We start from the raw sequence: 72,089 nt of genomic DNA, 5'->3' as shown, positions 1-72,089 counted from the left end.
AAATACGATTGTTTGTGAACTTATTCATATTAACTAAGGAACTCTAAATGCAAACCGTGGATATATAGTTCATGAACCGATTCGAGTGAATCAAATCGTTTTTGTTTCGATTGTGTCTTGTGTAGTTACATAAGATTTCCTTGCAATTGAAAAACTCTCTAACTAGTTTATTGACTCATTTGAACTAGTTATGGTGAAGAAGAACATGGTTGATATGAAAGTGCTCATATGGCTAACCATCAATTAACTATTGTTGAACCAAAAAATGTTCATGTTTGGGTACGGTTACATAAACCCAAAATAGTACATTTCATTTGTGTGTAAAAGCTAATTTTTCGATCTAACGGTTGAAAGATATTAGCTTGAATATAATCAGGTTTTCATCTAACGGTGAATATTGAATGCTTTGTTACCAAGCTAACATTGATTGCAAACCCTGATTTGAAAGACTATATAAGGGAGAACTCTAGCAACTGGGAAACCTAATCCCCACACCTTCCATGTGATACTAGTTGTAATATCTAGAGTCGAATCTCCTTTAACCTTAGGTTTTCTTCTTAAACCAGGTTAACGGCTTAAAGATTTCATTGGGATTGTGAAGCCATACCAATATTTCTCGTAGTTGTGTGATCTGATCTTGCTGATTCTATCGTGTTGAGTACAATCGTAACGATTGGCATGAGATCTTTATCTTCGATAGGCAAGATAGAAAAGTAGTCACAAACATCTTCGTCTCATCGTTTGTGATTCCACAATATTTTCTTTCGCCGCGTCGATTAAGATTATTGTGAGGTGATTGATAATACTAGGCTGTTCTTCGGGAATATAAGTCCGGGTTATCAATTAGTTCTTGTTCACCTTGATTTATCAAAAGACAGAACAAAAACTTGTAGGTTTATCTGCGGGAGACAGATTTATCTATTATGTAGACTTTTCTGTGTGATATAGATTTGTTTATTAAAGTCTTCGACTTTGGGTCGTAGCAACTCTTAGTTGTGGGTGAGATCAGCTAAGGGAATCAAGTGCGTAGTATCCTGTTGGGATCAGAGACGTAAGGAGCGCAACTGTACCTTGGATCAGTATGAGATTGATTGGGGTTCAACTACAGTCCAGGCCGAAGTTAGTTTGTAGTAGGCTAGTGTCTGTAGCGGATTAATACAGTGTGGTGTTCAATCTGGACTAGGTCCCAGGTTTTTTCTGCATATGCAGTTTCCTCGTTAAGAAAATTCTGGTGTCTGTGTTATTTGTATTTCGAATTATATTTTGTTATATAATTGAAATATCACAAGTTGTGCGTTTGAATCAATCAATTGGAAATCCGACCTTTGGTTGTTGATTGAAATTGATTGATCCTTGAACATTGGTTATTGGTACCGTTCAAGTGATTTCTCTTGTATTCAATTAGACTCGCAGATTTCTATTTGCTTGAGTAAGAATTGAATCGAGAAAGAGAGAGATAACTCTTTGATATACTTCATTAAGATTGAGTCTAGTTGATTCTTCTTAAAGTATATTGGAGTTTTTCCATACAGATTGCTAAGCGAAATATTGGGTGTGGTTGTTGTACCCCCGCTTTTTCAGCCACATCAATTTTTCTAATTGGTGAGGAACTAATTAGAGGCGCTATTAATGCATTTATCCATAGTGGAAGGAGGTTACAAATCTTACATCAGTCGAATGTTTATGGCTGGGATGAGACTGGGGATGGTCGGATGTAATGTTTGAAAATGTTTTCCGACCGTCCAAGACTAAAATACCCTCTCTGAAAATGTTATCTAGAAATAACTCGTGTTGTAACATATTTGCATGAGGCTACATGGAGTTCTAGTCAATATATATAAAAATTATATAGAAAAAGAGTAATTCGACGTGTATCTAATTAACAATTATAGTTAATTATATTTCAAAATCTAGTCAGGTTGAATTCCACATGTAAAACTTATGGACCTGGAAGTTTCATATAAATAATTTTGAAAGTTAGTTTAAAGTTCAGTTGATTTAAGAGTAATTACTTGAGTGTAACTGAGTGTGGGGTTTTGCGTTGCTTATATTCTCTTTTTCTTTTTCAATAAAATTTTATCCTTATTTATCAAAAAATAAAAGAGTAATTACTGAAATTAAATCTTGTTAGTCAAATTGTTTTATCGTGCTACTAGTGGATTGCCCGTGCCATAATGGCACGGCGTTCTTGTGAATAAAATGTAATTTTGGCTTGGTATTTTTACGATAGGAATGGCAATTGTCTACTGGTGAATGGGGTTGTGGTGGAGGTGGTGCTAGCAGGAAGTTGCTGGTGGTAGCAGTTGGGTGGTGCTGGTTAAGTCAAGAGTTCTAATTCGTGATTTGCAAAATTACTCGTTTTCAATTTTAAGCACATCTAGATTCATGCTAAATCAGGAATCAGAACCTCATAATTCTTTTTCTTTTCTTTTTTTTTGTAAAGAAAACAATTGTTTTATTTATCAATTGTCCTAATTAAATTTGAAGAGACGAACTATACGACTTGGAGAACCTCATAATTCTTTTTTTTGTGTGTGAAGAAAACAGTTGTTTTATCAATTATCCTAATTAAATTTGAAGAGACGAACTATACAACTTGGAGCTTCATTTTGAGACCATCAAGGCACCGTCTGTGTACGCCAATATACATAAAAATTACGTACATGCATCATATTTTTTTTTATAAGAAAAAGAGTCTAGGCAACTATAAAGTTTGCCCACTCACGGTTACATCTAGGATGATGCCTGTGCTGACTCGAGCACCAGGTTCATCCCTCAAAAGAACATTAATGTTATTACAGTGATCCAAATCATAGGAGTTTGTAGGAATCTGTAAAGCATGCAAGATAGTAATTAAGTTTGTTCCTCTCCAGGTAGAATCAGAGAAGAGGAGGGACTGTCTGGCCAGATTAGTGGCTGCTCTGTTCTGTTGAACTGTCACTTTGGATAGCTTCCCGAGCACAAAATTAACTTGATGATTGTTGTGATAACTGTCTTGTTGTTTTGGACTTCCTCTTGTGAAACGTTGTTGTACTTCCTCCTGGTAATACTCTTGTATGCCTTGAATTGTTACTTCAAATTCAGCAGCAAAGTTGATGTTGGCTTGCTGCATGGTTTTTCCCCAGGTCAGTGCTAGTTGAGCTCCTCTGCTGGCTCGCTCGGTTCTGCTGATTCCATTGGAATAGTCTTTGAAGTTTCTGATGCCCACACATTTACCTGTGAAAGACATGGCAATAAGAGAGTAGTTAGTATAAGATTGGGCATCACTAGTAGCTTGGTAAAGATTTGCAGGATCAATGTGTAGGCTAATAGTGATTCCAAATTTATCAGAAGTGTGATTGTGAGGACTGTAGTTTCCAGAAGGAGAATTTGAGCTATTTTTCCGATAGTATAGATTATTCAGGATGTGCCCTGGCTTATGGTGGATTTTGGTATAGCTACAGAGGTGTTGAGTAATATCCATAGCAGTAGCACACGCTGTTGGAGTGAGTTTTCTGAAAACCCAGTCGCATCTGGCTTTCCATATGAACCAACATGTAGTGGCAAATGTTTCATTCCAGATAGCCATGTTGTTGTCAGCTTGGAACCAGTTGTTTAGCCAATCATGGAAATTATTGTACTGAGTGAAGAGATTATGATTTTGGCCAAACAGTTTTCTCCAAACTTCAGTAGCAGCAGGGCATGAGAGAAGAACATGAGTTATATCTTCAGCACCATTTTTGCAATAGGTGCATAAAGGATCAATGTAACTCAAAATGCTAGTTGTCTTAGCATTAGTTGGTAGGATGCCATGGGCACATTTCCAGATGAAGAGCTGAATGGCAGGGTTTGTATCAAGACCCAAGATTTGAGTCCAAGGGGCAGTTGGAGTATCTGAGGTATATTTAACTTGGATCTATTTATCATAAAGTAATTTGACTGAAAACTTGTTGTTTTTGGTGAGGGACCATCTGATTTCATCATGTTCATCCATGAAGTGAGGTGTTTGAATAATCGGGTTTTGAATATCAGGTGAGAACCATTGGTTAATAATGTTGATATCCCAATCCCCATGGGTATTAAAGAGCTGATTAACAGATATGAGATTCTCTGGGCAGAGGCTTGGTTTTTGAAGTCTCCCTGGGAGGTTTGTGACCCATCTGTCATCCCAAATATGTATGTTCACTCCATTTCCCACCTTCCAAATGTAATATTGTTGGAGAAGAGTTATGCCTTCCAGAATTCCTTTCCAGATCCAAGAATCTGTGGCCTTTGGTTTGGTATCTAATCTTATGATTTCAGTGTTGGGATAGTGGGATTCCTTCATAGTACTGCTCCATAGGGAGTTTGGCTCTAAGACAAGTCTCCAAGCAATTTTAGTAAGCATAGCCATGTTGAAGATTTCCATGTTTTTGAATCCCAGACCTCCTAATTCTTTGGGTTTGTTTACTGCATCCCAAGCAAAGTAATAGACTCCTTTGGATCTGTCTTGTTCTTTATTCCAGAAAAAATCTCTTTGAATGGCATTGATCTCATTGCAGATGGTTTTTGGAATTTTGAAGCAGTTCATCTGGTGTATACTAGTTGTGGAAGTGAAATACTGAATCATTGTCATTTTTCCAGCAGTAGAGAGAGTGGTTTTCCATCCAGCAAATCTGAATTTAAGCTTGTCTACACAAGGCTTGAAAGCTTGGATCTTGCTTTTTGTGGTGAACAGAGGGGAACCCAGATACTTTGTCTGTTGGATTAATCTTTTGAACCTTCAAAGTATTACTGATGTTATCAGCAATGTACGGGGCAGTGTTCTTGCTGAAGAAGATACCAGATTTTGAGAAGTTTATCAACTGTCCGGAGGATTGACCAAATTCCTTAAAAATCTGAATGAGATTATTGCATTCCTGAAGATTAGCTTTGCAGAATATCATGCAGTCATCAACAAAGAGCAGGTGATTGATAGCCGGTGCATCCTTGCAAATCTGGATACCATGAATTTGTTGATGAGTTTCAGCATGGGTTAGATACCTGGATAGGGCTTCCATACAGAATAAGAAAAGATAGGGGGATAAGGGGTCCCCTTGTATTAGCCCCCTAGAGGGTTAGAAGAATTTTCCTGGAGATCCATTGACCAGCACAGCCAAACTTGTAGTGGAAATGCATTGAGATATCATGTTGCACCAATGAGAGCTGAATCCCATCTGAGATAAAACCTGAAGAAGAAAGTCTCAATTGAATATATCAAATGCCTTTGCCATATCAATTTTAATGCCCAAGTCATTGTTTCCTTTTTTCCTCTTCTAGTATTCATGTGGTGAATAATTTCATGAGCTATGGCTATGTTTTCAGAAATTTGCCTTCCATGGATGAAAGCAGATTGAAAAGGGGATATTAATTTTGGTAGAAGAGGTTTTAGTCTTTGGGCAATGAGTTTTGAGATGATTTTGTAAGTAGTGTTACACATGGATATTGGTCTAAATTGAACTGGTGTGATAGGTTTTTCAGTTTTGGGAATGAGGGATATGAAGGTGGAGTTCATTTCTTTGAGTATATGCCCAGTTGTGAAGAAGCTTTGAACCATGCGGATGATGTCTTCTCCCAAAATGTCCCAGTTGGCTTGAAAAAGTTTGGGTGGAAGCCATTAGGACCTGGAGCTTTGTCACCAGTCATGCTGAAGAGAATGTTTTTGATTTTCATGGGTTCAGGTGTTCTGATAAGGTTCTGATTCTCTTGGGTAGTAATTGTGGTGGGTATGAGCTTTATAATGAAGGAGTTGATATTGATGGGTTCTTCAGTGGCCATCTTGGCAAAATGATTGGTGAAAGTTTGGGTAATTTCAGCAGTATCATGGATCCAAGTACCATTTTCCTGTTGGATAGAATCAATCCTATTCCTCCTATATCGTTTCTTAGCAGCAATGTGGAAGTATCCTGTATTTTTATCTCCAAGCTTGATATGTAGGTCTTTGCTCTTGGTCTTCCAGAAAGATTCTTGCACATGTTGCCAATGTGCCACCTGAATTCTTGCTTCTTTTAGCTCTGCTCCTCTAGATGAAGTAAACTGATTTTTTGTTATCCAATCCAGATGTTTGATGCAATCTTCTAAATTAGTTTTGATGTTGCCATAGACTTCCTTATTCCACTTCTTTAGATTGACTTTGATGTCTCTTAATTTCCTTGCTATTTTTATGGCTAAAGATCCTTTATGAGTTATCTTCCAGCAGTCGGCTATAATGTTTTTGCAGTCTTCATGATCAAGCCAGGGACCAAAGAATCTGAAGGGGATTTGACCATGTATCCAGCTAGGATTGGTATTGAGAATGATTGGGTTATGATCAGAGCCTAAGGCTGTGAGGTTTGAGATGGTGGTATTTGGGTGGTTTCCTAGCCAAGCTTCATTAGCTAGGCCTCTATCTAGTCTTTGCTCTGTGAGCTGAGTACCAGATCTCTTGTTAGTCCATGTGAAAGGGCATTCAGTGTAGCTTAGATCAGAGAGATTTGCTTCTTCTATCTTGTTTAGGAAAATATCAGCTTCAACTTGATTGATGGGATGCTGGCTAAATTTTTCATGATCATGAAGGAAAAAGTTGTAATCTCCCATAATCAACCAAGGTAAGGAGTTAGCAGCAAAGGTTTTTTCAATCATACTCCAAGAGTGTAATTTATCATTAGTAGTAAAGGACTCCCATAGTAACCAGTAAATAGCCAAGGTTCACCATGTAAAGGTTTAATGATGGCATTTATATGATGGTCAGAGAAATCCTCAATGGTGACATCAAGGTTGGTTTTCCAAGCAAGAACTAATCATCCAGTTGTTTTAGCTTTGCCCTTTGGTTCTACAAACCAGAAATTAGTGACTCCTATATTTCCTAGGAGTTTTTTAGATTTCTAGCTTGTTGTTTGGTCTCAGATAAGAAGATTACTTCTGAATTATGTTTATTTAGCATGCTGTCTAGGTATCTAATAGTGTCAGCTTGTCCTAATCCTTGGCAATTCCAAGCTATGACAGAGTAAAATTGCCAAAAATAAGATATAATAGGATATGAGAAAATGATGATTTTATAACCTATGAATGAGTAAGATATCCTAGCAAAGTAACTGACAGTTAATCAAATTTCAATCCTCATAGTTAAGATGCTGCGAGTGTAATTATATAACTGGATTATGATGTGAGTTACCTTGCTTAACTCAGTAGCTGGGTTAACACCATACCTGTAATGTGTGAGTCTACAAACATTTGTCTTGAGCAGTGAGTGTGGTTCGCTGGAAGAGTGGTACATGTAATGTGCGCATTTGCTAACCTTTATTTGGAGTATATAGTGTGATCCGGTTCTGATAATGCTGGCACTGCGATTTGGTAGTTGGGGTAGATTCCAAAATTCATTAATGGAATCAGATATGAGAGTGAACTTGAGAGAGTGATTGTGGATATTTTCTTCTTCTAATTTTCTTGGGCTCCCAGATACAGACCCAATAGGATTTTCAAATTCATTTGAAGGTGGTAGGTCATAAAAAGGATTCAAATCCGGACTGGAGATAGACCGATTTGAATATTTGCTTTTCGAATCGTTGCCAGGTGTCTGCAGTCGCCCACGCATGACCAATAAGCGGAGATTGCGTTTGATAGGTCTTTGCATGCAGAGCGTAGGCACGATCTTTTTTAAAATCTGAAATTTCTGATCTCGAAGAGTGCACACGGGTGGATAGGATGTATCAACTTTTGATCTTCTCATCCAGTATTTCTTAGAGGAAATTAGCAGTTCTATTTTCCAATTCCATAACTCTGTACCTTCCTTCATCCAATATCGCAGTACCCAATTTAGCAGTACCCAATTTAGACCCCAGCAAGTATCCTATGACGAAGCGAGAGAATACTGAGAATTTGTGTCAGACTGAACAGCCGGCTATGTCGACTAATCAGGGGGCTAGTAATGAGGAAAGATGCAAGAGGACCAAGTATAGCATGCATGAGAAGCAGGTAATGATGTTTGATAGACTTGTGGTAGTTTTTGATTTTTGGGTATTGATATTTATATTTGTACTTGTATTTTGGTTTATCGTTGAATTCAGTGTTGAAGTTGATCTGGAAATCTCTAATTTCCGGTATTTGCAGATAGTGGAGGTAAGCAGTGATGAGGATACAGAGTTGGATGATCAAGCAGATATTGAATGCAGATAGGGTGACCAGAGAGAGGATCCTGTTGTGCATGATCAATCCAAATCTCAGGTGTTTAGTTCCCAGTTTCCCCAGCAAAGGAGGGGTGGGTAATTTGGGCTGTTCACGCTGAGAAAGGTCAATTCGTGGTCAAAGAAGGCACTAACCTTGTAGGGGAGGAGCACATTGTGAGTGGTGGTGCCAGCCAGGGATTCTTCTCTCCACCAGTTCCTGATACACACAAGCTCAAGATACGAGAGAATGAGTGTCTTGGCCATCCACAAGACACTGTAGTCTTCCCCAATTTGCTTATGCTTGCTCCCAAGATGCGTCGGTTGGCGGAATCTGCAGTTGATCTTTCCTTGTTCGGTCTCGGAGAGGTAACTGCTTATTCTGATATGCCTGATGATGTAATTTTTCCTGTGCCTATTCCCAAGGGAAATTACTCTGCGACAAGGCCGAAGGCTACCCCATAGCAAGACTGGGTTGGTAGTGCAGCTGCAGCAGGAGATAATTTTTGTGGTAGCCTTGTCCTTCCAGATGGAGTGAGTGGATTCGTGTGAAAGTTTGGCTTGCCGTTTTTTGTAGTTGATGGTTTTGTACGAACATTTAGCAGTACTGTTGTTGTGTTTGTTTAATTTGGCATGTATCTGGTAGTGTTTTGGTTGCTGTTTATATGACTAAAGGTATTTTGACTAGTGATGGTTGTTTTATCACAGTTGTAAATAAGGTTTATTTTGATGTGTGTGGTAGGATTCTGATTTTGAATGGTTCTAATATGATATTGGGTACTGATTTGGGTATTGTGGTTTGAAGTTACCTCAAAGGATGTGTTGGTTAGTATTTGGATAGAGGCATGGGATTGATTTAGTATAGGAATATCTTTATCATGGCTGACATTTGATTTTTGCCAACTAATAGCAGGTATCTCGTTAGAATCAAGAGAGTAGAGAGTTATAGCATTATTTGAATGTAAGATAGCATAGGGAAGACAAGCTTTCAAGCTTACCAGAATCTAGAAGAAATTGGGTAGCATTCTTGTCATCATACTCGCTCCATTGAGAAGACAAGCTTTCAAGCTTAGATTTGCAGAGATTTAAGTATTTCCATGGCCAATTTGAGTCGAGAGCTGACTGAGTATCCATATTTTGTAGAATGTTGAGAACTTCCAGCAGACATGTTTCAATAAGTGAAGACCTTATCTGCATCATAGAAAGGATATTGGGTGATTTGTGAGTTTGAGGCGACTTGATTTCAGGTGATTTTTCGGTGATTGTGAGATTGTGATTGTCAATTGAGTGATTTTGATCAATGCAGTTGCATTGATCGTTTGAATTGAGTGATTTGAGAATCATTTGAAGCACCGGTTAGTACATCCGGCTAACTTCAGGCTAAAAATGACCGTTATAGGACCGTTAGGAGGATAAGACAAAGAGAGATCAGGGGAAAAAGCCAGAGAAAGAGGAAAAAATCGGATTAGGAGAGAGGAGAGAGGGCGGAGCATTTTTTCATGTATCATATTTGAGCATCGCTGAATTAGCTCTGATTTTAAAAATTACGTGCATCCAACTTGCATCTTATTTGAGCATTGCTGAATTAGCTCTGATTTTAAAAATTACGTGCATCCAACTTGCATCTTAGAAAAAAAAAAGTTGTATGCAAAACATAGTAGACAGTAGCGTGACATATCAAAGCACAAACCCAAAACACGTGTAATGTACACATATGCTAAAACACGTGTGCCCCATCCAAAGACACTCATTTTTGCAGTGAAATCGAAAGAACTCCGCATGGGCTTCATCTCCTCCGCTCTTCTATATTTCTCTGCAACTAAAATCCAAAAGATTTCTTTTACATTTAAGAATATTCATGATATCATAAAATTAGATCTATATTAGTAAATATATAAGAACAATAATCTAACAGACATATGGTAATTTCCGATAATAGTATTTGAGTAATTCAGTAGTTACTAAGAAAAATTGGTAGATCTGGATGTTGGCTACCAAAGATTTGTATGAATATTGATTGATTAAGATCGTGAAAATCAAAAATTTAAATCCAATCGGAGATTCAGAAAATGAATAACGATTCGCTGCTGGTGGTGGTGGTGCCTGGTGGCGCTAGTGGTTACACTCGAAGTGGTGGAGGGTGGTGAGGGAGAAAGATAAGTTGGGATTCAATTTCTGAATTTCTGAAAAAGCCTTGGTTTCGAATTCCAACTTCATAAAATGAAAAAACGATTCATCGACGGTGGTGGTGATTCTCCTTCAATCTTCTTCACTGGTTAAGTTAAAATTGAATTTCAGATGGGAAACAGATCGAGAACACGGAAGAATGAAGACGAATGTGTTTGCCCCTGGTTTCGTCCAAAATTACGACAGTCTAAGAGAGTAACAGAAATGCGGAGGGGTAGTCAGGTCATTTCAAATGGGATACCAAAATTTTGTTACCAATACCAAACAAATCATTTTCCTTTATATTATAGACCAGTGGATTGCGCGTGCCACGGACGGAAGGGGTGATGGTGCTATGGCTAATGACTTCGTCGTTTATGGCACGGGACGGAAGGGGTGATGGTGCTATGGCTAATGACTTCGTCGTTGTATCAGGTTATTCACCAATTTGTAATGAATATCTTCACCAAGGCGACATACCAAATTACCAAATTTATAGCGAACAGTAGCGACAAATTTATGGTAGACAAACCAATCCTATAACAGGACGACTTCTAGGTACACCATATTCGTTGTTTATGGGCTCTGATGCAGTTCTATGAGAGTAACACATAAATCCTCCCGCGGTTGTGCGTCTGGAAAGTGTCATAATCGCATGACAACATTGTTAAAAGTTATAATTTTGACAGGATGTTTTTATGATGGCTGTGGCGATTGTGTTGCTGCTGGCAGTGGGGTCACTGGTAGGGGTGGTACTGCCGGGAAATTCCCTGGTGCTTGCTAAAAGCCTGAGGCGGTGCTGGTTGCGGCTGTCAAAGTTTTTAAATCCCGAATTGCGAAGTTGCTGATTTTTCAATTTTATGTGCTCGGGATGATTTTGCTGCATACAAAGTTGCAATCCAACAGGTGTATGTATCTAAACTTCAGTAGGCAGTAATATGGTGATATATCACAACCAAAAGGGGTGCAGATCCTCTGTACCCGGTAACTGCCTGTCCCTCTGTCCCTGCATATCATGGGGCGCCACGTAGTTGATATTTAACATAGGTTTTTTCTCCTATTTTAATGGATAACCAATTACTGACTTTTACTGTATTTCTTCGAAAAGAAAAATGTTCTAGAAAATGAAGAGTCTTTTTATCTTTTCTCTGCAAGACTTAGAATTCAAATTCACAAATTTGTACATTAGTGACGTAACACAAGCAAGCCATATTTCTTATCCTTATGTGCAACCTTAGATTTAATTACGAAGTCAACAAAAGAAATTTATGTAATCCATAAAATCAATCGAGAGATGATTTGTTTTCAAAGGATAGAATCAAACTTGAAAAAAAAAAATCTTAATCAGGTTCATCTGAAATACAATAGTTCTTTTAATTTTTCTTTGGATAGATTCAGTTGATAAATCATGATTCTTCTGTGTGTTTAGGTTGTGCTTTTGCACTTTGGATTTATACTTCGTCAAAACTTATTTGGGTTTTAATTAGTACTCCAACCATTACCGATAACAAAATTCAAAGAAGGTTTAAACGAAGTAACGAACTCTGCAAAGGATATTATATCGGTTAGCTTAATGGAGTATTTACGAAACTTAATGGAGTTCAGAGAATAATTTTTCCGTTTTCTTTATTTAATACTTGAGTTGACGGTAGATTATGCGTTATTGTTGCGTTAGACACGTGTCATTCTAGGATAGGTCGGGACAGAGGGACAGTGAGATATTGGGTACAGAGGATCTGTAGCACCAGAGGTATCTGACCTACATTTTTGACTTTTTCAGTTAGGTTCCATATGCCAAAACACGTGCATGCGTGTGGAATCGAAACATCCCCGTAATCTTTCCTCCGCTCTTTTATCTTTCTCTGCAAATAAAAGCCAAAATTGATTTTTTCCTTTCAGGAATTCGTGATATATTCTTAAAAAATTAGATCTATATTCTTATAGATGTATCTGTTTATGCGTGAAAACTATTTCTGCCGGTTTTGGTAATTTGGGGTGTGTGGATGAGAAATGAATCTAAACCCTAAACAAATGCACTGCACGGGAGTGCTTGTGATTCGAGAAATCAATCTGTAAAACTCTGGCCTAAACCAAGAAATGGCCGTTCCAGACTTGCTTCGATCACAAAGTGAAGGAGATGGGGTTGATCTTAGGGAGGGAAGCGAAGAAGGTGTTGAGATTGTGAAGGTGTTGGCTGTTTTATGACTTGTTTCAGAAGGCTGAACTGGCTTGCAGAATGTAAGCTATCAGTTCTGGTGTTTGGATACAATTGTATCAACACTTGATTTCTGTTGTCTTGTCTTTGGAAATAGGGAGGAGAACCTATTTATACAAGTCATTGAGCCTTACCCACGTCTCTCGTGGAAGTGGAGAAAGTGGAGTGATGGAGTAGTGGAGTGATGGAGTAGTGGAGTTTCGTGTGTTAGTGTCACACGATCAGTCTTTCCCACTTCTCCCATCATCACTAACCGTCCTTGTCTTCCTGACACGTTCTTGTGATGGCGCGTTGTGCGCTGCACGCTGTAAACCTCCAAGCCAATACCCCAGTATGTATCCCCCAGTTTGTGACATGATTAATGTCTCAAGTGTGTGGGTCGTGGGACCCACTGGAAGTAGCATGTGATGTTATATTTAAATAACTAAGTTATTTAGGAAGTCGATACTTATGAAATACCGTGTGAATTCTATGCATATAATGCATTGAATACATTCAGCATGTATGAAGCATCGCTGTTTTAAGGCTTAACGGAGTAAGTCACGGATTAAGCATCACGTCAAACCATCTTTGAGTGATCGTTTGGAGGCTGTATAAGTAAGCCATGTTTTTGCCGATCACTTTGTGTGGAAGAGTGGTGGACGGTGATCGTGGTGATGCCTCACTGGTCGCCTAACTCTTGTCTTAGGCTGTCCGTCCAAGCTGGAGAAGTTGGACGGACGAGATGACTTGCGACCCACATCTACAACCGTCGGATTAGGGTTTAGGAGGTGCTCAAACACCAACCTTTAGCTTGGTCGAACCCAAGCATGGGAGACGCTTTTGGCAGGGCCGATCGGGCATGCGTGTAGATGACATACCGATGTAGGCATCCGTACCTCACTGTCTCATGAAGGTGCAATCTAGACCACTCAATTTGTCCGGCAAAGAGGAGCGGCTGAGATTGATTTGCGACAGAAATCCCATGCCGCAAAGGAGTTGAGGGCCGCGCGTCATGCCTACTTTGGGCGCGTGTTTCAGGATGTTCAGCCATGGTCGGACTTGGCCGATCAGTCAGGCGTGTAAATGGCGTGCTGGTGTACACGTCCATACCTCCCCGTCCCGTGAAGATGTGATCTAAGCCACTCAATTTGTCCGGCAAAGTTGAGTGGTCGATATCGGTTTGCAACAGAAAACCGTGCGACCATGCCTAGTTTGGGCGCACGAATCGAGGCGCCAAACCGTGGTCGATTTTGGTCGATTGGTCACATATGTAGACGGTCCCATGGTGATTGTATTGACATTTTTGGGACCCTTTGAATCTACATCTAAGCCCTCCATCTATGCCTGCGATGATGGACGGTTGTGCCTGATTTGCGACACATGTGATGTGCCGCAAATCCTAATTAGGATTTCACGTCCACGCTGCTTTGGTTGGACGAATTGGCAAGCCACGCTTCTCTTTTGGGGAGGCCGACTATGTGGGGCCCATATTGGGCCGGTGGTGAACGCGTCAATACCTTCCTGGTGGCTATGGGTCTGATCTAAGCAATCCAATCATGCCGGTGAAGTTGGATGGTCGTGATCAATTTTAGATTTTTAGTGGACTTCCCTGCGACCCTCAATTCTTCACGCTGACACAACTTCGGACAATCGTATATTGCAATCTGGTCAGGCTAAGGAAGAGTGAGTCATGAAGGTAGGAAGAAGGTCCGCCGGTGTACACCATGGCGCTTGTTCGACCGGCTTTGGGCTGATCCACGCCGTCCAACTCCGTCGGTGAAGTTGGACGGTCGTGATGAACTTGAGACTGCCATAGGCGGCCTTTGTTTGTACGATTCCTCCAAGCTGCTCCATACCAGTCTGGACATCCAACTTCAGGCTGGTGTTCGGTGGTGGTTTGGGAGGCATGGTAGGTATTCGACCGACCAGGGCATAAGTAGGCCTGCTGATGGTCATTAATGTAGTAGCCTGCTCCTGCTGAGGATCGTCTAGGTTGGTTAAATCGTGCGGCCAACTTGCGTGGTCATGATTGTTTCTGAGACTGATATGGGCAGTTCAGATTCAAATATGCTCAATCGGGTTTGTATAACACACCGAGAGATGTAGCCTGTACGCGTATTTCGTGCATGCCTCACTATTAATACTTGGAGATTCGCGTTGCTCTGCTGAGAGCAACACTCAGTCGTCATGCCACAATAATGAGAGTTCAGCGAAACAGGAAATACAAGGCTAGTCGTGTATTAATTGATAATGCTATAATTCACAGGGTATAAGAGATTCTTTTTACATGCTCCAATATGAGAATTAGCAAAGTGAAGAAGTATTAATCATTTTATTAGTGGCTTTATCCTTTGCAGGATGTCAGCGCGTAATTTTGGCTTTTGCAATTTTAGCCTCAAATGAAAATCCACCATCAACAGTATCATAATATGACAGCGATAGTGCAATTCCCGTAATCTTAAGTGAGAAATTCAATATTTCTTCTTCCGGATTTCGGGTACTAAATGATCTGATTCTTGGTTGATTAAGATAATGAAACCTCAATTGCAGATTCAGAAAATGAAAATACGATGCATTGGTGATGGTGGCGGCGCTGGTGTTAACGGTGATGGTGACTGTCGAAGTGATGTTGGTGGTTAGTTAGGGTACAAATTGCTTATACTTGGTTACGGTGGTGTTTCAATTAAACTTTCAGAGAAGTGCAGAGATTTAATTGAACTCTCAGAGAATTACAGGAGAAGATAGTTTTGATTAAACTTTCAGTTTTTTTGGTGGTGATGATGTCGAATATTGGCAGTGGTGGTGTTGGTGACAGTGGTCTGGAAGGTGAAGGAGGGGTCGACATTCACCTGAGAAGAAAACAAATTTCTTTTTTTTCTCAGATCTATAATATCTGATTCTAACAAACCTATCCATTAGTATTTTGTGTTATTACGATGAACCAAGTAGAAAATGCAAAAACACGGAGGGGAATTCGGGTCATTAGGTTAGCACATTAGTCTTTTTTGACCTTACGTTTGTAAGAATTTATGCTAATTTGAAGGAGGAAAAAAATCACGGAAGGGAAACCACGTCATTTCCTCCGGGATACCAAATTTTTGGTTACCAACACCAAACAAATCATTTTCCTTTATATTATAGATATTATTTTATTTTTGATGAACAAAACCAAAACAACATAAACTCGATCACACGTGGATTAATATACAATATCTTTAAGATTGTATCACCGATCCATTTAATAATTCTTTGCGTTTTAATACGAATTCATGTTACTAAAAAAAATCTAAACAGCTGTTATCTGGTTTATTTGATAAAGAATTCTTGCGTGTTATTAATTTTATCTTGAAAAATAACATTTTGATCCACCTCTGGTTTCTTCCTATAAACACGCAAAATGAGAGAGCGCATAACATGATTAGTAGAAACATTCTTGCCAACATATAAAAAGTATTTTATATTTTTGAACTACTTGGTTAACAAAGCTTGACTGTTTTTTGTAAAAAAACAATAAATAATACATGTATTGTGGGCATAAAGAATACACTTAAAATAAATAAAGAAATCCAATCAATGTACATTCTGCTATAGGGTCTACGACCCATGGATGTACGGTCCAACTAGATATATAGGGTTTCCCCTTATATGTATATAAAGGATAGTATAACTATGTAATAAGGTTACTCATATCATATAAGAAATCCTATGTCTCTTTGTCTTTCTCCATTATTCTACTACAAAACGTTATCAGCACGAGCTCTAACCCCGCGCCAATGGATTTTGATTTTATTGGTTTGGTTATTATCAAATCACTAAAGGAAGCACTTTTGGGTTATCATCGAATCACATACCCGCAATAGCATTCAGAAATCTCTATTGTTCCTTATAAGTTCTTTTATCTCTGTCAAAGACCTTCAAAGGTTGTTCGAAAAAAAAAAGGGTGTTCGGATTTTACATCAAGGAAATTGTGAGATTAATCGTTAAGCTAATTGTCTCTCTTCCTTTTTGATTTTGACAGATTTAATTTAATTTTTATTTTAATTATAATTTAATTTTAATCGACGGAGGAGACGAAATCTGCTAATATTGATTGATATTGATACTGATTTAATTTTTTAATGGAGGAGAGGAAATTCGTATTGTACTGAATTGCAATTGGAGTGATTTTAATTTAGTAAAAATCCACTGATTTTGATTTGTACTGATGGGTTGATTGGATTATATTGCACATACAATAATTTGTTTGTATATGGTTTAACGAAAATCCATTAGCTTTTCCCGAGATCCCGGCTGTTTGTTCATCATTTGGGAAAAGAAGAGGAAGAGTTCCCGGTCCTGTTCCAGCCTCTGTACCGGGTACAGTCTTGTCTTGCTCTATTAACAGTGTGTTTGTATGTTATACCTATTGATGATTGATTGATCCCACATGTACTGATTGCTATGGGTATATACTACTTTGTATTTTAGTGATTGCACATGTTTTGACCAATAGACCAATATACTGATGTTGTGTTTTCTGTTACTCTTGCACTTTCCCTGTTTTGATTGATAAGTTGATAACATTTTCATTCTTTTATTTATTTTTATTATCCTTTGTGTTGTCTTTTCAATATGGTCAAGATGATTCTTATATAATAAATATATTTTGTTGTCACCTGAGGAATATGATTAATGATCGATATCCATGTATGAAATTGATGCATATACTATGAATACTTAGTACCCATGATGTATATATTCTACTCCTATAAAAAAAAAAAAAGAGAAAAGAGAAATTATCACATGATTAAATTAATCGTTTAATACATCTACCTACGTCAATGGTTCTCTTACGTTACTTTGATTACACCTGCGTAAATGGTTTTTTTTTTTTACATTACTTTAATTTATGATATAGCGGCCACGAAGTATGTAAATGATAAAAACTATTTAATTTGATTTGAAAGTTTGATGAATGATTAATTGTACTGTGTTTGTATTGTTTTTGCCATATACGTTAATGTTTAGTCTATTTTTTCTCCTTCCTATATGCACAGAAATATATTATATATATGTATATTATTTTTTTGATATAAATTATGTCTATTCGATGAATATTTGATAAACTTAGCATTTTTGTGCTGCTTTTGTTTATTATATGAATTGTCTCTATCTCTGGTGATTATGCCAAATGTTTGTGTAGTTTGACCATTGGTTTTGACTCAGTTTTTGACTGTTAACTTTGGCTCATAAAACCATTAATAAATTTGGTTTTTTATATTTAACTCGGCGATTAAGGACTTTGGTCTTAGAATTTCGTTTTCTTTTCTTGAATATGATACCAGCTCTAGTTAAAATGATACTTTTGTTCAATTGGTTGAACCAACTCGATTCAAATATGATTTTTTTTTCCTGGGCTCAGAAGTACTTGAGCACCGTTATTATCTACTTGATCTGAAAATCATTCCCTTGTGGAGAATGAATTTATCCCATATAAAACCTTCTACCAATGACGATGTACCATCTAAAAGTGAAGACGTATGCCCTTCTGTTTCTAAGGAAACATATTGTCCTCAATTTACGTTGGGTACAAAAAAAAAAAAAAAATCTTTGTTGAAAACGTATGAAGAGCTACGAAATGCTTTAAAGGAAATCTAAACATTCATGATATTTTTCCCCGAGCATGAATGTCCTGTGGGATGTAATCCACTGGTTAGACTATTGAATTAGAATCAGTAGCTTCAGCAAAGTTATGTTGTAGTTAAAAGCACATGAATCTCAACTTTTGTGGAAAGACTCACAGAAAGTGACATGAGTCAGATTATTTTCTTCCATTTTTCTACTTCATTCATAATACTAACGAACCAGTATATGTTAAAGAATGCAAACAAGATATCCACTAATGAACCAAAAGTAAGTGGTTGACATGCAAAGTGGGATTCTCTTGACCCGTTGAGATGAAGAAAATTCTCAAATTAAACTAATTGTAGAAAATTTTAAAATAAAAAGAACCTCAGAGTAATGGGGTATATGCATACTGAATTATGTGAAGAATATGTAAAGGGACATATATATCATGAGACAAAGATGTATTATTTTTTTTCCAGCAGTAATGACACCAAAGTACAGGTATCAACTGAATATGGGATGAAGCTAAAATGTAACTCTAGCCCCCATCATAATAACAACTAATTTTCACATCAACTTTAATGGCAAAAAGAATTTTGCCTGGCCAATTGACTATCTTATTCAGTTGTACTAGATCCAATGTCTGCACTTATGGAATGAAAACACGAGACATAAATTCTCTAAAGCACTTGAGATATATTGGGTGAAATGTAATATATATTCACTCATTTAAGGAATATACACTAGTTTTTGAACTAACTCCTTATAATGTAACCACGATAATTTGATCATCGAGCGAAAAGCTGCTCAAAAATTTGTTGCCAAGATGGAATAGAGACCAAAAGTCGCATAAGCTCTATATATACTAAGGGATAATCACACCTTGTTAAGTGTGAAGGGTGTTCATGCATGAACTTTTACCTACCTTTTGGAAACTTACAGTGAGAATGGAGTTGATTGCATCTATAAATTATTTCTAATGAATGTGGAAGGAAGCATATTCTTAGAAAATTAATGTGTAAACCTAGTGAATTGTAAATCACTAGAACTTGAATTAATGAATCCATATTAACCCCCACAATGAACTAATTGGGATTGATTCATAAATACTTGACATAACCATAAGGCACATTGGTTGTAACACAATTTTCCGTTTTGAAAGTAATAACACGGGCTTCACTTTATTTGAGTGTAAAACACAATGAACTAATATAATGCGAAGTTCCGACATCTATCACAATCAGTGATTTATAAAGTTATTATATTTTCACTGGCTCTCCCCATTATGCTTTAGAGTAATGAAGCATGTCACTCATTTTACAAAGTCTTTCTTAAGTAAAACATGATTGAGACCATCTTGTTTTACTCAGATGCAAATGGTGAATAACTCATTCTTCAAATAAATAAAGTGTTGTTAGTGAACATATATCCATGCAGAATGAGGACCATTCAAGTGATTTATGGCTCTGGTGGATGATTTGACACATTGAATCAGTTATTTCTCACAACAAACGATGCGTTTAATTTTTGTAAAATTCCTAGCACATATTACACAATGCAATGTGCAAAGGTCACCACCCTTGTTAATGCTAGAGAATTTACATAAAAAGAACTTGATGAATATTGCATGTTTAATAGGATCAATATAGAGCATCTTATACTCAATGGTCTCGCAGAGGCTACCATCAAAGGTTACAGATGGTGTCTAAGGAATAGGTTATGCGTACCAACCTACCTTTTATTGCTTTGGGGATATGCAATATTACACGCATCTTTACTTAATTAGTTTTTTGACCCCAATACTAGTCAACTTTTTTTTGCGTACCAGTTGGTAACTGGATTTAAGCTTGACGTTCGTGTTCTCACGCATTTTTGGTTGCACTATACATGTGCCATTACGACTCCACATCGTACTATGATTGGTTTTCAAAACTGTTAAGTAGTTATGTTGGAAATGAGTTCCCAATAATTATCCGCATTTTTAAAACCTTTGGCAGGAGATCTCTTACCGCTAGATTTGCGGGTTGTCATTTTAATGAGACAGTCTTCCTGTCGTTAGGGGGAGATAAGAAAACGTATTTTCTAAGGGAACGACAGGAATTGTCGCGGTGTGTTCCCATTGTGTCTCATATTGATTCTTGTACTCCAAAAATGTAAATGTGAAGTGATAAAGAATAATATATTTTCAGAATGTACACTAATGTCGCTAAAGTGACAAGATCACACATACCAGCTGCAAATATTCATGCAAGGTTAGAAATCCTCAGTATAAGGCCATGACTCCATAAAGGAAGATGAAAAGACCACCAGGTTCGATCAATGCTTACCTAGAAAGGAAGTAGATGAGTAAGGCATAACCTAATTTGTATCATTAATGAAATCATCTCATTTGATTGTCTCTGATTATGTCCATGAATCAATACTGGAGGACGCTCCGAAGTTTTAAATGATTCTAGAGAACAATGAAATCCTGACGGTTTATGAGAATGCACATGAGTCAATGATGTAATATTTATAGTGGTAAGAAAAAGTGGTTCGTTAAAGATTTGTAGAGATTGATTTTAGACTTAAAAATATATAAAAAATACTGTCACGATATCGAGAGAGACTGGGACTCAAGAATCCACCATTAATCACATTCAATTGGTTCATATAATGATTCTTAATAATTATAGCTCTTTTCTAGACTCTTATTCCTTGCCAAAGGTTGATTTTTAAAACATTGGATTTAAATCACAAGCATGGTGTATCAAAAGATCTTACGTCTAAGCATACGCCATCAAACAAAATCACAACTAATTAATGAAAATCATAAATCGATTAAACATAATGCAAAAAGTCAAAAGAATCAAATATAATTACCAATCAATAGTGAAATATGGCTTCCTCCGTCGTCCCAGTGTTGGGGTTTAGCTCCTCATACCCAAAACACACTCAAAAGATAGAAACATGGCTCAAAAGGTGTTTTTATTGAAGAAATAATATAAAACAGGAGTTTGCAACGCTTTAGTGGTGTTACAGACGTCACTGTTATAGATGGTTGGCTGTTACAAAAAAATAGATAACTGTTGTGTTATAAACTATGATTTATTGTTCGTGTTCTTTTTCTCCGGAAATCTCGCCTGCAGCTTCCCTGCAACTCCACCTGCAGCTACCCTAACACCTCTGCTCGGTCCCCAAACTCTCGACTCCCCTTCTATGGTACTCTAACAACATATATATACTCAACAAGCCGATCCTTTCTCGAAGAAATCTTCGTTTCCAAGTTACGGGATTATTCTTCTCCTTTCTTCTCGCACGCGTAATCTGAGTTTCCTTGTAAACTCCAACTTTTCGCTGATAGATACAAACCGTATCTTCTATATATCTTCTCTTCAGTCCACATACTGCTAACAATCCCGTGATATTCTCCTCGGCTCTGTTTCCTTTTTTTATCTCACGCAGTGTTTATTTCTTTATTTGATTGAATCCAACACATGTATGTTTCCTGTTTTGTGTTAATAGGCCTCTGGTAATTAAGTGGGAATTATATAAATTCCCTCCTTTTTCACGGGCTTCACAATTACCCTTATGACACAATAAATATACCCCTCTCCATCCAAATCCCATCAGGGGTACATTAAGGAATCTGCAAGATTACAATTATACCCTTAATATATATTTAAATCCAAAAAACAGTTATCAACGGATAAAAAAAGAACCCGTGAGAGAGAGATACTCGAGTTCTTCAGCCGAGAAGAGAAAAAAAATTCGAAAATTTTTCTCTGAAATCTAGGTTTTCAATCAATAGAAGAATTCCCTTCATCTCATTCATCATCTTCTTCTTCTACTAAATCTATTTTCAGTGATTTAATCTTTCGATCCGTTAAATCTGAGATATGAATTGAGTTTCTTCATCAACAACAGATTCAACTGAAAATTCTCGATCTGTTTTTCTGCAACAAATATGTAATGCTGATTAGTGAATGAAGATGAGTAGAAAATTATATGATATTTGCATGTTCAATTTGTAGTTTGTAAATCTTCAATTTCTAAATTCTGTTTTTTTGTTTTTTATGTTGCAGAGAACGAGTTTTGGAAGCTTGATTCTGTGTGTTTTGATTCTACTTGATTGATTTGTTCATTTACATATTATTTGAATTCGAAATCGTTATTCATCTCTCAAACAGGTATTATTCAATTCTTCAATCTTCAATCTCCGGTTTGGGATTTTTGAATTTCTGTTGTTTTACTTAGATCGGCTCATGATTCAAATTTAGGTTTATAATTCATTAGTTTTGTTGATCTGTTATGTTTTGTTGCTTCAATTTACTTTGCATAGTGTGGATGAATTATTAGTAAGATATTCAAGTAACATATTATGTTGTTGTTTATGATGTTCTTTTTGTAGCAATCCTTGTTGTTGACATAGATTTTTCATAGTTGACACTGAAATTTGTACAATATCCAGATTATTTGTATCAACATTGGTTGTTGATGCAGTTTTGTCGTATCAACTTTCATTGTTGATGCAGATTACTGGATAAATTTCTGATTATATTTTGTTGATGGCTGTTTTATTGTATCAACATTAGTTGTTGATGCAGTTTTGTTGTATCAACTTTCATTGTTGATGCAAATTACTGGATAAATTTCTGATTATGTTTTGTTGATGGTTGTTTTATTGTATCAACATTGGTTGTTAATGCAGTTTTGTTGTATCAACTTTCTGGATAAATTTCTAATTATGTTTTGTTGATGGTTGTTTATGTTTTGTTGATGGCTGTTTATTGTTGATGCAAATTACTGGATAAATTTCTGATTATGTTTTATTGATGGTTGTTTTATTGATTTGTTATGTTTTGTCGCAGGCAAAAGATGGTTGTTGCAGAGTTCACATTTTGAAATTTGACCGTCTCTCATGTTGTTTCTGAATTAATTACGATCAATGATATGATAAGTGTGGTGAAGCAATACTGGCCTTATGTCCCTGAAGACCTTGTACTGTTTGGTTACACTGTAGATGGAATATCACATGTTATTAGTCATGATTTGGAGTTGAGGTTTTTCATTCACTACTGCATCTCCACAGGGATTGATGTTGTGAAGTTTAACATCCAGCTGAAGATTTGTGTTGATTCTGTTCCTTCTTCTTCTTCTTATGTTGGTCCTTCTTCGACAACATCAAGTTGTGTTTCAAACAATGAATTGGTTGTTGTAGAAGACTTGACAGATGATTCGTCTTTGATCAAAAGGGTCCCCAAGAAGTCAGATGCTTGGGCCAACATCTTAACCGGAGTAGGGCAGGTTTTTGAGAGTAAAATTGTTTGTCGTGATAGTGTAAGAAGTACGAATATCATAGTGGTTACAAACTTGACGTACGTAAGAGTGACAAGAAACGTTACAATGTGTAATGTATGAAAAAGAAAACTCAAAGTTGTAGCTGGAGGTTTCACACATCTCACGTTGCCAATACTAAATCTATCTTTCAGTGCAAGAAGTTTCAAGGACAGCATTCATGTGATTTAGCTTCTTCTGATCCAGCAAAAGTCAGGATGACGAAATCTTTTCTAAAGGATATCTTAGTAGATGAATATCGAGCATCAAAGAAGAAGAAGACTGCAGCTGATGTCCAAGATCTACTCCATCTGGAGTATGGTATTGATCTCTCATATAGTCAGACATACCATGGTTTAAAGTTCACTAAAGAATTTCTTTGGGGTGATGACATCAAGTCTTATTCATACCTTCTTTGGTATAAAGATTCAATTCAACGTTATAATCCTGGTAGCGTTTTCAACTTTGAGTATGATGGTGAAACGAAGCAGTTCCAGAGGTTTTTTGTTGCTTTTGAAGCTTCTATTACTGGTTTCAATAAGTACTGTCGTCCGATGTTGTTTATTGATTGTACTCTCCTCACTGGGAAGTTTAAGGGAGGTCTTATGGTTGCTTGCGGAAAAACTGGTAACCAAGGTATGTTTTTTAATGTTTTTTCTATTTTTTAATTATTAAGTGTTTCTGTTGATTGCATAACTTCCATAACTTTTGTTGTTGATACCACAGTTTCACTTGTTGATCCCCTAATATATGTTGTTGATCTTATGATTTCAGTTGTTGATCCCATAAGTTAGTTGTTGATACCATAGTTTTACTTGTTGATCCCCTAATATGTGTTGTTGATATCCCATAAGTTAGTTGTTGATACCATAGTTCACTTGTTGATCCCCTAATATGTGTTGTTGATATCCCATAAGTCACTTTGTGAATTTTTGGTTTTTATTTGTTTGTTGTAGAAATCTATCCAGTTGCATTTGGAATAGTTTCCTATGAAAATTATGCCAGTTGGGAATGGTTCTTAACCAATTTGAAGGGTATTATCAGTGAAGACCGCCCACTGACCATCATATCATACCGTGGAGCTGGCCTTTTGAAGCATATCCCTTTTGTCTTTCCAAAAGCTTTCCATTCTTTCTGTTTGTACCACATGAAAGGTAATGTTCTTGTTCCAATGGGAAAGAGTAGGCAAACTGTTGTGAAGCTTTTTGAAGAATGCTACACTAAGTTAACAAAGGAGAAGTTTTATGTTGCTGCCAAGACTATGAGCAATCTGAAGCTGGATTCATTTATTTATTGGATGATAAAGATTCCGTTCCAGAACTGGGATGCTCATGCGTTTCTAGGAGAAAGGTTTGGTGAGAACACATCAAACATTGCTGAGAGTTTTAATAGTGTGATTAATCATGATAAGCGGCTTCCAGCACTTGAGATTCTTGATTCTATTCGTGCATATGTAATGGAGCAGAACTACAAGAGGAAGGTGGAGTCCGCTAAGTGGACTGGAAAGCTTACTCCCCGGATGCAAGCTAGTCTCAACAAGAGGGTGACCGACTGCCGTTTCTACAAGTTTAGAAGATCAAGTGATAAAGTCTTTGAAATAATTTCTCCTACTGGAAAGCACATGGTCGATTTGGATGCTAGGACTTGCACTTGCAATTGATGTCAGGAGCATAGTTTCCCTTGCACCCATTCGATGAAAGCGATGTTGCATATTGGGCCAGATGAACCTTACAAGTATATCATACCATATTATACCACCGAGTACTATAGAGGTATGTATGATCGTCTTATCTATCATATTCCCGACAGTGAGAAGCCGTCTAAAATCAATGAGGAAGGTTATGTTTTGCCTCCCAATGGCGGTCGTGAGTCAGCTGGAAGGCCAACTACTTCAAGGTATAGGGGATGTCGAGAGAAAGTTCGCAAGAAGAGGAAGTGTGGTCAGTGTGGAATATTTTCCTTCCACAACCGTCGTAGATGTCGCAAAGCTCCTTTGGATCCTCGTGCACCAGTCTTCCACAAGGAGTCTAACTCCAGAATGATCAACTTCTTGAGGAGGATGTTGTTCTGAAATTTCCCTATTTGTCTGAACTTTTTCTTTACTTTTTTATGCTACTTTATGGATGATTTAACATGGATGTTAGTTCTTTTTATTGTTTTTCCTACTTTCCTTGTTGGATTGTTCTGTTTTTAATGATATACATTCTCTTTTGTTTATGAATGTTATTCTGGTCAGTGTACATATGTTTGCAGGTTCCAGTCTTACTGGTTTTTACAGGGAAAAAGTACTATGTAAACAGTATCAACAAATCATTGTTGATCATATTCAGGTATCAACATCCATTTGTTGATTCCCAATAAAAATAGAATGGTTATATAAACAGTATCAACAAATCACTGTTGATCATTTTCAGGTATCAACATCCATTTGTCGATGCCCAATAAAAAGAAAAAAACAATTGCATGGTTTTATCTGTATATACAAGTTAACTCCATTAGTTGTGCATACCTGTAATCTTTACTACCAACATTCATTCAATTGATAACAAAACCATTCATTTATATAGATGGATAGAAATCAATAAAGCAAACTAATAGTAATATTAATTCATAATAAACCAGTACTAAACATATCCAAATTGTTTTAGAACATAAACAGTAAATATAATATGTATTTTCAAACTAACTTCAAATCAGAAGACCTACATCCAAATTTGTCAGAGCATGAACATTGTGTTACACTAATCTAATGGTTCACAGAATCTTGTACATTTATCACTTCTTCAACCGAGTCGTTAAGTTGTTGTGCTTCCTTAACCTCTTCGACTGAGTTGGAAAGTTCTTCTCCTTGCTTATCTTCTTCTGGTGTGTCAGTAATTACCAAAGTTGGTTTCCATGCACTAAATTCAGCTAACATTCTAGCAGCAATCTTCACTCTTTTCCTATTTATCTTCTCATGGTATTTAATGCTACTAACATTTAGATCAAAGAAGTCCCCTCGCTTCACCAAACATTTCATGAATAAACAAATGTGAAGTGCGCAGTCCAACCCTTGTTGTTGTGATACCGGATAGTGCTCAAAATGTGTACTTACTGCTTCACCTGTCTCAACATCTCTTTTTCCCATTCTGTTCAGGACATCAGTCAATGGTTGTACCATGACCGAATATTGTACATTATATCCTGGGTTGTGATATATGGTGTTGAAAACTAACCATCTTCCACGTATTAACGCAAGCAGCACCCAGTGGAATGGTTTCTTATTCTTGTCTAAGAGACACATTGGTATGAGAAATAATGCGTCACCGTCTTTCACTGGGTAATTATTCTTTAAGTTGCATGGAATCCCACATTCATCCACCATCCTTGCATCTTTTTTAGCTACTGCGCTCCTCATTATTTGTTGCAGTATATTATTGACATTAGTTTGTTTTTGATAGATAACAACAATAATTTATTTATTTATTCATCATGTATACTTGAACCATCCCTATCACACTAAATTGTTTCATCTCACCTAATATAGAACTAACTATGATGCAGTTTAAGAGTATTTGTTAAATAAGTTGATGTAACAAGTTATTGAAAAGACAGATTAAAAGTTTTTGTTACTTACATAAGCATTTGTAGACAGAATTAAGTGTTTCTTTCCATAGTAGTGCGGCTTAGATGGATCTTTCATCTTTGACTGCAGCATGTTGATGTAGTAATCAACAATCTCGCTGTTTATGTTTTGGTCATCCATTAGAGCTTGGATATGCATTCCATGGACTATCTCTTCCACTTCATTGTTGAAAAAAAAGCTTATTGCTCTGTCACTGCATTTTGTAAAGATTAGGTTAACTCCCTGACATGACATAACATATTATTTCTTGAAGTATTATAGTTTCAAACCGTAAATTTGTTGCAGAGTTACAAACCTTTCTGCAATTTGCTCAAAGAATGGACGAAGGACATGTTCTTCTTCCTCGGTGCAGTCTTTCCAGAGTTTGAGATTTTCTGGCTTCTTCAGCTTTATTGGCCTAGGTGGCGTATCATCAATCAGATCATCAACGTCGATGATTTCCGGTTCTTCAACACCTCCCCCCTTCTTCTTTTTCTTTCCCTTTCCTCCTCTCTTCCCCTTGTTCACTTTACCTTGAGGTGTGAATTTGTTTGGTGGATTCCTTGACGACCTTGTGTTATACCTTGCTTCTCTTCCGGTATTGTCACACTGAATGATTTCGCTCTGCGTCGCTTCAGAATCATCATCATCTTGGGTGTTGTCTTCTTCTTCAGTTGGCCCATCAATTTCTTCTTGTTTGTAAATCACTTTAAGCCCTTCGAATACAGCGTCGTTGTCTGCAGGTCCAGAATCTCCCTCTTCCGTTTTCCGTGTAGGAGTATATTCCGTTTCTTGTGTCGGAGCATCTTCATTTTTTGGAGGAGTTTGAGTAAATATTCCGGCAGTGATCGCATGGAAGCTTGGTGCACTGAAGCTTGAGTTAGTATCTGCAGGGAAATAATCCAACATATAATTGTCGACGTATTGTTTTCTGGCATCAACAACTGTTGTTGATACTTTAATGGGATCAACATCCATTGTTTACCCCATAAAAATTAAAAGTATGTATTTATTTGTATGCACAAAGAAATGACTAATGATCAGACTATGAAAAGAGTACCGTTACTAACACTTGCTCGGTTAAACGGTAGAAGTTAAATTTATTATTTCTTCAACTGAGTTAAAAAATTACCTGTGGCGACAGAATCTTGTCTCTCTGGAAGTAAATCTCCCACCATCTTGGCTTCCTGCTTGTTTGTACTCCTTTCTCCCTCATTGGATCCATTTTCTTCTTCTAACTGTTGACCTGAATTAGCAATATGTGCAATCACACTGCTGACTTGAAGATTTGCTTCTTGTATTCTCATTTCTTCTAATCCTGCACCAAATCCCATCTTTTCTATAATGCTTGGACTTACATCTGACAATGACAACGTCAGTTGACTTGATTCATTTTCTTTGTCTACATCCAAATGATCTTTCAAATCAGCTTCAGTCTCCTTTCCAGATGATTCTCCATTTGTATCCTCCACTGGAGTTGAGTCAGTTTCAAACATATCTTTGGTTGCTCTTCTGAATTCTTGTTGAGTACTCTCTGATCTTGCTTTCTTTTTGTTCTCTTCCTTTTCTCTCCACTATTTCACTTGTTTAGCAATATCATTAAGTTTCTCCTCATCTGCAGGTTTCAAGTGAATTGTATCCCTGTTGGTGTCAATAATATTCTTCAGGAAGATGATGTTGTTCATCAATGCTTTTTCTTTACCCCTTCTCTGATAAGTGATCTCCTTCTTTTCACATTCAAGATACACAAGTTGTTCTGTCAGTTCCTCATTCTCTGCTTCTCTTCTTGCAATTTCTTTGCTGGTGCTAATAGGTCAATTAGATACAGTTCTTCTTGTGTAACAGGATCAACAAAGTCTTCATGAACCTGCAAACAGTGTGAAATATGTTTAGGCAAGTATTTTCTTCACAATATTTTTTTTAACGTTCTACCATTAATATATCTTTAACGAGGGGGCGTAGCTCCCGAGTGATGTGCGACTTATAATAATATGCATCAATATAAGTGGAGTACATTTTAGATATGCTGTCAAATTTAGTTGTTGATTCCATTTCTCTATAGTTGATACACAAACATTGGTTGTTGACTCCCTAAACTAAGGTCAACTTCTATTGTTGACACACAAACATTTGTTGTTGGCTCCCTAAACTAAGATCAATTTCTATTGTTGATACACAAACATTGATTGTTGACTCCTTACACTAAGATCAATTTCTTTTTGTTGATACAAAAATGTTGGTTGTTGACTACCATTTCTATTGTTGACACACAAACATTGGTTGTTGACTCCCTAAACTAAGGTCAACTTCTATTGTTGATACACAAATGTTGGTTGTTGACTCCCTAAACTAAGATCAAATTCTATTGTTGACACAGTAAAATAATAAATATTCTTGAAATACAAATCAAGTCATGATAATAAAATTAGAAATATTCATGGAATATAAATCACGATTAAAAAGTCTTATTTTGTTACCTGATGTTTAAACCAAGTCATGTCTATTATTCCCTTGTTAACATTGTCTTCAAATTCTTTTCCAAGAGCCTTGCACAATGTCTGTCGGCTCCATCTCAGGAATCTTGGAGTTGAATTTTCAAAATTTAACCTCTTGCTGATGTAGTTTCCTGTATGTTCGCAGAACCAATACTGCATACAAAGAAAAAAATAAGTTAGTTTGACTTACAGTATGCATTTTACTGTCTTCATAAATAAACATTTATGTAAAATGTTTTGTTACTTTATGTGTAAATGAACTTATTTTTCTTACCGGCAGTAGAGTTATGCATCCAGGAACACTTCCATGCTTTCCTTTCTGCTTTTTTATGTTTTTAAGCAGAAAGTCTACTATGTGATCAGACCACGAGACTTCGTCCATGTTTAAAATACGAGGCCACCATTTCTTTGCTAATCTTGTTGCATCAGCATCTGTGAAGAAAAATATTGTGCATATCCACATTGCAAAGAGTCTCACAAAATGATGTGGGTCAGACTCATCTCTAAATGTATCTCTTAGTTTATGCTCAATTTCAGCCTTCGTTATTTTTTCATTCCAATCTGCACCTTTCTCTGGTCTGAACCTGGTCTTTAACCATGCAGTGATTGCAGCTCCATTCTTTTGTTTCAGCAAGTTCTTCAACTCCTCGCTCTCGGTAACCCTTCTTACCTTAAACATCAATGCAAAATCTTTTGCTTCTAGAGAGCATTCATAAGAAGATTCGTTATCTCCAAACTTGAACTTCTTTGTTTTCTTATCTAAAGCTCCAATAAGCAGTTGCATTGCAAGATTTTTTTTTGTTAGCCACTTATTTGTTTCTATATTGCTCATGTCTTGTGTGTAGAATGGTTCGGCGAAGCCCCAGAAAGGAGTCCTCTTTAGTGCTTTCCCGTTGGGTGTCGTCTCCTATTGTTCTTTTGAGTTTTCTGAATCTCCTATTTCAAACAAGTTGTGTAGATATTTACCCATTTCTACCAAAGGTATCATAGATGAATTGAACTTTGTTTCGGTCTTCCTTGACTTACCTGCATAAATGGAACTCATTCATCATTATTTTTATTTTGATAAATAATGAATCTAAATAGAAATATATAGCAATATACAACTCAACTCAAAGTTTTTTTTTTTTTTACCGTTTCGCAGTTTAACATCTGCGGCTAATTTTTTTTCTTCCTCTTTTTTTGATTCTGATTTTGATGCTGATTCTACTTCGTCGTCATCTGAATCTGCTTCTTCTTCTTCAATTACCTTCTTTTTCTTTCCTTTACGTACTTGTTCTTCTTCATTCTTGTTCTTCTTCTTCTGTACCTTTGCTCCCTTCTTGTTCTCTCTTTTTCTCTTTTTTGCAGTAGCTTTGCCAATTTATTGTGAGTCTTCTTCTTCTGAATCCTCTGATTTATCATGCTTCTGCTTTGTTCTTCTTTCTTCTGATAATTTCTTGTTCACCTTTTTCTTTTTGGTTGGTAATTATTCTCGAATTTGTTTTGGTTCATCTTCCTGTTCCTCTTGTTTTTTTTTTGTTCTTCAAACAATCTCTTCTTGTTCTTACTCTTCTTTTTGGTTTCTGCATTGACATTTTTTTGAATCTGTTGGGAATCTTCTTCTTCTCCACTTTTTGCCTTTATTCTTGGTGATCTTCTCATTCCTGTCATCTATTTTTCAAATATAATAGTTAGACTTTAATATTGTTAATAAAAAACAAACATATCAATGTATCAACAACAACTTTAATATTGTTGATCTGTAGAATCATTATCAAAATTGAACAAATACTTTTCAATCATCATGTGACAGAACGATAACATATAATATTTTGAGTTTTATGTGACCAACTCCTATTTGTTGACCCTGTCTATGGTGTAAAATCCTCACATCAACTCCTATTATTCAAGCATTCAATAACTAATAAGATCACATACAACAACATCAACAACAAGATCAATTATGATGGTATCAACATCTATTGTTGACCATAGTTTTCAAATGGTCTATCATTAGCATCAACAACATCATTACCATAATATATTTTTTTCACGTTCTACCATTAATATATCTTTCACGAGGGGGCGTATCCCCCGAGTGATGTGTGACGTATAATAATATGCATCAATATAAGTGGAGTACATTTCAGATATGCTGTCAAATTTGGTTGTTGATTCCATTTTTCCATTGTTGATACACAAACACTGGTTGTTGACTCCCTAAACTAAGGTCAATTTCTATTGTTGATACAAAAATATTTGGTGTTGACTCCTTACACTAAGATCAATTTCTATTGTTGATACACAAATATTGGTTGTTGACTATCATTTCTATTGTTGATACACAAACATTGGTTGTTGAATCCTTACACTAAGATCAATTTCTAGCATCAACAACATCAACAACATAACATTATATATTTATTGTTGACACAATTTTATGGTATCAACACTTATTTGTTGACCACATCTATGGTCTATCATTAGCATCAATAGCATCGACACACAATCATAATAACATTTTGTTGTCCATTTTTATTGTTGACATAATTTGTTGGTATCAAAAACTATTGTTGACCCCATCTATGGTCTATCATTACCATCAACAACATCAACAATTGATGAAAGAACACACACACACATAGTAGTATATTTGCTGAAAATAGAAATTAACAGAAGAAATCATTTCTAACCTCTTTCGTCTGAAACTGCAACTGGTGATAATCTCTTTCTTATGAAAACAGATACAAAATCAACTCCAAGTAATCTAAAATCAAAATCATTCAATTAGATACATTATTAATGAGATATCAAATCAATTCAAACAGATTAGTAAAAGGAATTCTTCATAAATCGTACATGCAACAACTTTTTTTTCTTCACCAAACTAAATCTGATTTCAAAACCGTAAGAAATCAAAATCAAAATCTTAAAAACCATCATCGAAACAAAAAACTTCACCAAAACAGTAAGTAGAAGATGAGAAATCGTGTTTTACCTCTTTGAATCTTCAAAATCAGTAAACCCTACTTTTCAATCATTTTTCTTCTATGATTTTTTGATTGTTGAAAATTAAACTGATTACAATGAAGATGAAACCGTTTACTTAGATTTATATACTATGACGGTTTATTTTCAGTTTCGATTTTACGGTTTCTCTTTTGATTTTTGGATTCAATTTTTTTTTCTTCTTCTGCAGTTACAGAACGAGAGAGAAGAGATGAAGAAGGAGAGAGAGAAATCGTGGGCTGTAACGGGTATGGGAGTGCATGTGTTGCGTCGTAACGTTCTAATCTTAATTATATGCGGGGGCATTTTAGTAATCTAACAATTCGGATTTTTAAAAGGAGGGTATTATTATTATGGGGAAGGGCATTTTTGTTGGGCCTCTATAATAGGGGAATTTAATTAATTAACCTGGTAATTAATCCATGCATCGGTCCAGTTCACCTTTATCAACAACAGCTCACTATGTCTTCACCGGTAAAATCTCTTATCTCCATTAACGACAGCAGCAACAGCATTCTCGTTCATTAATCACCTCATCTCTGTCTCATCACTGCCATCGATCAACTCCATCCCCGATGATCATTAACACACTTCCATGATTGGCAGCAGCACCATTACCGATTAACAGCCGCACGAATTCCTATTTTCCTATTTGTCTTCAACTCCACGTATCTTCCTTTTTTTTCCGATTATCCACCTCTTACCGGCCTTGTTTGAACCTAACATGCCCATACCAATCCATATCCAAGAAAATATCTGGTCAAGTCTCTTCCAGAATCATCTCCAGAAGTACGCAGCTATGTTCTTATTGTTCCCGCCAAAAATCCAGTTCTTGAATCGTGAAGAAGGGGTGCCAGTAACAATGGGGTGAAATAGCAAATTTGGGGTGTAAAAATCAGTAGAGTGCCCCTTATCATCCGCAGTGCCCCTTATCCAAAATGAGAGTCCGAATAGTAGGTGTCCTCCGGGTGCAACTTTTCGAGCCATTTTTTTCGCAAAAGCTTATTTCTCCAACAACACCTACAAAGACATGAAAAGCCATAATAAATACAAAACCGAACACTAACAATACATACAATTGAGATCATATTAGACACAAAAATGTGCCTATCAGTCAACAAAAGGATCATGCGTGCACAGTGATGATATAATCCATAAAGTTCTCCAGAAGTAGAGCACAATGAGATCGAACCATGATTTATTTTGATTAATTTCAAATAAATAACATATTTGGCCTACACAATCCAGGTAGAACTTAGTTCTTTGGCAGATATACGGGTATTTGGTGTGGTAGTGCTAACCAACTAAGTGTAAAGCCTATGGGACATACATGATTATTTGTCATAGAGCACTGTGGGAAGAATGAAGTCTCAAAGTATCAAGAGTCACCTTGTGGCGCGAGGTTTCTCACAAAGCCCTGGAATTGTCCTCTTGGAATAAACGTTATAGCGTTCCGCTACTTAGTTAGCTTGGTAATTTCAAAAGGACTTGAAATGCAGCATATGTATGTGGTTATTACGTATCTCTGAAAGAATCAAGAGATAACAAATATTTACAAAAGTACTTGATAGCCTTTTGTTTCCCAAATCAAGTGACTCTAAACCACAGATTGCGTTTACAGTTAGATAGAACAGTCACTTAAAGATTGAAGCAATCAGGCGGATGTGGTATACCCGTCTAAGTGGCAATTGATTTGAAGGGGATAGACAAGTAAGGTATTTTTTCCTTGCGTATTCACAAGAAAATTCCTGATTTGGAATTCTAGCTACATATGTTGATGTTACAGACATGATGGGTGCTTTTGATGTAATAAGAGATCCTACAAGCTACTCTAAATCCTAATTTAAGATGAGAAATTTGGGGAAAGCTCGATAAATTGAGCTTGTGGTATATTATTCCACCAGTTTGCATATGTCTAAAGTTTTCATGCAATTTAACAAGGACATGCATCCTGCTAGCACTCCCATGGTTAGTCGAGGTTCAGATGTAAGTAAATGACCAATTCGTCTAAAGAAATATGACGAAGATGTGTTGTGGAGATGAATTTCCCTTATCTAAGTACAATATACGCATTATTGTACTTAGCATAATGTACTCGACCAAATGTTACATCCTCATTGAACTTGTTAGCTAGATATAGCTCAGCGCCAACGAAACGTCATTAGAATGGTATAATGAATATAATCATGTACTCAAAAGTAACCACTGACATAAATTTGTTTTATCCCTGCAAAGACATTAAAAGGAATGCTAATTAAAATGAAATCCAAAAGTTGTTGATTATGAAAGAACAATAACCTCTTCTCCAACGAAAGTAATCAGGGGGAGGTATGGTAGACTATTTTCTAGGTCATTACCGATATTCAGTTTCAAAAAGTACATGACTAAAGGAACTATCTGGAACAACTCTGAAAGTAATCAGGGGGAGATACCAACATTAGGGGGAGGATCCAAGGATATGATGTCGACATATTTTACTTCGAAATTGAAGATGTGTTGTACTCTTTTTCCCTTCGATCGAGAATAGGTTTTTCCAAAGGTTTTTGTTACTCGACAAGGTTTTTAGCGAGGCAACACTAAAAACATCAAGTATGTTAAACGTTGAAGACATAATGATCGCGTTGATATTACTGAAAATATCTGAATCAAAGAAATGAAACGCGATAGTCTGTTGCAACGTAACTTCCAGAATCAAGAACATGGTCTTATAAACATTCAAGTCACCAAAGTAAAGTGTGATAAACTCCTTTTGACTACATTAGACTAATGAAAATTGTCTGACATCAGGGGGAGTATCTAATGGTGTGTTGAACTATTTTCCTTCACCAAGATTGCTTTTTCCCACGGGCTTTTGTTACTCGGAAAGGTTTTTAATGAGACATCAACAAACACCGGAAATGTAATTTCGAAGCTAAGGCTATTGTCTTTCCCACGAGGATTTTCTGCCTTAGGAGTTGTGAAGCGACTAGTCAACTTCAACAGAGAAAAGCGATCATCTGCAACAGATCACCTTTATTTGCATCTGCCACGTTGTACTCTCTTCCCTTCGTCAAGGTTTTATCCCAGTGGGTTTCCTTGTCAAGGTTTTAATGAGACAACGTATACACATCCAACTATGTTCTAAGTTTACTTAATATTGTACTATTTTTCTTTAATTAAGGTTTTGTCCCTTAGGGTTAACATGGCGAAGTTTTAACGAGACAATTAACTTAGACTCGTCGATCTTTGAAGATCGTATTGCATGTGATGAACTACATGTAAAGTACGAGACAACATGTGAAGTACTACATGCGAAAAGTTGTACCAAGGTTTTATCCCACTGGGTTTTTCCTTGTCAAAGTTTTAGTAAGGCAATTGATTTTGGCACAAGTCATCAAGGAGGGAACGACATTTGAAGACTTACATTAGAAGCACTATATGTGAAGCACTGCATACGAAGTTCTATTGGACCGCACAAGGAGGAGTGTTATAGGGTCTATGACCCATGGATGTACGGTCCAACTAGATATATAGGGTTTCCCCTTATATGTATATAAAGGATAATATAACTATGTAATAAGGTTACTCATATCATATAAGAAATCCCCCGTCTCTTTGCCTTTCTCCATTATTCTACTACAAAACATTCATAATGTATATTATGAATTTTATGACCTCAATTATGAGGGAACCAATCAACTTAAGTTCATGACAAAAGAGGTACAATTTTTATATCCGTCGGATGTTTTTGGTTGGAATGAAACTAGGATGATCGGATATAGCGTTTGTCTCTCAAAATGTTCTCCAACCGTCTAAGTCAAAAACCCATTCTGTTTTGTATTATAGACTGGGATGGTGGGATACCCGTACTGTTCTAAACGAATGTATATAAAATTACCGGTGACAAACCCTTTACGCATAAACCCCATATATTTCGTATTACTACTTCCAAAAGGTATATAGTCTTTGTTCAGAAAGGCAAAGGTTGTATGATGCTTCATTATTTGAAGGAAAGGTTGTTGGAAAAAATTGGGTTTCACAAAGGATGAATGAATCAGAGAAGAAAGTGTTGCACTCCAAAACTTTCAAGGCTTGTATAAATTTCTTTTAGACAAATATTTCTACCCTCCCAATAACAATTGGCGATTACAACAGGTATGCGAAATATTGCCTTCAGGATACAATGAAAGCCCTGCAACGAAAACTGAATTCAAGGTTTGTACCCCTTGATTCAATCAAGAACACACAAAGAGATTTCTGATTTCTGATGATGCTTTTTGAAACAAAGAAAACAGATTGATTTTTCTTATATGTTAAACGAAACTGGGAGAAGCTATTTATAAAGGGTTTTGCACCTGTTGGGAATAGGTTTTTATTCGCCAACAGGTTTCTATTCACGAAACGTCAGGTTCCTTCATCAACAGACATCAATGGTGTCTTTTGGATTCGAAATTTTCGAACAGGCTTTTATCGGCCAAATAAAACCGTCAGTCTCTTTCTTTTTCCCTTGTTAGCGGCGTTGAAAATATTCCAACAAAGGTGTGTTATTTTTCTTTCAGTCTCTTTCTTTTTCCCTCTCTTTTTCTCTTTGTATTTAAAGAACCAACTGTCTTAGGTTTTTTATTCTTTTAGGGTTCATTTTAAAGCATAAACCATGGGTTACAATCTTTCCCATCTCCAAACCTGTTGGTTTTTCCAATGTTCATGAGATACTCAATTGACGTTCTGGAACAGCTATTTTGAAAAAGTACAAACATTTGCTCTTTTTTGTGGACTTTACTATCTAGGGGAGGCTATACGGACCAGTCTTCCTGACTCTGATCTAATTGTCACTTTTTGAAAGAAAACTCAATTTTACTGTCAGTACAATAATAACTTATGTCTCTAAACTTGGTTTTTCCCTTAGAGCAAGTCTTATGGTGGAATCCATCCATCTTCCATCTTCCACGCCACTTCAGTATTTGGAATTGTGGATGGAAGTGGAAGTGTTATGGTGAAGTTGTAGAAACAGTAATTGAAATAGCGTCTAACGCTACTAAGAATAGCGTTTGAAAACGCTAGAATGAATAGCGCTCGACAATAAAAAGAATAGCGCCCGACGCTAATTGAACTTGCTTTCTCTGGTTTTAATTTTATATAATATAAACGGCGGGCCTACTAACATTCACCTGGTAGAGCCACAGAATAAAGAAAATTCTCGTGTCTACTTTGACTGCTACAACATTTATTTAAAATGATTAGACAAATTAAACGCAACATGTGTACAAGACTAATTATTATATACCAAATTAAGAAACGAATATAACGTATCTTTTGGCTGGTTTTTAGGACGATATTCATTTGACGCTATTTTTAATAGCGTTTTTTTGTCTTGTACTGCGCTATTCTGAATACGTTTTACGCTAATCATATTAGCACTCAAATGGATTTCACTGGACTTTCTACAAAACCATGGAACACTGCTTGGAATTTTCATGAAAAACACCAATTTGGAAGCCACTAGACTTGACATTCTATGGTTTTTCCACACTTGGAATAGCTTGGATTCCACCATAAGACTTGCTCTTATCAATGTTGCCACTTAAATATACAGAAATACAAAAAAAATATTATAAGGCATTTATACAAATACAAACCAAATACAGACCCAATGCACATACAAATACAGACAGAAATTCTAACAAAATTAAATAATTAATTATTTTTTTAACTAAAAGTGTTTCGTCGGATTCAACTGCAGATTCTTCACATCATCATTTGTTTTCAAGTTCAAGTGACAGGCAAAAGGAAGATTCTTTTTATTTTTCACAGACAAAACAAAAGAAACAAATAAAAAATGATGAAAAAGTGAGGGTTTCAAAAAATAAAGTTAGGGGTTTCACTTTATGTTGATCGAAAAAGCTTCCAAATCATTTGATTAAATCATGCAAATAGAGATCTAACAAAATCAAAACTTAGGGTTTCAAAATCTCTTACCTGGACATCATCTTTTCCTTTCCAGTTGTCGCCATCGATGAAACCATTCAATTTAATCTTCAATACCCTGATCAATCAAACCAGAAACATCTATCGATTTAACTAACCTGTCGATTCAATTGAACGCCAAACTTTTTTCCCTGAGACAGAAGAAAGGGAGACGGAAGAGAGGAAGAAAAAGAGTGTCGTTGAAGATTTTTTTCACTCTTTTAGAATAAGTGATGGGTTTATGGTAATTTGACCCAGTTTTTGACTAGGTAAACGACCATTGATTCCATTATACGGGTCCAAAGGGTGAAAGTAAACGGTAAGGACATTTTAGAAAGTTTGAAAAAAACGGGGCATTTTATCAAAAAAAAAAAACGGGCGTTTTTTGGATTACCACACTACTGCAGAATAGTTGCTCTACTCCTTTCTCATGTTGCTTCTAATTGTCTATGATGTCTTACTGGTCCATAGGTTGCTTGTTTCCCATTTGATGACCATAACTGCCCTCCAATTCAACTCATCACATCATTTTGTCAAAGTGCATATTCATGGTTAAAAGAAGACATAGAAAATGTGGTTGTTGTTCATTGTAAAGCTGGCATGGCAAGGACAGGATTGATGATCTCTAGCCTTCTTCTATACCTGAAGGTTATCTGATACTTCTGGTCTTAATTCTCATTAAAAAAAATTTGTCCATAGTCATTCTCTTACTATGTTTTGATCTGAATCATGGAATCTTGCAGTTCTTTCCAACAGCGGAGGAATCAATGGACTACTACAACCAGAAAAGATGTGTGGACGGCAAAGGACTTGTTACTCCGAGTCAGATTGTTATATTTATCAAGATAATTATTACTAATAACTAAATTATTAGAAAAATCTCTCAGAAGTACATGTGCTTTCATATTTGTCTTACAAGGATCTTGACTTCTGTTTCTTCTAGAGGTATGTCAAATACTTTGAGCGCATCTTACATATTTCAATGGAGATAATCAGCCTGGGCACAGGTAGGAAATGTATAATGTTTCATGGTCTAAACTAAATGTCAATATGCCAGCGGCATTACTGACAGTTCTTTCTGTGCAGATGCATGCTTAGGGCATTACATACAGTTCTTTCTCATTGAAGGGCAATACCTTCACCTTTGACGATTTCATCGGCACTGGAAAGTAACAACACATTGATCAAAACATGTCCCTCATTTTTTGCCTTCTATTTTTAAGCTAATTTTATGGTGTTTCAGGGTTCAACTCCACAAGGTTCTGACCCATGGCTATGATGACACCCCTGGCCGATACAAAGTAAACATGGGAGGTTAGAGAAACTGTAATGCGATATCCACAATTTTCTTTGCAACTAGTTCAACATTGTTATTCTGAATACTACCTTCAAATACTACAGATGCACCGTGAAACCCGGCTCATACTCCACTACGCTAATGCTGCCAATGTAAGTTACCCATGATATGAACTCGAAATAAGATTTTAAAGTAACCCTAACCTGAGCCAACTAAGCTTATGCATTGGCCTACTCAATTTGTGACATATCCTACTCCACTTCGTTTCTTATGCCAAACTATTGATATGAATCATCCATGACAGCATGCACCACTGTAAACTTACAAGGAACCAAGAATCCATATACACGCCTAATCAATCACATAGTTGGCGGAGCGATAGGCTCCCAACAGTTTCCGGTATCAGTAAAACCATGTCTAAATGATTATAATTGCAGAAACTTGCAACAAACTTCGGACCGTCTGCGGCGCCATATTTAACACCCCCAGTACACCGTATGGCTCTCCACCTTCAGGCTAACCTCCTTCAGCTACCGGATATCCTCCTCCCCCCTACCATACCCACCTACAGCCTATACTCCTACATATCCTCGTCCACTGCAAGGAATATCTTATTACTTACCAGGTAAAATCTCTGTGAACTCTTAGCTAGGGTTAATTGTTTTTGGTACTGCCATTAACATGACGACACATTTGAACATTTGTTACATCTTTCCTTATTGCAGGCCCATACACGGGACCATACCCACCACCTCCTTACTAAGATAAAGTTCCCAAGTAACAGAAGTTCTAAGCGAGATAAATTACATGCTTAACTTACGAAGTAGATGTAAAAGGTGAAAAATATTTTGTTGTATAACAAATTGTATCACAATTAACTAATAGTTGACATGCTCTGTGGTAACACACAAGGTTTCCAATGCTTTTGGATGAACTAATACCTGGGTTAATTGCACAAGTAAGTGTTGAACATCCTCCAAGCTGTATGATGCACGTAACTGGCTCTTCTGAATCAATTTGTTCTACACACTGATGACTGGAATTAAATAGAACGGAAAACAGAAGCATGGCAACATTTTTGATGTATCAATGGATCAGAGTTCACGTATCTTTATAAGATCAGCAAGGATATTTTGAGCATGAATGAGTTCAGAATCCCTTTCCTTGATTTCTTTTTTCAATCTTCGTATCTCTTTGTCATGATCACATTGATCTGAGTGTTTCTTTTGTTTCTTGTTCTGATCCTCAGTTTCCTCAACTTGAATAGATCTTTTGTCGGCAGGACTTCTGTCAGATAAATCCTTTTTTAATCTTTGAATCTCTTTGACGTGATCATATTGATCTGAGTTTTTTGTTGGTTTCTTGTTCTGTTCCTTGGTTTCCTCAACTTGAATAGATCTTTTGTCTGCAGGATTTTTGTCAGATGAAACTTTTTTTAAAACTTTACGAACATAGAAACTGACAGAACCGGCATCTTTTTTATACTTGATGTCAAGGGAGATTACTTTTTGAGGAACTCCAGATGAGTCCTACAAAAGAAAAGAAAAGTTAATTCTACTTCTTTCACAAGGAGAGACAGGGAATATGATGATTTTCCCTTCTAATCCTGTCACAATATCAGAGGATTAGAAGAAACATTTGCTTCATGGTATCCACACAATTCAACAGAAAATCTAGAAGGAGACAGGCTTCAAAGTTCTTCTAATTTTTTAGAAAGCAAGTAAAAGCATATCAAGATTTTCCAAACAACATAACTATAAGATAAAATCATTATGCAAATGCACCACACCTTCCAGAATAGTTACATAGTGTAAAGCTACTTGTATGAATCAACCATGGTGCTTACCTTTCCTTCTTCTCCTTTGATACTTTCAAATCCATTACATGCCTCCATTGACTCTTTGAAAACAGCAGAAGAATTATAAACATTTTCACCGGTCAAGCTCACCTGCCAGTCAACATTTAGCAAAATAAACGTGCTTAAATTTCCACTTTATACTTGATAAGAACAGGAAAAGCCTAAACTAAAGCTTTTGCCATCCAAATGATTTAAAGTTCTCTATAATGAAATTTGGCTGTATATATAACCTGAAGTTTGACAGTAGAGTCCTTCGGAAATAGTCGTCTTAATTGTTTCTGGGGAACCGCTATAGGTACCGCATGAAACAAAAGCTTTACCAATTCAATCTTGAACACCTATTTCCCAAAGAGCACAGTCAATTCGCAAATATCTAACAATTTAATACATATTGGAATAAGATTACATTTCAATTACCTCTTTGCTTTTCAAGGGAACGACTCCATCACTCTCGAGCACATATTTTCCCAAAGAGAGCGGTGAGTTACCGAACATCTAGCAATCCACTACACGTATTAGAATAAGATTACATTTCCATTACCTCTTTGATTTTCAAGGGAATGACTCCATCAAATTTATTTTCCAGCTTGGCAAGAACTAATTTCATTGCAGCCTGTGCATCGGCTAGACAATTATGAGGAGCATCACTTTCCCTAAGATCATAACCAAGCACAGTCTGTCAAAATAAGACAAGAAGGAATTAACAACATCCAGCAAAACAAGATCCACAAAACCAGCTCATAATCAAGAATGGTTTCAAACACCAAACCTATTATTAATAATTAGATTATTGCAAACATAAATTAGAAAGTTCTTTCCACAAAATTTTTTCTAAATTGCAAGGACTACAGTGCATAGATCACTCTCTTTGTCCACCAACTTTTCATACAACCTAGAAAGTAGGAAAAGTGTACATGCTTCATTGTTCAACAGGAGTTGATCACTCCAAGTTTGATGGTTGCACACTTGAACTTGATGAGTACAACACTGGACTCTCAAACTACCAAAAGTCAGGTAAGTCAAGACCAGTAGATCGATAATATCATTTTCAAGTGTTGACTGCACCTTTTCTATGGCATTAAAAAATAGTAAACAAAACTCACCAATCCAGATATACGTTTTGAAGGATCACATATAACATATAACCAACTAAGAATCAGGTTTTTATAACATTAGTTATGCGTCAATATGACTGAGAACTGGTACCAAAGAATACTTAATAACATTGCATCTATAATATTTTTCCAGCAGTAAATAGCAAAAAGAAAAAACTGGTGATCATGCTATGAAAAGTAAAGATTCTTAACGAACTTGCCTTGCGGAGATGATTCAACGAAGGCCTCATGTGAGTATGCCCTTCAGGATATTTAAAAATTAATGATGTGTCGATCACCCTCGAATGATCCACTTTCAATGCTACGAAACACACAAAAATAAAAAAAGGAATACAGAATTATCAAAGATTGCAAAATCAATTTCGGCAGCAAGTACTCCATAAAGCTGGTGTGTAATAAGTTTATAAAACCAACCTTTTAGATCCTTATCCAAACTGTGGCCAATTAAAACTACTCCATCAGATAACAGCTTTTTCATTGATTTCTGCAACAATAACACATCAAATTTTCGAAAGAAATGTTTTCAGACTAATAACTCCAGAAAGTCCTTATATATATATTATATATACTACCTGTATATCTTCTAACGAACAAGTAGCTCTTTCCAAATCCTTAGCACTGATTCCATGAATCTGAGTTCTATAATCTATAACAGGTTTATCGAGTTTTACAAGTTCATTGAGCTTAACCTGAAAGAATAATACTGACTTCAGCAATAATAGATGAGATACAAAGAAAGACAGTATATAAATGGTTGTACCAGCAACTTCTACCTCTAAATTTCGATTCACAATACACACTTGTACTAGAGATTCTGTTTTATCTTCACAAAGAACCATTTCACAATCAACAGATAGCATTCTGGTGGACTTGATTGCTTTAGATACTTTACCGATCTTCATCATTACCCAGTCCTGTTTGAACATCCACAGCCAAAATAAGTAAGACATAGCAAGTTCAGCTATTACATGTTGAAGGGAACTAACAAGGAAGGACAACCTTTGAGCACACAACCATATGTTTTGGAAATAAATAACTAAAATTACAATAGAAGCAATAATGCAGGGTGGAAAATATATGCACAATATTCCATCCTAGCATGTTCTAGAGTACAATAACCACCTCTACTGCTCTGAAAAAACTATAAATAGGAGTTTGGGAGTAAGCTTGAGCAGTACCTCATCATAAGATGGGAATGAAAAGCACTTTGGATATTCGGGGTGTTCAAATGTTAAGCTTGCCAGCTTCTGCACAGCCACAGATGAGAGTTATTTGGTTCATAAATAAAAGGCTCAATGAATAACAAAGGTGCAGTTGATAACTTTTCAATAATAAACTGCAAATGAAAGATGAACGAAATTTCACCAATAGCTCGAAAACTCATTAACAAAATGAACTAGAAACAAAAAAAAAACGGTGACTATGAAGTTTGTAGCTAGTAAAAAAGACAATTCGCTATAAAGCTACTCTGATGAAGCCAAAGATTCATCTTCTATGAATGGCTAAAGTTAGGAAACTTTAGGCAAAATGCCAACAAGTACAACAAAAAGGACCACTGAAAACTGGAAGAACTTCACTTATTTTTTCAATGAATTAATAACTAGAAGAACTTCAATAGGTTTCTGACACGCACATACACACATATGTTGGTTTTTATGCTAAGCATTCCAGCTTGCGAACCAAACACAACAAAAACGTACCTACTGGTTCTCATAACCAGCAACACAACAGCTTAAACAAAGCCCTACCTGAGGAGAGGATTGAACATCAATACAGCTCTTATTCAGTTGCTCAATTGCTTTACGATTAGAGTGGTACGTCATTATTTTTTCACAAAACTGCAAGCAAGCAAATAGAAATCATTATATTAAGTAGTTAATTCTCTAAGTTTTAATATATGTTCCAATTTTATATTAGTCACCTCTAAATCTTGCTCTTTCGTAAACGTATTCAAAAATGCAACCAAGCAAGCAGGTGGCCTCTTACTAGGATCCAATAAACTGTCGCCTAATTGTGAATCATACTCTACTAAAAATTCCTTCCATTCTCCTTTCGCACCCTTCATTTTTCTCTTTTGTACATTTTTCACAATGTCAATAAGCACCTTACAAGAACAACAATGTTTATTAAACAGTCAAAATTTGAAGAAGAAAAAAACAAACTCATCTTATACAATCAATACAAACATAGAAAAATAAGAGAAACGAATACCTCCTTCTCTGCTAATGCTAAAATCTTCCGAATCTTCACCATTATCGATAAAGAGAGAGGCAGAGAGAAACTGATTCGTTTTGGTTTTAGGGTTTATGGAGCAGCGCCCCAATAGATCGTATTTATTAGTACTTTGCTTGGGTTTTCTCGTTAAAACGCCGACTTGGGAAAATATTCATATTATCATGCTCTATATATATCTGTTCTAGTACTTGTTTCCAAGGAATGAGATCACTCATCTGTCTAATTTCTACGTATTTCTTTTGCGTTCGGTTAGACTTCAAATCTTCTCTGAAAGTTTTGTTCAATAAATATGCTTCAACCGTTTTACTATCACGCGACAATAGATGATGCCTAAGGCCCCGCATCAACCTTTGGCTAGTGTTATGCGTCACGTAGTCCTCAATGTTCAACACATGGTTTATAGCTTGGTATGTTTCATGAAAATACTTTGAAACTCCGTTAATATTTATCCAGGTATCTACATTGATATATTCCGGTTTATGTTATCTAGGTATCACCTTTAATGATTTTTAAATGTTTAACTTGGTGTGTTTTTTATAAGTTGATTTCAGGATAATTAAATGATGATTATTGATTAAACGTAAACATCAACCGTCAAAGTTAATAATGAAGGCCAAAGTATAATGTGACTTACATGGATGATGTTGGCGTTTTTATCTAATGAATTTGAACATGCAAGCGTGATTTGAGGGGTAATAAACATTTTTGGAATTCAACGGGTTATTCAATCATGATAATGATTTATTAAATCAAACGATCTTTTTTGAACTTGAAAATAATGGGCTATTCAATCAGGACAATCTGAAGCATTTTGATATTGTATATGTCTGAAATTTTTTTCCAACTCGAGTTCGTAATAATTATCGGAAAGATATACGTGTGATAGTTAAAACTTGCAATTGAAAAAGCGGGGGTACAACAACCAAACCCAATAACTAGACAGTCAGACTCAATCTTAAGAAAAGTATATCAAAGAGTTATATCTCAATTTCTCAATTCAATCCGCAATCAAACAAATAGAAACTTGCGAGCCCGATTGAATATAAGAAATAACTTAGGCGGTATCAAAAACCAATATCCAAGTATCAATCAATTTAAATCAACAACCCAAAGGTCGGATATTCTAATTGATTGAACAACGCACAACCTGTGACATTTCAATTATATAAACAAATATAATGCGGAATAGAAATAACACAAACACCAGAAATTTTATTAACTAGGAAACCGCAAATGCAGAAAAACCCCGGAAACTAGTCCAGAATAAACACACATTGATTATAAGCTGTTACACCAATTTCCTACTACCTATTCGGACTAGATGTAATACTTACTTCAGCACTTGTAGAACTCCTAGCAGAATACCGATTCTCTTTAGAAATTCTTCACACAAATCTTCTAGCAGAACCCAAGGTTCTCTGTAGAAGATACACCAACACGATTGATACGATTTGATATTTTGTTTGCACAAAATACCGGTTTGATTTCCCTTTAGATGTGAATCAAGGTTTTGGAAATCTTGTGTTTATTTTGATAAGAACAATTACTAGGTAAAAGTAATATCAAAACAAACTTGTAGATTAGGGATTATTATACTCTTCAATAAAGGAAGAGAAACCTAATTATTCTACAACAAGAACAACTAAAATAAAGCTAGAGATATCTTGTTTAAAACTTCTTAAGGATTTTTACGAGATGCCTTAATCAAAGTTTTCTTTCTAGCTTCCGATTTCGACTAACAAGTGTTGGTATACGATCGAAAACTGAAATCTATCAAAACCTAAGATTTATGATCAACAACTCTTGAATGGTTTTATATCAGAAGACAAAACCTTAGAATAGACAAGATGTGAAAAACCTATATTACAAGTTGTATAATGAATCACGAAGATTTAATCCAACTTGTCTTTGTGATCCCCAATACAAAGACTTTTATCTCACTCTTGATCACAAAGAACAGAAGATATGGAAACAACCTGCAAAGCTTACGCTAATTTTCCAAAGGGGATGAAAACCGTGTAAACTCACGAACCCTTTATTTATAGTGAAAAGTTAGCTTGAAAACTAAGCTAGGGTTTAGGCTATTTTCCTTTTTCAAGATTCTCCTAATTATGGGAGTCTTTCCTGAGTTACAAATATTATGCATAAATAATTAAATAAATAATTAATTAGCAAATATTTATTTATGTGAATAAATCACATTTTAACTTAGGCAGGAATTAAAAGTTATCACAAACACTTCAATATGGTAATCAAATATGTTTGGATTAATAGCCATCTTGCCTAGACAAGGAAACATCACCAACTTGACCAAAAATGCCTTTTAGTCACGTAATTGGGTCCAAGTCCGTGAACTGTTACAAACATCCCATGGATTGTTTTCTACTAACGAACTTTAATAAATCACTCATAACTTCATCGTTATAACTCGGAATTGAGTGATTCTTGGCTCGTTGGATTTGTAGGATCATTCACTATAGCATGAGATTCTTTATAAGGAAAAGGTTATTGTCTCCAAGGTCATGAATCAAATAACCTCAAGTATATATACATAAATGTACATTTACCGTCATCGGAGTTGTTCCATAGAGTGAGCATATATCTTGATATATTAGAAAGGTAGAATTGAACAAGAATCAAAATGAAATCAATCACATACCTTTGTTGATGAAGTACTTGTTGATGTCTTCTTGTAGTCTTCAATTTTCATCCTTTAAGGATAGCTTCGATTCAACTTCTTAAACCTAATCTAGTCCGGAACTAACTTTAGTATGCTAAATCAAGAATGCATTTTGGCAATTAAAATTGACAACTAACTTGACATACCAACGCTAGTGGGTTCAACCGAGCAGTGCTCTAACAATTTCCCCCTTTGTCAATTTTATTGACAAAACCATTTTACATATGGATTTAAACAAATAAAAGCATTACAGCTCCAAAACCCAACATGCTTGACTTTCTTGGTTCTTCACTATGCGTGTGTTCATCCTGTACTTGTTGAAGATCCATCATAGTATTATTACACATCATCAAAGTTCAATTGTATGACAACTTTGACAATAATACTACGGTGATATGTATCACTCCCCTTTAGTCAATACTCTATCTCACATGGAAACCACTCCCCCTTAAATAACGATCCAAAAACCATATGTATTTGTAGTGTGAACTACATATTAATTCTCCCCCTTTTTGTCAATAAAATTGGCAAAGGTATAAGAACGGGATCCTAATGAAATTTCCGAAAGAGACATTTCTTGACCAAAAGAAAGCAAAAATATATCATCTTGTTTAGATGCAATCATAAAGCCGAAACTCAATGCATTCATCAGGAGTCTATAAAGATACAAGATAACCCCTCTAATATTCCACAGCCGCACTCCCCACAAAGATTTGGCAATTAAGCACAAGTTCAAAAAGAACTCTCCCCCATAATATGTCATTCCCGAAAGAACAACAAGAGCGACCTTATTCCAGAGATAAGGATTTATTGGATTTTAGAAACCCTACAAGGAGATACGAGTTAAGAACCAACCATTGAAAGTTTCTCATGAGATCATGTTACTAGAAACGATAGAAATATCTCATGGTAACAATACACAATATATAATTATGAAGATCATGTATTGTGATCATCTTTTCTAAGATACACACTTGTATAAACAAGAAATGATATGCTTAGGAGGAAGAATAACTTTTTTCATAAGGATTTACACCAAGAACGGTTACCATAAGAGTATGAAAAGATTCTTTGACAATAAAAACCAACATCCATGGCATTGATTATTGCTTCTAACCTGTTATACATAAGAATTTCAATCACACATCAAGTTAGGTAATTAAGAATCATACGCGTGGTATTCAACCATATTCTTCTTCACCGTAACTAGTCCACATGACTCAAATGAACTAGTTAGAGAGTTGTTCAATTGCTTAAATCTTTATATAACTACACAAGACATAGTTGAAGCAAAAACGATTGGATTCACTCGAATCAGTTCATGAACTATATAGTCACGGTTTGCAAAAGCATTTCTTAGTTTATTTATACATGAGTTCAAGAACAATCATTTTTAGATATAACCTGCTCAAGTTCGCGGACTGGGTTCGCATACTTAAGCTCATGGAAGGAGTTCACAAACTCCAGCAGAAATTCTCGGGTCGAGAACTTCCGCCAGTTCGCGGACTTAGCTCACGCCACTATTCCGGTTCTCTTGATCGACAAAGTTCGCACACTTCGGTTCAAGGAATAAGGACTTATACATATATGTATTTCCACAACAATGCTTATATCCATCAATGGTTATATAACTTAAACTCTCATTTAAATTATTGAAACATTCTCAGAGGACGTTATATAGTTGTTATTCACAAACCATTTTTCGTCAGAGCAATTTTCAAAGTGATTGAAACATATCATAACTTTCGTCACAAGGTAAAGATGAACTTGGCTAAAGCGAAAGCTTACCAACACATATTTTTGAGGAATATGTAAGCGAGATAAACTCAGCTCGAAATAATAAATTGTTCTACATATTCAGAAATTTCCCAACATAATATGTGCGCCCCAATTCTTTTGCAATCCTCACTGCATTTACTAGGGCTTCTTGGTGAGGATGCACTTTCAACACAATCAGGTTGTGTTGAAGTGAACAAAATCTTGCTCACCACAGGTATTTGAAACAAAATCATGCATGGACTCTAGGATTTTAACAACTTCTTTGAAACTTTCAATAACTGTTACATACTTTTTTAAGATGATATCCCTTGTCGAACTCTTGTCTGGGAGATCCTTCTTAATAGTACTCGTTTCTTTATTGATCTTCTTTGGTACCCATTTCTGAGTAGCTTTTGGAGCAACATATTTCTTTTTTCCCACAATATAACTATGAAATTTCTTGGAGGAAATACTAGAAGAACTGATATTATGAGACTCAGTTTTTCTCCAGTTTGGAACATCAGATCTTGTCATCTTGACAGAATCAGATCTGGATTTATCTCGTTTAAGATATCTGCAATTCCTCTGCAAATGATCTGGCTTTCCACAATAAAAACAATGTTTAGTAGAATGGAAAAAGTTATGTTTAGAGTTACCTGAATGTGTATGTGCTTGCTTTGGAGCTTGACAGAATTTCCTCTTTTTGTCATTGGCAGATGGTAGAGATACTTCACTTTTGTCAACCGTGGAAGGTTTTGGTTTAGAAGATGTTAGAGCATTGCTCGGTCAACCTCGCATGCGTTTCTATCTCAAGCATGTTTGTCAATGTTAGTGATAAAAACTATGAGTTTTGATTTCTAGCCTACATAGCTAAGTCTCGGACTAGGATAGAAAAGTGTAGTTGAGCTCAAGGACTTCATGGGTATTCATCATACAACAACGAAGATCTATACAAGGAACCGTGGAACTTCATCAACAAAAAGGTATGTGGAGACTTGAACTTATCTATCACTCAAAAGTCTATCTATTCTATCTCCTACTTCTTATGAGACAAAAGTCGCATGCTATATAGACTAGATCATACACACTTGACATTTCGAGCTGAGCATTCATTGCTTATCTTTTATCTCGAAATCGTGTGTTGGTAAAGCGTTTCGCTTTGATCAAGTTTATCTTCACCTAGTGACGAAAGTCATGAAAAGTTTCAATCACTTTGAGAATTGCTCTGACGTGAATCGGTCTGTGAATAACGGCTACATAGCGTCCTATGAGAATGTCTCAATGATTGAAATGAGAGTTTAGATTACATAACCATGTATTCCTTGAACCGAAGTTTTCGAACTTTTTTGATCAAGAGAAATCGGGAGGATTGTGGAATTGGCTTGCCAAGTCCGCGAACCCAGTCCGCATACTCAGTCCGCGAACTGACGGAAGTTCTCGACCGAGAATTTCTGCTGGATTTTCCAAAACTCGTTTGTGTGCTAAGTCCGCGAACTCAGTCCGCAAACCCATTCCGTGAACTGGCGGAAGTTCTCTTTCCGAGAATTTCTGCTGAGTTTGGAAAACTCAACCGATTAACTTAAGTCCGCGAACTTGTTTGTGAACTTAAGAGGTTATGATCTAAAGATGTGCTCTGAAAAAGAAACATTAAATTACTAAGGAATGCTTTATGCAAACCGTGGCTATAATGTTCATGAGCCGATTCAATCGAATCAAATCATCTTTGTTTCAATTATGTATTGTGTAGTTACATAAGATCTCATAGCAATTGAACAACTCTCTAACTAGTTCATTTGAGTCAATTGAACTAGTTATGGTGAAGAAGAACAAGGTTAATATGAAATTCTCATATGATTAATCTTTTGGGTTAATATGTTGAACCAACATGAACGTACACGTTTGGGCATGGTTTTCACGAACCCAGTAAACGTATACCCGAGTGTGTGTGACAAGCTAAGTTTTCGATCTAACGGTTGAGAAATATTAGCTTGAATCTAAATCAGGTTTTCATCTAACGGTGAATATGGATTGCTTTGTAACTAAGGCAAAACCCTGATTTGAAGGCTATATAAAGGAGACATCTAGCATTGAGAAAACCTAATCCCCACACGTCTGTGTGCTACTAGTGCGCTCGCTAGAGTCGATCTCCATTAACCTTTGATTTTCTTCTCTAAAATCAGGTTAACGACTTAAAGACTTCATTGGGATTGTGAATCCAGACCGACACTACTTTATCGTAGTTGTGTGATCTGATCTTGCATCTTCTATCATATGAGTACAATCGATTGATTGGCTTGAGATCGTGAGAGTTCTCCGATAGGCAAGATAAAGAAGTCACAAACATCTTCGTCTCACTGTGATTCCTCGACAATCCGCTTGTGTAGTCAGGAAGGATTGTAGAGAGGTGATTGATTAATCTAGGTTGTTCTTCGGGAATATAAGACCGGATTATCAATTGGTTCATGTTCACCTTGATTTTATATCTTAAGACGGAACAAAACCTAGGGTTTATCTGTGGGAGACAGATTTATCCTTTGATAGACTTTTCTGTGTGAGGCAGATCTGTTTATTATCAAGTCTGTGATTTTGGGTTACAATAACTCTTGGTTGTGGGTGAGATCAGCTAAGGGAATCAAGTGCGTAGTATCCTGCTGGGATCAGAGGCGTAGGAGTATAACTGTACGTTGTATCAGTGAGATATTTATAGGGGTTCAACTATAGTCCAGTCCAAAGTTAGTTTGCAGTAGGCTAGTGTCTGTAGTGGCTTAATACAGTGTGTATTCAATCTGGACTAGGTCCCGGGATTTTTCTGCATTTGCGGTTTCCTCGTTAACAAAATTTCTGGTGTCCGTGTTATTTCTTTTCCGCATTATATTTTATATAATTGAAATAATACAGGTTGTGCTTTCGTGATCATTTATTGGAAATCCAACCTTTGGTTGTTGATTGATCCTTGGACATTGGTCTTTGGTACCGTCCAAGTATTCCTTGTGTTTTGATTAGGACTCGCTGATTTCCATTAGCTCGAGTAATATCAAAAACAAGAGAGAGATATCAACTCCTTTAGATACTTTTATCTAGATTGAGTCTGACTGTCTAGTTGATTCTCTAGCAAAGTATTTCGGAGTTAGTCCATACAGATTGCTAATCGAATTATTGGGTGGTGTTGTTAGACCCCCACTTTTTCAATTGGTATCAGAGCAGGCAAACACGTTTAAGACCTAACAAGTATGTGTTTGTAGCGGTCTGACTCTATGGACAGAAGTGCTATCTCTGTTAACGTACCACCAGTCCTCGATGGCTCAAACTATCTATGGTGGAAAGTTGCTATGTGCACATTTCTTCAGTCGTGTGACTTCCAATCATGGATATGTGTTGTGAATGGCTATGAGACTCCCGATGTTATGGAAAGAGATGTTGTTGTACCAAAAGATTTATGCATGTACAATACTGCCGAGCTAGTTGCTGCAAGGCAAAACTCTGACGGGTTAAACGCCATCCTGCATGCTATTACCCCAAATCTTAGACAACATGTGGCCTCATGCACTACGTCTAAAGAAGATTGGGATACTTTAGAAAGCGTATTCGAAGGCAACCCCATTGAAAAGGAAGCTAGGCTTCAAAACTTTAATTTTGAATGGGAAGACCTTTCTATGGAAGAAGAAGATTCGTTCGACGATTTTTATCACAAACTATATGAAATTGTTAATGCATCATGTGCATTGGGTAGGACCATTCCTGAAAAGGAAATTGTGATGAAAATCCTTCGTTCGCTTTCATCCAGATACGAATCTAAAAGACATGCCATCGTTGAAGGAAATAACCTTAATACTCTTTCACGTAACACACTGGTCGAAAAAATTAGAATTTTCGATCGCGAATATATGACAAGAGATAATCATCATTTGTTTGGCGAGCGTGTCACCTCTCCTGATCATAAATCTTGTCATCCAAAATTGACGAAAGAGAAAAGTGAGAATTGCTTTATTTCTACGTTGCCTTTGTTTATACAAAAACTTAAGAAAATCCTCAGACGTAGTAAAAGAAAGTCTCAAAAGGAAACTCCGTTAGTCGATATAAAGGATAAGAATACCAAGAAGAGCCGTACTAATGAAACTGGGCTTATGTGTATTCAAGTCTCTTCGAAAAATCCTGAAACGGATGTAAGAGAGATAATTAAAGCATGGATGAATACACTTGATTATTATCCTGAGGAAATCTATGATTTCTCTCTCAGTCTTTTTGCTGAAAATCATTCTCATGATTTTTTCACGACGTGTCCGTCCGTGTATCATAAGTTGGATCAACAAACCTCTCCTGATTTTGTATCAAATTCCAGGAGCTACTCAAAAAAGGCTCTACGAAATCTCTCAGTTCATGTGAGTTCATCTCAGGACCATCTGAGTATGGTAAATCAAAAACAGTCCTGCCAAGCTAACCGTTGTATGTTGAAAAAGAAAAGAAAATCTGTCTTTCATCAAAAGGTGTTTTCAAAAATGGTGCAGGATTTGCAAAAATCTACAATCAAGTTGCTTAAGACTGTGACTGCCTTGGATAGGAAAGTTCTTCATAATTCTCTTTTTCAAATGGATAAGAAGAAACCTAGTAGAATGAGTGGTTTCTCTCTTTGCAAAGAGTATCCCAGTCCAACCTTGGATTGGAGGCCCTATGCTCAGTAATCTTGTTGAAAAAATGATTCTTGTGTTTTCTTCTTCTTATACAAGAATCATGATATACAAGAGGACTGTGATAATAATCTTTTTATTTCCTGTCTTTGGTTTTACCAGGTCTTGTTCGTGAACGATGTCAGCCTTGTGGATAACCAACTTCTGTTAGGGTTTGGTAAAAAGGGTGTTTCTGGGATTTCTACACCTGTAATCCTTTTAAAATCTCTACCTCTTTCATCTCTCTCATTTCATCTTCTCTATCATGTCCTCCTCTAGTCTTTCGAGTAAAGATAGTGATGTATGGACAGTTCTATTTCTTTCGAAAAAGATTCGTTTCGATTCTTCTGACAATGAGATGTGCTATGACAAACATGTCTCTTCTTCTGATGAGAACCCTACTGTCTCACAGTTTGATAAGCTCTCTTTAACCATGAATCTCGTCTTGGAGCAAGTTCATGCTCTAAAAAATGAACTTGAAGTTTCTTCCAAAAGGCTTGAAGAGAAAATGGATAGTCTTGAATCGAGGATTGACCTAATCGAAGATGAGTTTGAAGAATATAGGGAATACGAGAAGAATATTCAAGGTAAATGAAATGATTTATAAGAGGTTTTGTTGCCTAGTATGTCTTCTTTTTGGATTAGTTGGAAGAATAACTAGTGCTTTGAATAGCGGTGATTGTGACTACACATAGCTATTTTTATTTTCATCTTCTTATGTTATTTTTTAGGTTTATTGGTATTAAATTCTAAAAATATTTGGAGGATGATGTTATTGAAGTATTTTAATGGTTTGATATATTGCAATATTTTTATGGGATATGAAAAAGCGGGGGTCTAACAACACCACCCAATATTTCGATTAGCAATCTATATGGACAAACTCCAATATACTTTTTATGAGAATCAACTAGACAATCAGACTCAATCAATAAAAAGATATATCAAAGAGTTTATATCTCAATCTCTCGATTTGATTTTTACTCAAGCTAAAATCAATAGCGAGTCTTTATCAAAGAGAGATAACTTGGATGGTACCAAAGACCAATGTCCAAGGATCAATCAACTATAATCAACAACCAAAAGTTGGATTAGAGAAGTTGATGATCTTAGCGCACAACCTGTATTATTTCAATTATATAAAATATAATGCGGAAAAGAAATAACACAGACACCAGAAGTTTTGTTAACGAGGAAACCGCAAATGCATAAAAACCCCGGGACCTAGTCCAGATTGAATACACACTGTATTAAGCCGCTACAAACACTAGCCTACTGCAAACTAACTTCGGACTGATCTATAGTTGAACCCTACCAATCTCCCATTGATACAAGGTACAGTTGTACTCCTACGCCTCTGATCCCAGAAGGACACTGCGTACTTGATTCCCTTAGCTGATCTCACCCACAACTAAGAGTTGCTGCAACCTAAAATCACAGACTTGATAATAAACGAATCTGTCTCATACAAAAAAGTCTATCAAAAGGATAAATTTGTCTCTCACAGATAAACCCTAGGTTTTGTTTCGTATTTAGATATAAAATCAAGGTAACAGGAACCAATTGATAATCCAGACTTATATTCCCGAAAAACATCCTAGATTAATCAATCACCTCTCTACAATCCTTCCTGACTACACAAGCGGATTGTCGAGGAATCACAAACAGTGAGACGAAGATGTTTGTGACTTCTTTATCTTTCTTATCGGATAACTCTCACGATCTCAAGCCAATCAATCGATTGTACTCGTACGATAGAAGATGCAAGATCAGATCACACAACTACGGTAAAAGTAGTATCGGTCTGGCTTCACAATCCCAATGAAGTCTTTAAGTCGTTAACCCGATTTTAGAGAATAAATCAAGGGTTAATGGATATATACTCTAGCGAGCGCACTAGTATCACACAGACGTGTGGGGATTAAGTTTTGCTGTAGCTAGATGTCTCCTATATATAGGCTTTCAAATCAGGGTTTTGCCTTAGGTACAAAGCAAACTCTATCCACCGTTAGATGAAAACCTGATTTAGATTCAAGCCAATATCTCTCAACCGTTAGATCGAAAGACATAGCTTGTCACACACACTTGGGTACACGTTTACTGAGTTTGAGAAAACCATGCCCAAACGAGTACACGTATGTTGGTTCAACTTGATAACCCAAAAGGTCAACCATATGAGCATCTCATATTAATCATGTTCTTCTTCACCATAACTAGTTTAATTGACTCAAATGAACTAGTTAAGAGTTGTTCAATTGCTATGAGATCTTATATAACTACTCAAGACACAATTGAAACAAAGATGATTCGATTCAATTAGAATTGGCTCATGAACATTATAGCCACGGTTTGCATAAAGCATTCCTTAATAATCAATGTTTCATGTTCAGAGCACATCTTTAGATCATAACCTCTTAAGCTCACAAACAAGTTCGCGGACTTAAGTTAATCGGTTGAGTTTTCCAAACTCAGCAGAAATTCTCGGGTTGAGAACTTCCGCCAGTTCGCGGACTGAGTTCGCGGACTTAGCACACAAACGAGTTTTGGAAATCCCAGCAGAAATTCTCGATCGATAACTTCTGTCAGTTCGCGGACTGAGTCTGCGGACTGGGTTCGCGGACTTGGAAAGACAATTCCACAATCCTACCAATTTCTCTTGATCAACAAAGTTCAAAAACTTCGTTTCAAGGAATACATGGTTATATAATCTAAACTCTCATTCCAATCATTGAAACATCTCAGAGGGCGATATTCAGTCGTGAAGAACAACATACCTTTCTCGTCAGAGCAATTTCCAAAGTGATTGAAACTTTCATGACTTTCGTCACTAGGTGAAGATAAACCTGATTAAAGCGAAACGCTTTACCAACACATGATTTCGAGTAAAAGATAAGCAATGAATACTAAACTCGAAATATCAAGTGTATATGATCTAGTCTATATAGCATACGACTTTTGTCTCATAAGAAGTAGGAGAAGAATAAATAGACTGTTGACAAGCGCACAAGTGCTACATTTTATACCCATATTTATATTAGTTAGGACTCGATATTTTGGCTAATAACACCATTTTAGTGCTTTTGTAGAAAGTACGAGAAAATCCAATCATCGAGAGAATAAATGGCTAAATGGAAATGGAAGTAAAATGTCGTTTACGACGAAAATGACATAATGTAGCTGGCCTGGTATTTCCATATATCAGCAGCTTGGAAGTCACTTCACGTCTAGAGAGCATTTGAGTTGGTGGTACAAAGAATTTTCTTTCTCAATCAGGTGATTGGCTCAATAGATGTTGGTTGTTCTTTTCACAAGAAGAGGGGTCTGAGAAGGGTTCATGATGGCTGAAATAATACTCCGCAATGGTATATATTCTGGAATACTTCAATGGGTCTTTGGTTGAGCTAATGGATAAAATGCAGCCTGAAGTTGGAGTTACATTGAAATTATCTCGAGTTGCTGGTGGTGATTATCTAAAGTTCATAACAGTAGCATCACCAAGCTACTATGAACGGGTTTGTATTTTTGAATTGTACGTTGTCTCGATTAAGGAATTTCGGGGTCTGGCATGGATCGATTGCAGCTGATGATTGAGAAGAATATGTTGTTTGGGGCTTTCTGTATGCAATCCTATATTGGGTTCTGAATATGGTCTGAATTGTAGTTCGTTCATATCGCAGTAGCGAAGATGGTGAAGAGAACTTAGAAGTGGCGACTTAAGTTTGACCAGGAAGGAAGGTGTTGTTAGATTCAAGAAACAAAGCTAGGTCCTGGTGTTGCTGGCAATGATTTCTGTCAATGGTTGTTGGTGGAGGTGTTTCTCGAAGTTGAATAAGAATGATAGAGGCTCATGTGCCATGGACAGTGGAGGAATAAGCTGTCAAGATCGAAGGACCAGTTAACATGGTGGTTGAGCTATTGTCGCCTGTGGGTGACGATACTCAGATGGACAGAAGAATGGAAATAAACTAGGTTTATTCATTGTTACAACAGTGAAGTGATGGTATGTGTATTATACAGCAGCGAATGGAGTTTGGGTTCTCAACTGTGCTTTCGAATTCAAGATGGACTTAGAACATACAGTGCTGGTTTATTGTTGATCGAAATGGAAGCTCGAGAAGTGTTAGCGGAACTAGAAGAAAAGGCTTGATTGATGGAGCAATAACTTGGACGAGTGAATTCAGATTGGAGGCTATTGTATCTCGGTGGTGGCAGAAAAGCTAGGACCGGGAATGGATTTACTTATAATTCAGGTAACGAAGGAGGATGGGTATTAGCTAATGGTGATGGTGTCTCGATTACCCACGATGGGGTTTGTTTGCAGCTGGTGTCAGTTAATGGTAGCTGTTCAGGAGAGGATGAATTTTGGTTTTCGAAGGCAAGAGTGCAAGAGGTATTAGCTCAATGAGCCTTGCAATAAAAGAAGAGTTATGGATATACAGGGAAATGAACCAGCGCTGCTGCCGTTTTTTGCATGGCTGTGAATCCTCAGGCGTTATCAAAGTCGGTTGGGACAGTTTGTGCTGTATATGGTCGTTGGACGTGAGAAAAGGGACTTGTTTCCTTTCTGGTCATGTGATGATCATAATTTATGGTCATAAAAGAATATAATATGGTTTGGAAGGAAAATATATGGGAGCACGTGCAATCCAAGTTATGATTGGTCAGTTTGTTAATGATTTCGATATAATGTATATTTGTTTCCCATTATTTCTTAATTCTTTCCACGATATTAGTTGGAGGTGGGACACAGAAAAGGGAGAGACCGCTTTGGAGGCTAGGAAAGCCAACGAACAGAAGCAGAAGAGGAGGCCGCCGCCGGTGCTACTGTGAAGTTCCTTGAAGGCTTGGAGCATAAAACAAGGGAAAGGAGAAGAGGCGATTCGATTGTGGTGATGCACAGTCGATTGGTTTATTTTCATTTTCCTAATAATTTATTTTTATGGGTTTTAAGAAATCCATCTCCATGTTTTGTTAAATTTCATAACTAGGGTTCTTAGGTGGAAACCATTTCTAGCGATAGACCATGATTAAATTGATAATATTTGGTTTTAGGCAATTATGAATTGATTCAAATAATTTTATCTTTACGCTCTGTTGATTTTCTATATAATAATTGGTGTTGCTTCATCGGCTTTGTAATACAATAGCCTAAGTGCATTAATTTATAAGGTTTTGCAATTTTATTTGTTATAGTATTTGATAATCCATGCTTAGATTAAATCATTTGATGGGTTATACTTAGACGATGCAAATAATAATCGTAAATGCATAAATATGTAGTTTCAATGATTTGCTTGCCATTATAATTTGATAAGCCATGCTTTGGAGACTTTGATAGGTTATGCTTAGGAGATGCAAGTTATATTAGAGAAAATATACTGATAATAGGTGTTGCAATAGAACAAAGATATAGACGCGTATTTAGAATTATGAATCATTTTTGGCATCGAATAGAAATAATGGTGGAATCCGCAGACCCTGGTTACCGACACTCTCTCATTTCATTTTGTTAATTCTTTTTATTTATTTTTATTGTTTCAAATTCAATTCTAAAATCTCAAAAATCATTTCTGGTTAATTCTTTAGAGATATTGATTAGAGTATTTCCACCGCTCCTTGTGGGAACGACCTGTACTTGCCTTTGTCTACCAGTTAGACGTCGTGTGATTGCGGTTTTATATATAGGCAATCCCGAAAGCCTATCAACTTTCCAGTGATAGATAAGTTCAAGTCTTCACATATTGATGAATTTCCACGGTTCCTTGGTGTAGATCTTCGTCGTTGTCGTTGAATCACCATGAAGTCCTTGAGCTCAACTACACTTTTCCTATCCTAGTCCGAGACTTGGCTAATAGGCTAGAATTCAAGACTTTATAGTTTTGATCACTAACATTGACAAAGATGCTTGATATAGCAACGCATGCGAGGTTGACCGAGCTATGCTCTAATAATCTCCCCCTTTATCAATTTTAGTGACAAAACTATTAATACATATGGAATACAAAAAAGATAAACTTTAGTGGCTCCTATTCCATAGTCCAATCTTCAACGTTCCTTGAAATCTTCGTCTTTCCAAGTACTTCAATGATCCCAAAGGTTGTAAGTTTAGTATCACCGTTGTTGAAGATCCATAGCTATAATAATGAGAGAAATAGAAGATTCTCGATCATTATTATACAATGTCATAATATTATTATGAACATCAAAGTACAACTGCATCACAACTTTAACAATAATACTATGGTGATATGTTTCACTCCCCCTTAGTCAATACTCCATCTCGATCATGGAAACCACTCCCCCTTACACAATGATCCGAAAACCATATGTATTTGTAATGTGACCTACAATATTTATCCCCCTTTTTGTCAACAAAATTGGCAAAGGTACAAGAATGGGTTCATAATGAAATTTCCACAAGAGACATTTCATGACCAAAAGAAAGACAACATATCATCTTAATTTAGATGCAATATTATCGTCGAAGCTAACAACATTCATCAAGGAGTTTTAAGACGCAAGATAACCCCTTTAAAATTCCACAGCCGCACTCCCCGCAAGATATTACCATTAAGCACAAGTTCAAAAGAACTCTCCCCCATTTGATGTCATTCCCAAAGGAACAACAAGAGCGACCTTAATTTCGAAAGAAAAGAAGGATTTTTATTTGGACACCAAAAAACCATGTGAATGATTTTTTATATCCAAAACTCAACCAAAATACTCACAAGTAAACCCATGAATATTCTAATTTGGAATACGCAATTAAATCAAAACCACAAAAGTGATCAATTTAATTGAAAGTGCTCAACATAAGTAAACTCACGGAGCAACAGGCTACGACTAAGTTAATCATATGGAGGTGACTAACTTAACCGTTCAAGTACTCAACATAAGGAAAACCTTACGGATACGTGACTACATTAACAAATAGAACATGATAGTATAGCCGTTCATATACTCAACACAAAAGCTTGTGGAATATATGAAAACACAACTAGATTAATTACAAGAGAGCCTATAATTAATCTAATCGAAAATCAAACAACCAAACTAATCACCGAAGTAATCAATTTAATTATTTTGGGCTCAACATAAAAGAGATTACGGAACCCCGACTAAGATTATCATAGAACATGACCATCTTAACCGTACATGTACTCAACATAAGAAGGAAAACTTATGGAGTACAAACTAAATAACCAAGGATGATTAATTTAGTTTATAATGCTCAACATATAGCATCTTACGGAACAACCAACAAAGCCTAGGTTAATCGACTTAGTTGTAAGGTGCTCAACATAAGACACACAATGGAGCCTTCATGGTAAAACATAACAAAATGGATCAATGAAGATCAATATCGTGGATAACATACAAGGATCTATTCTATTTTCCATCATAACGATATAATAGACTTTATCCTTGTCACACAAAAGATTTAATCCTATTTTCCAATTTGACATGATTGCATAGGCATAACTTTTGTATATGTCAAAAGCCCATTCGTCCTTTCATCAATATGAATACCGATTTCATGCACGACTTTACTTTTGATCGCAATATGGGACCTTCAAGTTCACGGACGCAAACAATACATATCCCATAAAAATATTGCAATATAACAAACCAAGAAAATACTGCAATAATAATCATCCTCCAAATATTTTTAGAATTTAAAACATAAACCTAAAAAATAAACACAAGAAGATGAAACAAAAATAGCTATGTGTAGTCACAATCTTCGCTATTCAAAGCACTAGTTATTCTTCCAACTAATCCAAAAAGAAGACTTACTAGACACTGTAGATCTCTCTCAGGGCATCTACGGAAAACTCCTTCTTGTTATTGAAGGAACCATTGATTATGGGATCGTTCAATTCCTCTAAATCTTCAGAAATATCAGTTAAGTCACCAAGTTTCCTTTTTAGATCACGCAAGGTATTCTTGGTTAGAGACAACCTTTTTTCACAGTGAGTTATTTCTTCCATAGAGGAAATGATTCGAGATTTTAAATCATTTCGCTTATTGATGAAGTCTTTCACCATTTCTCTAAAATGATTACCAGCACGATGAACAGAAAAGAGACAGTTAGAGGAAGAACCTTTTCTCTTGATAGTAGACTTCTTCTTTATCATCCTTGAGGAAGTGATTCCTTTGCACGGGTGTACGTTGGCTACTGCATTACTTTTAGAAGCACTTCTAGTTACAGGAGCCATGAGAACGAATGAGAGGAAAGAAGAAGATAAGAGGATTTAAAAATGTCAAATCCTAATTCTTTGACACAGTCTTCCACAGTTTAAGGATCCACAATCAATAAAGTTAGCAGAATATTTTCTTTACAAAAATAGATACATACTTGAGACACAAGATGCATAGCCTCAACTTCTCAAGCTAAGAATGATGATGCAGGCGTCTCCGAGCTTAACCAGATACCAAGTGAGCCAGATGCTCCCCTTGCTTGTCAAGGCTTGTTGTATGAACAGGTTTCCTCCTTCTGTTTCTGGAAACATCAGTTTTGCACGACCTTTGATTATCCAGATTCAACTTTTTCATGTTCTCTTGTATTTTAGAAACTCTTTTGTTCCTCTGCTTGAACCTCCAACACAAGTTTTGAACATGATTTGCATTTTCACAAAACGAACAAGCCGGTGATCCTTTGTCTTGTCGGAGTGCCTTCTGTTGATCACAACTGCCAGACTTTGTCTTTCCATGAAACTTAGGAACAGAGTTGACGATACCTCCAGTCTTGCATTTAAATCCTAAACCATTAGTGTTTCCAAAGGATTTCTGACCAAATAACATTGCTGAGATTTTATCAGAACTTCCAGACAATCGTTGAAGATCGTCTTTGAGAGTGTTAATCTCTTTTTACTTTAGACCAATGGTTCTGGTGAGTTGTTCATTAAGACAATCTATCTCAAGTTCTTTCACCTGGATCAGTGATTCTAGTTTCTTCAATGAAGCTCTTAATTGAAGATTTTCTTGAAAGACCTCTTTATTCAAGAATTCAAAAATCTCTGTGTCAGACTCAATCTCTGAATCAGACCTTGAGTATGCGGATGTTTCTGTCGTAAGAGCTGCGGTTTTATCACATGTAATAGACGCATTCAAAGTGTTGACACATAGAGATTATTCTTCCATAGAATCATTAGAAGCAGCAGTTGACAGGAGATGTTTGTCAGAACTAATACTTCCTTTTACAAAGTCCTTGATCCTTTATGTTAACCATGGTTTATTGAACCGATTACCAATAGAACAACACTCATCATCCCATGACAAGTTTGAGGATTTACTTGTTTCGGAAACAACATTGAATGCAAAGGTAGAGACAGAACCTGGATCATGAACTAACACTTTTCCAAAAGAGGTATTCATGGAAAAAGTGTTTCGGTTGCTTTTAACTCTTGGTGAAGCGTTAACCGGGACTTTATGGTCCATATAGTCAGATCGCTACAAACACGGACTTGTTAGGTCTTAAACGTGTTTGCCTGCTCTGATACCAATTGAAAAAGCGGCGGTCTAACAACACCACCCAATATTTCGATTAGCAATCTGTATGGACAAACTCCAATATACTTTTTATGAGAATCAACTAGACAGTCAGACTCGATCAATAAAAAGATATATCAAAGAGTTTATATCTCAATCTCTCGATTTGATTTTTACTCAAGCTAAAATCAATAACGATTCTTTATCAAAGAGAGATAACTTGGACGGTACCAAAGACCAATGTTCAAGGATCAATCAACTACAATCAACAACCAAAAGTTGGATTAGAGAAGTTGATGATCTTAACGCACAACCTGTATTATTTCAATTATATAAAATATAACGCGGAAAAGACATAACACAGACACCAGAAGTTTTGTTAACGAGGAAATCACAAATGCAGAAAAACCCGGGACCTAGTGATTTCAGATTTTTGATGGGGTTGTAGTAAATAGGATTCGTTTCAGACTTGTGAAGGAAATGGAATTTTAGATTTAATAAAATTATAGACACAAAAATATTAACAATGGGTGAGAGGTACTGGGACTAAGGATTTGGCTGAATTCACTACACAAGGTTCATTCATATATTCTTTGACAAATAAAACTCAATAAAATTAACATAGACTCTGATTTTGCCAAGATAGATTCTTAAAACATTGATTGTAATTCCTAAGCATGATGTATCAAAACAACTAAGCTAAGCATACATCATCAAATTAAATAACAACCAATTAATTCAAATCATATTTCAATTTTAAATTAATGCAAAAGTCATAAAAAGAATAAAGTAAATTTACCCATGTATGAAATTCAACCTCCTCCGTCATCCCAGTGTTGGGTTTAGATCATCATGATGAAAACACGCTCAAAATAATTTATTATAGCTCAAATGGTGTTTACAATGGAGAGAAAATGAAGAAAATAGTGAAAATCGGGAAACTGCAACGTTTATAGGCGTTACAGAATACAGTGTTACAGAACGATAAAAGGAAAGCATCGCAAACACTGTTCCGAAGTCGTTGGAAAGGTATTGCAAACTTTCGAGAAACTACGACAGTTTTCAAAGACTTTCCTTGAAGGGTCTTATGTTCTTCATGTTCTTGAGTTGCAGCAGCAAAAAACTTTTCCTGCAACTCGTGATTTCTTCGTTCTCTTGTCTCTGTTAACTCCCAAACTCTCGGCACCCTTCTAGGACACCCAGGGAACCTATTTATACCCAACAGCGACAAGAAATCACGCTCATTAACTCTCCATGATCCTCCATTACTCGGTGTTAAAATAAAATATTTTCCGAATATTTTCTTCCCTGAAATGATTCTCAACGCATAAACAACTTCTGATACTCCCTTATTTAGCTTCTACACGCATCTTCAATGACTAAGTGTCATCCAAACATGAGCAGCACACATCAAACTTGCTGAAAATCCGTGAATATCATTTTCAAACCCGTGTTGCCCTGATTTCTTCCACGTGATTATCCAGCCAAATTCAGTCGAGACAATCACCCATACCACAAAGTTTCCACAAAGTTTACATGTTTCCACAAAGTTTCAGCGATTGAATCGCACAAAATCACGTCCAAATGCAATCGAGAAAATCTGCCAGTGAAGAGCAAATATTTTCCCGCCAAAATATTTTTTTGAATTTGTGAAGAAGGTCACCCCTTATCCGTTGCTGGAGTCCGAATAACACATGTCCCTTGGGGTGCCTTTAGTAATTTTTTTGGGTTCCTCCGGTGCATTTCTGGGGTGTCTTTAGTACTCTATCCTAGGGTGTAAAACACCACTTTTCGAGCCAATTTCGCCGCAAGAGCTTATTTTTCCAAAAACATCTACAAAAACATAAAATAACACAATAAGTATTTAATCGAGTCTAACAATACAGAACATTGAGAAAAAAATAGACACATAAATGCGTCTATCAAATACCCCCAAACTTATTATTTGCTAGTCCTCGAGCAAAACTAATAAAAAATAACTAAAACCGAGTTAATCTCGGGAGGGTTTACCAGAGGTGTGCCCACAAAACCATTACTCCAGACCCTAGCTATCTATGCAGAACCTTGGAAGGCACTAAAGAATATCCTTGGTTGGCATACTTATTGACTACAGGAGGAAGTACCCTGATGCGAAATTCCAATTTTTGTACACGAGTTTGCACTCAAGCATACTAAAATTCATATAAAGTGACAGAGCTCTACTCAGATAGTTTCTGGACATCATAAACCGAAGTCAACCAATCACATGGATAGATTAAGAAGATGGATGTAGAGAAAAATGTGGATGATGTTGACTAAGGTGAACCTATCCTAATGGACTGAGATACTGGTCTGGACTAATATCAACACACTGGCAAATACAAGGGAACCAGTGGTCGATAATCCTAACTCTAGGTCAACTCAGCTGGCATATACAAGGGTACCAGTGGTCGACTTTATTGTATTTATTCCGGTTGGTCTGGTGGTCTGGTCTCAATTATTTGTTTTTTTCATCTCAATCACTCTATTTCACCCTAGTAATGGTAAAAAGAAAAAAAAAAGAAGTGATCAGGATTCTTTCGATGTTTCCATCACGAGGATATGGCGAAACTACCATGTTTTCTTTTCCTAACTCCTGAGATCTGTGCTTTTATGAATAGACTCTTTAGATGTTTCCATCTAATCATATTGGTTCCTCAAATCCTACAACCAAAATGCTTCCATCCACTTAGATTAGTTAGTGCCAACCTTAATAAGCATAAATTTCTAGTCTCTGGAGCTTATTTATTGCAACTAAGAACTTTCTCCCATACCCCCAAACTTAAATCTAACATTGTCCTCAATGTTCTAAAGATGAAATTAAAAGCATGAACAAGGAGAAACTGTTACCAATGAAGCAAAAGAGATAAGGAAAGATATTACCGTGTCGCATGAATATTGGGTTACCTCCCAAGAAGTGCTAAGTTTAAAGTCTTCAGGCAGACTAAGCAAGGATTAGTCACCATGTAGAATCATATAGTAGTAGCCGGAATAACTGTGGGTCATCTGGATCAAAAAGTGTTACCCACAAGAAGAGGAAACTGCAACAGACCAAGAAGATACCGAACATACCCTTGCTTAAGACAACTACATCTAGTTGTGGTTCAGGTTCAGGCTCTATAAAAGGGTCTAAATAAAAGGTTTTCATCGGTTGGATTTCCTCAAAGCTAAGATCCGGTTCAGGTATTAGAGTCTGGAAAAACTCAACTAAGAACTTAGAACCACATAACAACAACCTGAATAATTGGGGATCCTTTAAGTCAATTAGATTTGACTCACAAAGTTGACCATAATAATGGTCATCCTTAAAAAAATGTGTCGACCCTAATATCCTAAAGTAATTAGGTTTAGTCTCAAAACTTAATATCCGACACATCTGAAAATCATATGTTCCCACAATTGGAAGAAAATTTTTTGGTGGGAAAACAAAGTCAATCTTGGTATCATAGCCTGGGTTAACCACATCAACCAGAGGATGGTTTTCTAACAACTGAGCTTCTCTATGGACATCATTAGGTTCGGTAAAACATGTATGAAGATAATCTTGTAATATGGTTGAGGCATAAATGTCAAGTCCTACACGAGGTAACTTTCTAAAAGTTAAAGCACATGGTGAATGATAATCACCCCCAAACTTAGAGTTTTCTGTGTCTCTAGAAAGACTAGTCACAACTCCTAATTTCTAGGTCATCAGATTCCTGGAAATGGTCAATTGATTCTTCTAAGTCAGGTTCATCCTCACTCATCTCTACGAGTTCATCTTCTTCGTCTAAGACTATTGTTTCTAAATCGCTAGACTTTAAAACATTATTCTCAGAATAAACTCGTTCCTCTAAATCATTATCGGCTTTGTTAACATGAAATACTACATCGTCTAAAACGAGGGTATCTCTAGTCAAATCCTCGTCCTTTTGAATAGGTGAATAATTATTAAAATTATTTGGATTTGAACTAGAAATAATATTATCATTGTAAAGCTCAATTGGAGTAACCCATTTCCTGATCACTATTCCTACATAAGTATGATTCTTCATCAACACTATCCTTATCATAATAACATGAAAAAGATCGAACCTCATCAAAACAAGTAGTGTTACCAATTCTAACCTTGTCATCTTGATTATGCAAATAACTATCCTCATTTTTAAGGGTATTATTGGAAACACTATATTGGAAAGTAAGATTATTTCGAGCAAGTCTTTCGTTCGTCTCAGCCATCAGCTTGAGGGATTCCTCTATATAAAGTTCACCCATTATTGTAGTTCTTTCGTCTATAGTTACACTATTCATCTCAGCTAACTTACGCGTCGACTCAGCTAACTCCCTGAGGGACTCTTTTAAAGGAGGAATAGGAACAGAGGGATCATAAAAATGACTACTTTTGAATAGTTTGATTGTATCCTCTAGAGACGAAGAACTAGTACTATAATCTTCTTGCTCATAAGACTGATGCATGTGTGGATAGTAATTGGGCTCACCAGGGTATGACCCATATCCTTCCAAAGGATGGCGTTCCCAACCACTATTCCCAACATGGTCATAGAAAGGATGATGTCCATATTCAAATTCAGGTCGATAATCATTGTATTGGCTTCTATCATACCAGTTCGACATTCTTAATTGCAAGGGAATTCTACACAATCACAAACAAGGCTGACTCGACGAAATCAAACCTATAAAATCTAGCAAACAACAAGCATGATGGCTCCACTTAGATTGTTTCTAGACCAGCTTCTAATCCTTCGAAAGGGAATTCGTTACAATTTAAGCAAACCCCTATGGAATCAATCCGAGTCAAAATAAGTTGAATTGAGGCGAGGGAAGCTCAGTGGAGCTTTGATACCCAAGGCCTCACCGCTATCACAAGGCGGCGCAGTCACGCATTCAACTCACAGAAACCATCATGAACTTCAAAGTATGCTAAAAGAGTAACCAATATTTTTCGAACGACTTTCCTACTAAGCTCGTCACCCTATAGGTCTCGTTCTAGTCAAAATTTTAAGCTTAGGTTCGCGTTTGGTTTCGTTTTCCTAAAGCGGGCAAGAAGGAAACGGTGATGAAATCCGAGTCCTTATCTTAATTTGGCCAGGCCTTGCCCTTTACTAGGAAATTAAAACAACCGTATTCAAATCCTCAGCATATACTCACCTTAAGGCATACAATAAACCCGCTGACAGGGGATTCGCGGGTGTTTCGAAAGCTTACCTCCCGTAACAGACGGGCGCAGAACCGTTAAAGTCGACTCGGGCCACGACTCCTATGTCATGTGCGAACCCGAGGGGCCGAGACGATATTGTAATCGTCGTCCTCCCCTGCAAACAGTTTTATATTTAATGTACCCTTCCTTAGGGTTTAAAAAAATAAAATAATTGTCCAAGTCCAAAGTCCAAATAAAGTGCAAAAGAAAAGAAATAAAAAAAAATAATAATAATAATTACAAAAAATGGAAGGTCTCTAAAAAAAATAAAAAAATAAATTCTCTCTCTTTTTTTTTTAATTTTTTCTTTCGCTCTTTTTTTTTTTTGCTTTGTCTTTTTCCTTCTCTTTTAGCTTTATGCTTTGATTACAAGTCTTTAGTATCCAACTTCAAACCTGTAATACAAAGACACCCAAAGAAATGTAAAAAGAACAAATGAAATAAAAAAAAAAAACCTAAAAATTCTACCTAAGCACAAATCCGCGTCGGCGGCGCCAAAATGATTTCAGATTTTTGATGGGGTTGTAGTAAATAGGATTCGTTTCAGACTTTTGAAGGAAATGGAATTTTAGATTTAATAAAATTATATACACACAAATATTAACAATGGGTGAGACGTACTGGGACTAAGGATTTGGCTGAATTCACTACACAAGGTTCATTCATATATTCTTTGACAAATAAAACTCAATAAAATTAACATAGACTCTGATTTTGCCAAGATAGATTCTTAAAACATTGATTGTAAGTCCTAAGCATGATGTATCAAAACAACTAAGCTAAGCATACATCATCAAATTAAATAACAACCAATTAATTCAAATCATATTTCAATTTTAAATTAATGCAAAAGTCATAAAAAGAATAAAATAAATTTACCCATGTATGAAATTCAACCTCCTCCGTCATCCCAATGTTGGGTTTAGATCATCATGATGAAAACACGCTCAAAATAATTTATTATAGCTCAAATGGTATTTACAATGGAGAGAAAATGAAGAAAATAGTGAAAATCGGGAAACTGCAACGTTTATAGGCGTTACAGAATACAGTGTTACAGAACGACAAAAGGAAAGCGTCGCAAACACTGTTCCGAAGTCGTTGGAAAGGTATTGCAAACTGTCGAGAAACTACGACAGTTTTCAACGACTTTCCTTGACGGGTCTTATGTTCTTCATGTTCTTGAGTTGCATCAGCAGAAAACTTTTCCTGCAACTCGTGATTTCTTCGTTCTCTTGTCTCTGTTAACTCCCCAAACTCTCGACACCCTTCCAGGACACCCAGGGAACCTATTTATACCCAACAGCGACAAGAAATCACCCTCATTAACTCTTCATGATCCTCCATTACTCGGTGTTAAAAGAAAATATTTTCCGAATATTTTCTTCCCTGAAATGATTCTCAACGCGTAAACAACTTCTGATACTCCCTTGTTTAGCTTCTACACGCATCTTCAATGACTAAGTGTCATCCAAACACGAGCAGCACACATCAAACTTGCTGAAAATCCGTGAATATCATTTTCAAACCCGTGTTGCCCTGATTTCTTCCACGTGATTATCCAGCCAAATTCAGTCGAGACAATCACTCATACCAGCTCTGTTATGATATATTACATGTTTCCACAAAGTTTCAGCGATTGAATCGCACAAAATCACGTCCAAATGCAATCGAGAAAATCTGCCAGGGAAGAGCAAATATTTTCCCGCCAAAATATTTTTTGAATTTGTGAAGAAGGTCACCCCTTATCCAGTGGCCGCCCCCTTATCCGTTGCTAGAGTCCGAATAACACATGTCCCTTGGGGTGCCTTTAGTAATTTTTCTGGGTTCCTCCGGTGCATTTCTGGGGTGTCTTTAGTACTCTATCCTAGGGTGTAAAACACAACTTTTTGAGCCAATTTCGCCGCAAGAGCTTATTTTTCCAAAAACATCTACAAAAACATAAAATAACACAATAAGTATTTAATCGAGTCTAACAATACCGAACATTGAGAACAAAATAGACACATAAATGCGTCTATCACCTAGTCCAGATTGAATACACACTGTATTAAGCCGCTACAGACACTAGCCTACTGAAAACCAACTTCGGACTGATCTATAGTTGAACCCCTACCAATCTCCCATTTATACAAGGTCCAGTTGTACTCCTACGCCTCTGATCCCAGCAGGACACTGCGTACTTGATTCCCTTAACTGATCGCACCCACAACTAAGAGTTGCTGCAACCCAAAATCACAGACTTGATAATAAACGAATCTGTCTTACACAGAAAAGTCTATCAAAACGATAAATCTGTCTCCCACAGATAAACCCTAGGTTTTGTTTCGTCTTTAGATATAAAATTAAGGTAACAGGAACCAATTGATAATCCGGACTTATATTCCCGAAGAACAGCCTAGATTAATCAATCACCTCTGTACAATCCTTCCTGACTACACAAGCGGATTGTCGAGGAATCACAAACAGTGAGACGAAGATGTTTGTGACTTCTTTATCTTTCCTATCGGAGAACTCTCACGATCTCAAGCCAATCAATCGATTGTACTCGTACGATAGAAGATGCAAGATCAAATCACACAACTACGATAAAAGTAGTATCGGTCTGGCTTCACAATCCCAATGAAGTCTTTAAGTCATTAATCCGATTTTAGAGAAGAAAATCAAGGGTTAATGGAGATCGACTCTAGCGAGCGCACTAGTATCACACAAACGTGTGGGAATTAAGTTTTGCTCTAGCTAGATGTCTCCTATATATAGCCTTTCAAATCAGGGTTTTGCCTTAGGTACAAAGCAAACACTATCCACCGTTAGATGAAAACCTTATTTAGATTCAAGACAATATCTCTCAAAAGTTAGATCGAAAGACATAGCTTGTCACACACACTTGGGTACACGTTTACTGGGTTTGAGAAAACCATGCCCAAACAAGTACATGTATGTTGGTTCAACATGATAACCCAAAAGGTCAACCATATGAGCATCTCATATTAATCATGTTCTTCTTCACCATAACTAGTTCAATTGACTCAAATGAACTAGTTAAGAGTTGTTCAATTGCTATGAGATCTTATGTAACTACACAAGACACAATTGAAACAAAGATGATTCAATTCAATTAGAATCGGCTCATGAACATTATAGCCACGATTTGCATAAGGCATTCCTTAATAATTAATGTTTCATGTTCAGAGCACATCTTTAGATCATAACTTCTTAAGCTCACAAACAAGTACGCGGACTTAAGTTAATCGGTTGAGTTTTCTAAACTCAGCAGAAATTCTCGGGTCTAGAACTTCTGCCAGTTCGCGGACTGGG

The 72,089-nt window shown here is 36.4% G+C and overlaps 2 protein-coding genes and 1 long non-coding RNA gene across 6 annotated transcripts; 2 read left to right on the top strand and 1 right to left on the bottom strand.

Moving 5' to 3' along the window:
* Positions 1 to 23,040: 23,040 nt before the first annotated feature.
* Positions 23,041 to 25,084, top strand: LOC113359745. The gene is made up of 4 exons (XM_026603329.1): positions 23,041 to 23,469; positions 23,580 to 24,060; positions 24,151 to 24,213; positions 24,381 to 25,084. The coding sequence occupies exons 1-4, from the start codon at positions 23,041 to 23,043 to the stop codon at positions 25,082 to 25,084; spliced, it is 1,677 nt and encodes a 558-aa protein (XP_026459114.1).
* Positions 25,085 to 38,873: 13,789 nt separating this feature from the next.
* Positions 38,874 to 40,876, top strand: LOC113356839. Of its 3 annotated transcripts, XR_003363235.1 has the most exons (7): positions 38,874 to 39,105; positions 39,201 to 39,464; positions 39,544 to 39,626; positions 39,701 to 39,771; positions 39,859 to 39,906; positions 40,192 to 40,379; positions 40,480 to 40,876. It is a non-coding gene; the product is annotated as an uncharacterized LOC113356839 (long non-coding RNA). The 3 variants fall into 3 exon arrangements; XR_003363234.1 differs by having other exon boundaries at positions 39,544 to 39,771; XR_003363233.1 differs by having other exon boundaries at positions 39,201 to 39,771.
* LOC113356838 (small RNA degrading nuclease 1-like) lies at positions 40,558 to 45,217 on the bottom strand. Of its 2 annotated transcripts, XM_026600067.1 has the most exons (13): positions 44,939 to 45,217; positions 44,649 to 44,831; positions 44,476 to 44,565; positions 43,906 to 43,974; positions 43,501 to 43,641; positions 43,300 to 43,416; positions 43,142 to 43,211; positions 42,928 to 43,028; positions 42,154 to 42,288; positions 42,030 to 42,062; positions 41,843 to 41,950; positions 41,601 to 41,702; positions 40,558 to 41,283 (listed from the first exon to the last, which is right to left on the bottom strand). In XM_026600067.1, the coding sequence occupies exons 1-13, from the start codon at positions 44,978 to 44,980 to the stop codon at positions 40,849 to 40,851; spliced, it is 1,626 nt and encodes a 541-aa protein (XP_026455852.1). In that variant the 5' UTR covers positions 44,981 to 45,217; the 3' UTR covers positions 40,558 to 40,848. The 2 variants fall into 2 exon arrangements, with proteins under 2 accessions (XP_026455852.1, XP_026455853.1); XM_026600068.1 differs by lacking the exon at positions 42,030 to 42,062.
* Positions 45,218 to 72,089: the final 26,872 nt, after the last annotated feature.

This window comes from Papaver somniferum, chromosome 3, assembly GCF_003573695.1.
Source record: "Papaver somniferum cultivar HN1 chromosome 3, ASM357369v1, whole genome shotgun sequence".
NCBI lineage: Eukaryota > Viridiplantae > Streptophyta > Magnoliopsida > Ranunculales > Papaveraceae > Papaver > Papaver somniferum.
This window is presented reverse-complemented; position numbering and strand designations above follow the sequence as displayed.

Coding starts and splice junctions, on each gene's coding strand:
- LOC113356838 (XM_026600067.1), bottom strand. CDS start 44,980: ATGGTGAAGATTCGGAAGATTTTAGCATTAGCAGAGAAGGAG. Junction 43,417..43,500: donor TTGTGAATCGAAATTTAGAG/GTAGAAGTTGCT, acceptor TTATTCTTTCAG/GTTAAGCTCAATGAACTTGT. Junction 41,284..41,600: donor TCAAAGGAGAAGAAGGAAAG/GTAAGCACCATG, acceptor TTTCTTTTGTAG/GACTCATCTGGAGTTCCTCA.
- LOC113359745 (XM_026603329.1), top strand. CDS start 23,041: ATGATAAGTGTGGTGAAGCAATACTGGCCTTATGTCCCTGAAGACCTT. Junction 23,470..23,579: donor TGGTTACAAACTTGACGTAC/GTAAGAGTGACA, acceptor TCTATCTTTCAG/TGCAAGAAGTTTCAAGGACA. Junction 24,061..24,150: donor CGGAAAAACTGGTAACCAAG/GTATGTTTTTTA, acceptor TTGATACCACAG/TTTCACTTGTTGATCCCCTA.